The 72089-nt window shown below is 40.0% G+C and overlaps 2 protein-coding genes across 5 annotated transcripts; both read right to left on the reverse strand.

Moving 5' to 3' along the window:
* Positions 1-5449: 5449 nt before the first annotated feature.
* Positions 5450-8251, reverse strand: LOC123938054 (IgA inducing protein). Its single transcript, XM_045999001.1, has one exon. The coding sequence runs from the start codon at positions 5752-5754 to the stop codon at positions 5593-5595; it is 162 nt and encodes a 53-aa protein (XP_045854957.1). The 5' UTR covers positions 5755-8251; the 3' UTR covers positions 5450-5592.
* Positions 8252-18977: 10726 nt separating this feature from the next.
* On the reverse strand, positions 18978-26289 carry PURA (purine rich element binding protein A). Of its 4 annotated transcripts, none has more exons than XM_045998999.1 (2): positions 25981-26289; positions 18978-20174 (listed from the first exon to the last, which is right to left on the reverse strand). In XM_045998999.1, exon 2 carries the CDS (start codon positions 20028-20030, stop codon positions 19062-19064), a length of 969 nt encoding a protein of 322 aa, XP_045854955.1. In that variant the 5' UTR covers positions 20031-20174; positions 25981-26289; the 3' UTR covers positions 18978-19061. The 4 variants fall into 4 exon arrangements, with proteins under 4 accessions (XP_045854955.1, XP_045854954.1, XP_045854956.1 ...); XM_045998998.1 differs by having other exon boundaries at positions 25848-26289; XM_045999000.1 differs by lacking the exon at positions 25981-26289 and adding an exon at positions 20685-23254.
* Positions 26290-72089: the final 45800 nt, after the last annotated feature.

Below are 72089 nucleotides of genomic sequence, written 5' to 3' on the forward strand. Positions count from 1 at the left end.
GACTGATGAGGAGAAGGGCCAGCTGTGTGGGGATGTGGAGGGAAGCATGTTCTAGGCAGAGGGAAGAGCAAAGTCAAAGACCCTTAGGTGACCATGGGCTCCACGAGTTCCTGGTAGAAGAAGATGACGCCATGGCTTAAGAGAAGTGAACAAGGAGGGAAAAGGAAGAGACAGAGCTGGAGAGTTAGGCAGTGGCTGGCTCGTAAGAACCTCGAAATCATATTTATAAATAGGCCACTGTGTGCAGAATGGATTACAGGGGAGAGAATGGCAGTAAGGAGACCAGCGAGGGGGCAGTTAGGTGAGAAGATGGGTGACTACGTAATCTGTCATCCAAACCAGGACACTTGTGTAGGTGAACAGGGGTGCTACCAACAATTCATCAGGGACAACAGGCATAGCCAGGTCTTGCCATTGCCCTCTCTTGCCAGGACTGTCACAGGAAGTTCAGTAGTTTTTAGCAGTTCTGCTTTGACACACAGCTCCCAGCCCTAGGAGAACGAATCACTTTTCTCTTCGGCCCCAGGCTCCTGGCCTGGTGCCTCATGCCTGAACATTTGGTTTCTGTCTAGAGGCCATGGGTTACGGTCGCAGCACATGCACGGAGCGTGCCCTTTTCCCTGTGCATCCTGGTGCGCTCTAGGCGACAACCAACAGTACACAGATGAGAGAACCAAGAGGGGAGAGGGCTGCCTGGGGGCTCAGTTGGCCAGGTGTCTGACTCTTAATCTTGGCTCAGATCTTGCTTTCAGGGTCGTGAGTGAGGAAGGTGAGGGCCCCACGCTGGGCATGGAGCCTACTTTAAAAAAGGAGAAAAAAGAAACAAGAAAAGACAAATAGGGGAGATGTGGCCATCCCTTCCGGAGGTGGTGTCAAAGGGGTGGAAGCCAGAGAAGGATGGACAAGCTCTAAGGGCCAGCACAGGGAATCTTTACTTGGCCCTCAGCCAGGGTCGGGTGGGGGGAGGAGTGGGGGAGACAGGGGTGTGAAGCAGGTGAGAGGGCCGCAAGCTTTCACCAGATTCTCAAAGACTCGAAAATCCATAGAGAACCTTGCTTGAGAGAACAGCCGCTCTCACACCTCAATGTGCCTTACAATAGGGATCACTGGGCCCCTGAAGAGCAAAGTTAAGGTTCTGATTCAGTTCATTCCCGAGTTAGGCCCAGGAATGTGCATTTCTCTTCTCTTTTTTAAAAAAGATTTTATTTATTTATTTGACAGAGAGAGATAGTGAGAGAGGGAACACAAGCAGAGGGAGTGGAAGAGGGAAAAGCAGGCTTCTAACAATTTCTAAGGGAACGCTCGTGCTCTTTGTCCAGGGGCCACACTTGAAGAATCACTACTATAGAGGATACAAAACACATGAGGGGTTCCAATTTAAACTGTGAACTTCTCTTTTCAGACAAGAGTTCTAACAGATGCCACAGCCATCTAAACCACCCTAAGTCCCCAGGAATTTCATATTTTATTTTTGGAAGAGGCCCCTGGAGAGGGACAGCCTCTGGACCTCCCCTTGGAGGTCAGGAAGCATCTGGAAAATAGCACTTTAGAGGATGCAGGAAAGTGCCTTCAGAAACATAAAAAGCGCAAGCATAACTCTGAGCTAGAAACTACAGGACTAGCCCCAGCTGATCTAATTACTGATGAACAGTGAGGTTTTGGGAATCTGGGCAGACCCGGATGCTTTCCTAAAGACTGCCTCCTGATCCTTTTTGAACCTATATCTGAAGCCAGATGGGCCCAGATAGGAGGTCCACTGTGAGCAGGACAGGGTGTCTGCTGGAGACTATAACCTGGGAAACAGAAAGAAATCAACAACCCCACTAGACAGAATTCAGGGGCTTCATTCACAGAGCTCTTTGATCAAGTCATTGTGGTGAGGGCAGGAAGAGGCAGGAATAGTATTTAGGACTGTGCTAACTTTCAAAAAGCACAGTGGAGAGAGAGGCCTGGAAAGGCTATTGCCAGCTTTCCTCAGTCCTGCTCTGAGTAAGTCATTCCCCCCCTGAAAGGGGAGGGGGAAATGAAAATGTGGATTCATTCATGAATCAACCTTCAGAACAGGAAGTGTGGCTTTTGAGCTATACAGGGAACATGAGCTTTGCCATCCAGCTAAGTACATCCTGAGGTGAGGCAACATCAAAGTCAGGGGGACTCCACAAGTTAGAAGAGGAGGCAGAACCTTAGAGGGAAAACAATATGCTAGAGTGACTGAGACCAAGGGTGTGCTCCAGCATCAGGCTGCCAGGACTTGTGACTTGAATTCTGTGTGGTCCTGGGCATGTTACTTAATCTCTCCGTGCCTCAGTTTCCCTCTTAGGTAAAATGGGGGTAAATAATAGTGCCTATCTCATAGGGTTGTAGTATGAATTAAATAAAGTAAAACACTTAGCTTAGTAAAGTAGTGGGCCTGGAAAAACTTATGATGGTAGCAGTACAGGCCCACCCTTAGTGTCACTGCCAGAGACAAAAAAAACCGGAGGCAGGTTAGATCTGCTGCCAGTCTTCCCAGGAGGGTGACAAGGAAACTCCCACTCCTTTGGGGAAGGTCTAAGGTGTGAGCTGGGTATGAAAAGAGAGTCAGGATCCTGAGGATTGGCGGGAGGGGGGGGGGGGTGTGATTAAGTGGGTAACACCATGGGCTGTAAGGGGGGATATCCTGCTCTTTTAAACACTGCAACATTCACTGACTCTGTTTTGTGACATTTCCTCAAGGCCAACTTAAGTGTCAAATGGCCCAAATTGAACAAATCAAAATAAATAAAAATCATTGTTGAGGAGAACTGGGACAACCTTACTGAAGACAAGCTGGAGATCTGCGCTCTGAGGGCAGAATCCCCATTTTCAGGAAAAAGAAAAAGTGACTCCTCCCGCTGGAGTTCCAGAAGTGTGGGGGATGGTGCTGAAGTGAAAGCAGTGGTGTTGTATGCCGGCCCTGAGGTTAGCTAGCAGTCAAGCACTGAAAAGGAGATCTCTTCTTTCCTCTGATCCTGAATGAGCAGAACCTCTTTCAAACCCTGTACTCTCAATCAGAAAGCCCTGTCTGCTTAGAAAGAAACTGTTACTGGAACTAGGAACAAAGAGATTTATAAAACCACGCAAAACAGCCAAAGTAAAATGACGTACCACATGGTTAAATAAAAGTTAACATCTATTAGAGGTGGTGGTGGGAAGAGTTTGTCAATTATATCACTTGAGAAAACAAAGAGCTTAATAAAAATGACAAAGAGTTCTGTTGAACATGAGGGACCCTTTTCTTGAGGGGTCTCCCTCTGTGGCACTACAAGCCTTGTCCTGTCATCAGACCTATTCCACATCTCCCCCCCCCCCCCCACCCTGCAGAACTTCACTACTTGCTCTTCAAAATGACCATCCACAGGGCATATTTTATCATAGTCCCATCTGGAGTCTTTAAAAGAGTAAGGTCACAGACAGGGAGGAAGGGGCTTCTGACTTTTCCTTCCCTTATACTTACTGCAAATCCTGGCTAGAATTTCCACCTCAAGTTCCTATAACTAGTTATATCCCTTTGAAAGGGATCCAAGAGTTAGACTGATTCTACCTTGGGCCCAGAAGGGAATCTGGTCTCCTTTTCAGTAAGTACCCACCTGTTCTGTGGGTGCTTTCCAAATCAGAGGCCCTGCAGAATGTAGGGAAAACTTTCTTTGCACTCCACCTACCTCCTCCAAACAGTGACACCCTCAGCTTTAAGTTTTCATAAGCAAAGTATTTTTACTGGAGTGGTGGCTGTCAGATGTAGAAGCTAGTCCAATAGCTAGTCTGATGTTCTTTACAAAGAAGGGCCACTTTAGCAAGAAAAAAAACAGTAACAACAATAGCAAAACCTTCTCAGGATTCACCCAGGAAAGTCTAGAACTGTAATACTATGATCTTGAGATATTTTTATAGCCATATATCATTTTTAGAATATAACCACTGTCACATACATTTAAATACACTGAAAAATTTTCTATGGTGTGACTTTTGCAGGAACCTTGTCGCTGCAACTACTTGCTCCAAGTCTCCTTCTATCCAGCCTGAAGGTAAGTGAAAGCATCAGCAAGGGTAAAATGAGGAAAAAGCAGAAATAATACTTCTAACTATACTCCTAAAGTCTGGGGAAAATGTCAGACACCTAAGGCCTCCACTGGTTTTTTTTTTTTTTTTTTTTTTTTAAAGATTCTATTTATTTATTTGACAGGGAGAGATCACAAGTAGACAGAGAGGCAGGCAGAGAGAGAGAGAGGGAAGCAGGCTCCCCGCTGAGCAGAGCGCCCGATGCGGGACTCGATCCCAGGACCCTGAGATCATGACCTGAGCCGAAGGCAGCGGCTTAACCCACTGAGCCACCCAGGCGCCCCTTCCACTGGTTTTTGAATTAGAGGACAAAACTAGGATTTTTTTTTAGTCCAATAATCTGACCTTCTGTAAGAAGACCTCATAAAAACTATTCTGAACGATCACACCTGGGCCACATTTTCATTGGTAACTTCACTCTCTACCACTCTGTTCACCAGAAAAGCAGTTCTGAAAGGATCTTTAAGCACAGCCTCTATTTTCTATATAAGATTCTCTTCATGTTTTGTCATGTACTCTTTGGTAAGTCTTCCACTACCCTAAACCAACTTCAAATTTAAAAATGACAGAAGACTAAAAACCCTTCCATGGGAAAGGCGCATGATTTATGGGAAAAGTTTTTCTTTTTTTCTTCAATTGTGATGGGCTAGGTTAATCATCATTCTATGAGAGAATTTTATAAAACTTACTCAGGGCGCCTGGGTGGCTCAGCCGGTTAAGTGTCTGCCTTCAGCTCAGGTCCTGATCCCAGGGTCCTGGGATTGAGCTCCATGTCTGGGCTCCCTGCTCTGTGGGGAATCTGCTTCTCTCATTCCCTCTCCCTCGGCCTCTGCTTCTGTACTATCTTTCTTTCTCAAATAAAAAAAATCTTTAAAAAAAAAACCCAAAAAACTACTCAAAAAGATAGGCAAGTCATTCACATAAAGTCTTTAGAAATAAATAAATGTGTTTTAAAGACATTTGTTTACTTTTTTAAGGATTTATTTATTTGAGAGAGAAAGAGACAGGGAGAAAGGGAACACAAGCAGGAGGGAATGGGGGAGGGTGAAGCATACTCCCCACCGGGCTCTGGGGCTCAATCCCAGGACCCTGAATTACAACCTGAGCCAAAGGCAGACGCTTAATGATTGAGCCACCCAGGCGCCCCAATAAATGTGTTTTAAAATAAAGTAGAAAATAGAGTTTTCCAGTATGAGAAAACACACTTAAAGCTTACAGCCAATTAATGATCAGGCATGTATACCTGTTACTGAGTCCTAAAAATGGTTTCCATCTATCAGAAAAAAAAATGCAAGAACAACCAGATTCCCCCCCAAAAGACACTGAAACAAAAGACTGATCTGTTTATATAGTCACATGAAAAATAAACATCTTTATTTTTTTGCCTACTTTATTTCTTTTTCAAATAAAATTTAAATCTGTACAAAGTATACTGTTACAGTATATATTTTGTAAGAATCAATGCCTAAAAGAATCACAATACTTCAATAAGCAGTACAGCAGACCTCGCTAGTTTCAGCTTTGATATTGAACAAACTCAAGCCGGCTGATGCACAACACATTTGCTTGGTTTCCACATGGTGAGTTCCCAGCACTGAGATGGGAGAACATGACAGCAAGTATGGTTATATTACAGCCCGACACACTGCGCTTCTTCATGTGATAATAACTGCACATATTTAATACAGAATGCTCAGATTTACTTTTTAAATTGCATTTGCTTACTTCTTAGTTGGCAAAATTCAGCATTCTTAATGGGGTCCCCAAACAGTGCAAATTAATGATATTCTACTGTATAATTGGCACATTTCCAATAAGGATTAACTTGTAAACTCAAAGAATATCACAACTTTGTCCTAAATTTTAACTAATACACATCTGGTCCATTTAACCAAAGTCAGTTTGGAAAGATATTAAAGAACAATTCTATTTTTGAAAGGATACTGTTTTGACCATTCTTTAGAGAAGTAAACTTTTAAATTGTCATTAAAATGTTTTACTATAAAAATTTTTACAAACTTGATTAGAAATTTCAAGATTATGATTCACAGCAGACAAATACAAACTTTATATTCCAACAATACCTACTCTTAGACTTTCAAACAGAGCACAACCATGTCAGCCGTGTTAACTAAAAATTCTGAACGGTGTACTAAATTTATAAGTGGTGCTGGGTCTAGCAAGTGTAAATACACAGTATATTTTAATGAAAAGAATTGTCTTCTTTATACTTTATTTGTTTTCCCATAAGGAAACATTAATGTTTACATTCTTTAATAAAGTTAATCTTACATCAGAATATAACTTAATACTGTCAGCAACAGGGACCACACACAGTAAATAAGAAGCACATTTAAAATAAGTCTGAATTCACATAGATTAACATTTGTTGGTTAATAAAATATCGACAGTATTACAATCTTACAATATTTACAGTAAGAAAAATCTAGAGTAATATATATCTTTCACAGCAGGATTCCTTTTTTTTTTTTTAAATTATTTCTTCCAGTTTGGGATTGTGTATACATGAAAAGCTCAAATAAAGCAACTCTGCAATATAATCTAAAATAATGGCTACTGGGGGGAAATTCTATCACAACCATTGAAAATAATGGTGACTTTTCACGGAGTCTGTGGCATCTGAGAACCCAGTTAATTAACCAAAGTCTTGCCCCAACCAGCCTCAGTTACCCAGATTAAAGCTGCAGAACTCCGGCCTTCCCTGACTGCTGAAAACCCAACAGATTTTCTCAACATGCTATAAGAAAAGAGGGAAATAGGTTTCAATTCACACCTTGTGGCTGGAAGGCTCCGGCCAGTGCATATTCTCAACTTAGTCTAAAAGGGCCCATTTCACCTCCAAAGCATCACAAGAGTTCCCCTTTAACTACAGGGCACTTTGATATGGAGCTTACTCATTCCTCAACTCTTGTGCATTAAGATAAGGCATGAACATGGCCCATATAATACACACCAGCATCTTACTTGGGACCAGGGCAAAGAAACAGACTAATGCAGTTTGCACTGAGGTCAACAGGGAAAATGGGAAGCGATGCAATTTCCAATTAGAATGGCAAGAAGAAGACCCACATCCCTAAACTGGAATTTAGCCAGGGCCTCAGAGTTAGCACCCCCTCTCTGAGTACCACAAGCGATTAGGATGTGTGCTCCGGGCCTCCTCTGAGAGAGCATCTACAGTAAGTAATGCCATGTGGGACATTAGTTCAGTGATGACTCCCAAGAAAACAGATACATTTCTTGAATCTGGGGCTGTCCACAGCACCTGAGGTCACTCATCTGAGCTGTGACCTGTCCCAACCCTGCTTACTTTAAGAGATCTGATGGGCACAGAGCACTCAGGGATATGGCTGCTGGCTACTTTGGACTCTAGATCTCACAGGTAATCAACAGGTATCTGGGATTGAATTAGCAAACTGTACCATAGCTCCTTAAACAGACACTGTCAGGTTTGAAATCATGTCAAGCATGAATCTTCACTGTCAGGTCAGAAATCAAAGTGGGTATCTTCCCACATCAGCCAAGGTTATTTTGTCAAAAACCTTAGAGGAGTTGGACAGTTTTTCATGTTCCAGGTGATTAGTTTACTTATTTCAGTCAAGCTTGATTGACAAACCAGACTGATCTATTTAGTTAGCTTTGTTTTTTTGATTCTTAAGTATGTGTTTAACCCAAAGCTGTTGTATTTGGGCTAAATACACTGACAGAGAAAATTCAAACAACAAAAGTTTTCAGCAAACTTCTGTGGTATTTTGTTTTTGGAAGTCAATGCAAGATCTAAAGGTATTTCTACCCAACAAAGTCTGTTTAAGTGTTTAATGTTATTTCCTTTTTGGTCCTATACAGAATGCTATGACTTCTATATAGGTCTGAATGCTGCTCCATGTAGATTCCTTCTGTATATCTAAAAATATATACTTTTCAGTAGTTCAATACATGGTTAATCTTCCCACAGAGGAAGATTTTTGTAATCACAAGTTGCAAAGTAGAAAAAAAATCTCCTTTCTAAGAAAGGAAATATACTTTCCTATTATACACTTTTGAAGAAGCCCAAAGGCATGCACCAAAAATCATTATGAAAACTAATACATGCACTAAAATGGTGTAGAGTTAGGACTTAAAGTGCTGATTTCTCAATTTTTAGATTTGGAGAAGACATTTTGTCAGTCATTGACTCAAAAATCTCCCCCCACCCCACCCACCCCACTCCATGGCATCAAGAGAGAAAAGTAAAAAGTATGCATAAATCTTTAAACTATTCTTTACATAGGGGAAAGGACAGATACAATAACTATCCTATTTATAAACTGGATTCCCAGTTTTAAATAAAATCAATATTTACTGGTAAAAATTGTCAAAGCTAATACATCCAAACAAATGTTACTAGTAAATAATGTTCTACATAGAGAATAATTTACTTTGGTTTTATGTACCTTCTCACAAATAATACTGGTGTCCCATACGTCACCAAACTGATGTGTTCCAGCAAAGTTGTAAGGCAAATCTTTTTTCCCAGTGACATCTTTTTTCCTAATAGACAAAACTAAAATCTTTTGGTGAGGAAGGGGTTAAGATAATGGCTAACCCCGTGGCATCCTGAGCATTGTGGTTTATCAAACTCTACCCTGCTAGAAGCTGTCAGGCACCCTGACCCCTGCCTTGAACCAGGAATGGCTCCCACGTCTAAAGATGCCCTGACTCCTTATAAATAGCTCTCAGAACATTGCTTCTTTTTCCCTTCCATCTGGATGTCTAACAAAGCTGGTTGCAATGTCACATTTTGCTAGTAGGGGCCACCATCTAACAATAATTCCAATCTGAAATGTTTTAAGCCAATAGTTAATTCTTAATTTTGTCAATTAATTGCATTAAAATTTTCTCTACAGAGTTTACTTAGAGCAGAGATCCTTATCTTGGGTTTCAGATGTGTGATGCCCCTGAGGTTGCATGTAAAATTATCTGTGTATGTGCATTTTTCTTTTTTTCTGGGGAGAGGGTCCATCACTTTCATCAGATTATCAAAGGTTTCTGTGATCTCAAAAAAGGGGTTATAAGGACTTAGAGGGATACCCGTAATTCATTTTATACTAGGGTTGGGAAATGGGGGCAGAAAACTAAAAATGGCCTCAGAAAAAAGGGGCCAAATTGCTGATCTTTTCCCTTTATTCAAATTTGGGAAATAAGTGCTTCAACCTAGGAAAAATAATTAATTAAGCTGATTAAACTCCATTAAAAAATAATCAAAGACACTTTCTAAAATATTTTCATTTTCCATATATGGTAAGTTTAGTCTCCAAGAAAAGGTTTGGAGACTGAATTTTTCTCTTTTCCCTAAGGAAATTCATAAACACAATGCTGATCATCATCCACATTTAAAGATCTGACAACCTAAAACTTAAGACAACTCTAATACTATATAGCCTTTAATTTACGATTTTGAGTAAAGGATTATCTAGAGTCAAATACACATTTGTCAACCTTCATTCCCCCAAATTGGTCCATAGTTAGACAACTATCGGGCACAATTCCACTAGATAAACCTAAAATTTGAACAATGGAAGTTTAACTTTCTATCCCAACTGAAAACAAACCCACAAGGTTCTACAATAAAGTCCAGCCACAAACATTCACACTATGTCATAGAGGACTTACCCACTTCAATACATCACTGAATTTTCAACAGAATTTATAAACATGAGATCGAGAATGACTACCAGAACATGCTGAGAAGAGCATGTCAAGAATTAAAACACGACTCTGTGCGCCCCCCCACCCCAATCGAGAAAAACACTCAGGCATTCCAAAAATAAACCAGATCTAAAGAGAGGCCTCTCACTTGTTAAAGTATGAAGCGCCCAAAAGGATACAGGGAAGGGACTATAAAATGAAATAATTAAATAGTGTACAAAAATTAATTTTAGCCAAAACACATTCTGTTCTATTGACAAAACTGTCGAACTTTTTTTGTTTTTTGGGTTTTTTTTTTCAATTTTGAACACTGTGTTGTACAATCTCACTAAGACAAAAAATATGTTCACAGGTACACATTTTGTTCTCCTATTCTTCCTAGAGCACATCTTGAGGTTATAAGAATGCTTCTAGTTAAAATAAATTCTCTTATCCCTTGCCGCCCTCCCCCCCTCAAAAAGTGAGTGAACCTTGAATTCCAAAAAGGAATATTCATTTCATGTAATTATTTCAATATCAGTTATATCATATAGACCATGATGAAACTCTATGAGCATTATGGAAAACTACATAAAAGAGGGAGCTGCCAATTGCCACCCACTTTGCTTCCAGCTTTTTAAGCCACTACCCAGCTAGACTCAGATCTCATTGACTTCAGTGAAAATAAATCAACACTCCAAAACCAGGCCATCTCAGGCTGGAAGCTGGATCTCAAAGACATCGTTTCATATACATATATATATATTTTTTTTTTCTACCCTAAGCTTTCACTTTGTCTATTCAAATAGTTTAATAAAGCTCACATTTACAAAGGATTATATTGGCAAATAAAGGCCCATATTAAAAACTTTTATCAAAACAAATTTTCATTCTACATAGCTAACACTAAGAAATATTTTCTTGGACTTATAAAGCATATTTAATTGCATATAAGTTTTGCTTTGGGTGGGATATTGAAATAATTCTGTAAGAAATTAGAAGACTAGAAACAAAAGTGAAAGTGACTAGTCTTAACTTTCAAAAAATCAAGTGCAAAGATAAATAGTGCAAATAATGAAAACTAGAAATTTTATAGGCAACTTTACATCTTTCCTGCTTTTGTACTTTTACATATTGATAACTCTATAAACCCTAACAACTGTATGCAGCATGGAAATGGGCTATCATTTATCTCCATTGACTAGACTCAAGGAATCCTTTCAAAGGCAGTCATTTAAATCACTGGTTCTTGACTAGACTTGGGAATTCATTTTTTAAAAACAATTCCTAAGGGAGAGGCTATTTAAGAAGGCTCTGCACAGATTTAAACAAGTTATAGAATGTAACTGTATAATAATTTAAAATCTGTAAGATGGGAAAAGCATACTAAAATGCTAATTCTAAAAAATAAATTATAATAATTTTATTGTTAATGAGCTTGGCATTTGTTAAAAAAAAAAGTTACTTTCCAGATACAAAATAGAACCTCTTTTTTAACCCAAGAAATTTTATCACTAATATATATACAGATAGGGTAAAATGAAATAATCTGTCAGAATTACTGAGAATAAGTCCATGTTAAACTAAAAAGGAGTCCAAATATGCTTGAATTGTGTAATTAAAAAAACAAAATATAATAGTAATTCTTCATCTTAGATAATTAAAAATGTTCCTGGGATATTGGGAACAGAAATCTAGACACTACCAGTTCACCCTACGAAGAACACAAGAACTTCCAAGATATATTAAATTATATTATTATCTGCCACCACTGAACACTTGGGAATTCTACAATTTTAAAGTAACAGAGAAAGTGGAAATACAAACAGAAATTGGAGTTTGGGGAGGTATGTTGTCTAATTTCAGAAATATAGTATTACTGAGGGTCATAAAGTCCACAGTCTTAAATTTTGGGAATGCAAATGTAAAAGAAATGAAAAAGATACCTAAAATTGCAGTTTAGTGTTTTTACCTGGTTTACTCTCCTCTTGTAAGAAATTAATGTGGACAAAGACTCAAGGTTCTATAAAATGAAGGTATGATATGGATTTTATGAACTAAGGACCATTTTGAAAAGTAAAGCTAAACTACACTGTAACATGAGCCCAGGAAAATAATCTGTATAATAAATATTTCTGATAGTTTAAAAATAAGTGAAAAAGTTTGAAATTTTATCTTCTTTCCCTCAAAATAGTAAGTCCCCAGTACCAAGAGGCTTTGACCAGAAAAGCTGTCATTTCACAATTGTGCTACTTAATTTGTCCAGAAAAGCAAACATCCTACACCTGAAAGCAGATTTGTGTAATGCATCATCATCATCATATCTAGCTAGAGAACAACAGCTTTCTCATAACCAACAAGGGAACCATTTTCTCTGGCTTTACTGAAACTTCATTAGTGAAGATCAACTTCATTGTCCTTGGCAAACAACGCTCATTTAAGACTCCACCTTAGTATCTTTTCCTACCTAAAATTTCTCCCATTTTACCACCAAACCATTCCCTTATATAACTCTCACACTCCAAATCATGAACACATTGAACAGTTCTTCCCTTTCTGCTCTCCAATTTCCAAACCATAATAAATCTCACCCCCCAGTAACTTACCTAAAATACACATACTTCTTACTTTCTTCAATACATGAATTTTTTTAAAACAACGTCAATGCCCTTCAGATTGCCAGCTTAAGACTATGGGGAAAATAGCACTCAAAAAAAACTGCCCAATTACCGCATTATACAGAAATCTTTCTGGGATCAGTTAGCCATGTTCTAAGGCAGGAGCCAGCAATTTCTTTACTTCCCTCTTAAAGGGGTAAGCTTGAGTGTCACTGGCAGGCCTATGGTAAAGAAAAGAATAAAGAAGGAGAGCAAAACAAGGAAAAAGGAGAATGGGAGAAAAAAAAGCCAAACGTATATGGTAGGGAGGTAGGTCAAATGCCACCAACTACCTACACTGGAAATTGCAAATCCATTCCAGCTGAATGGGTCCTTGACCCAATCCCAACATGTGTCTAATAATTCACTACCTGATGCCCATCACTGGTTGAGCTAGTCAAGGTGAATACATAAGTCACCTGTCCCGTAAGTTTGCTACTTCACAATAAGGACATCCTAAGTCCTCTGAGGATCCTTCTGTTTTAATGCAGTTTAGACTAAAACACATGTTAAGAAGAGTACTTCCATGATTCTCAAAATTCCAGAATATAAAGGTTTGGTCCTTGAACTTGGAGGCCTCTCAAATTATTAAAGTGCACCCTAAATCAAGAAAATTAAACTTTTAGCTTAATTTTTTCCTATGAAATGTTACAAAATTCTTAATAAGCAAACTGCTAAAGTCATCAAAACAAAGCATGCTTTCATGAAAATTCAAAAAATCTTGCAATTCCAAAATGAGTAAAATATTTCTGGTCCTTAAGAATTAACTTTATTTTACATAGAGGATCACCACCATGTTTCTACCTATCAAACAAGACAATTTTCACAAAAGCAAAGCACATCAGGGGAAAAAAGAAAAGAAAAGAAAAGAAAAAACAAATATCAAACGTAATATGGGGACAAAATAAAAATACATGAGTAATTATGAAACTTTTTTAAGAAAAATGTTTCTAACAAATGACCTTTGCCATACTCAGCTTTCCTAAAGACATAAATTGCCTAGACCATTCAACATCAAAACTTGGTAGTCAGTTTAGCAGCTGTAAGATGACAAATTGTTGGCTTGAACCAATCATATTGTTTACTTTTCACTTGGCTGTTTTTGCATTATGAAATTCTACCTGACATGATAATGCTAGTTTAGATGATCCTCACTTAACCCATAATAATGAAATTTGTTTGAAAAGAGCCTGTCAAATGGCCTAGGCCTTAAATTCAGGTTTTTAGGATAAAATAACTCCCCAAATATTAAAATCAGGTTTTCTTAAAAATATATTGCAAATTCTCTATGGTAATTAATGCAGCTGGGTGAAAAGAGTAAATTTAATAGCAGTGATCATTTTAGTTTTATAGTGTACTCTACTACAAATGGTCTAAATTCAGTTAACTTGCAATTAAAAAACCCAGGAATATTATAATTTATGATTTAGAAATGGATAAATTTTAACAGAAAACACAAATAACTTGTGAATTTGCTTACATAAGCAATTCCAATAAATTCTTTCCTATTCATTCCACTCTCACGAAAAAATATTTCTCTCTCCAAATCATTAAGATACTCAAATTTAAAGATATTCAACTATAAATGTTATACTCAGAGTTATCACCAATTGTTTCCAAACCTAAGTTGCTGAAGATTCCCCCCTTTTTTAAGCATCCTTTTACATAGAAAGCAGGATCTCATTCTGATATTGAAAAAACTCAGAAAAGGGAAAAAAGTCATTAGATTTGGTATCTCATTTTTTTAAATGGGGAAAAATATTAAAAGTATGTTCACATGTAAAAGAAAATGAATTGTAGAGTTATGAAAACAACTACAGCAACAATCTCAGAAATCTCCATTCTAAAATTATGTGGTAATCTCTGTGTGTGTGTGTGTGTGTGTGTGTGTGTGTGTAAAATATGAAAAAAATGAGCGGGAATATTGAAGAAAAGAGGGCGAACCACATGTGGGAGACAGAAGTAATAATCATGCCCATGGTGGGTTCACCACAGCTGGCATATACTCAAAATGTCATAAAAGAAAAATATGTTTAGAAAGTTTCAACAGTGCCAAATGCAAAATGTTAAAGCACAGCAACAATGAATGAGATAATCCTCACAAACGTCAAGTTCCATATGAAAACAGGAAGAAAAAAATTGACATATGCATCTTCTTTAATATACCAAATCTTAACTGACTTCAAGATCATATAAAGTGCTTGGGCCATGGTTACCCACCCAGATTCTCATTATCAACAGACTTATCTCTTCCCCTCCCTTCCACCCAAATTTAGTAGTGTTCCTGCAGAAAAAGTATAGCATTCCTGTATTAATAAGAGTAAGAAATGAAAACAGTGAGTACAACTGATAAGATCCATTGACTTTTATTACAAATGTACTTGATCACTTGGCTTCAAAAAGTTTAAAATCAATACCCTATTTTCTGTATGCCAGTACAAAGCAAACTGTTTTACAAATTAAATACCTAAAAATTTGACAAAAATATTAAAATTTGATGAAAAACAATTATAAAAATCCTTAATCTCTCTCTCTTCAAAAAAGGAGGCAGTCTTCCCAGTCCTATTATACAATATTAATAATATTCACCATTTTTAGAATAGGTAGCTAAATTATATTTTTCTGTTAGCATACAAAACTCTTAGACTAATAGATTTCATTTGTATATGCTCCAGTTAAGTTTGTGAATGCCATCTGATTGCAATATAATCAACTATCTTTAATTGAGTCCTAATTTACACTTATTTAATAATTTGCATAGTTTAAAAGGGATAAAGGTTATTCTACAACTAATTATCATAGGCTATTACAGTGCTATTTTTCAAGGCAATAAGTATTTGCTCCCAAATGAAATTATCTGTCTTCTTTAGGCAGGGGTTAAAATTACTAGCAGCTTTCTCCATTACCTGAAAAATCAAATTGGAATAGTTATCCATCTCTAGATGTGAAGACCTAAAAAAACATATCAATATATTTTCCACTTTGAGTCAAATTTCAACCCCTGCATGGGACTAGAAAGTGAGACTTTCAAGGTTTTTATTTCCCTGTTGGTTTTGGTTTCTACTCTCCATGGCTTTTAGGAAGCTGGGAAAGTTTGTCTTTCCTGACTCACATTGTCTCTCCTTTCCATTTGGCAAATATTCATCTACCTTCAATCTGTATCTAGTAGAGGAAAAGCCGACATGGCTTTTCTTATGAACTTCCTTTGTTGTCAAAGGCATGTATAATGATTTCTACAGTTCTGGTTAGTTAACTTTAGCTCCCTCTGTGGCTGGATGACTGCTGCTTCTAACATCAGCATGATAAATAGGAGGCACAAATAAAAAATAGCTTAAAAAAAGATTTGGTGATTTAAAAGAAAAAAAAAAAAAAACAAACAACACCAAACACACACACATATATGGGCATTTCAAATCTGGTGGCTGATCTCTGGATTAAATTACTTGACAGTGTCTCTCATTTTAAAGAACGTAAATATTGCAATGCATTTCAAGTTTTCTTTTATACTTAGGCAAATAATATAGTTTAACCAAGCTCTTGGACCTTAATCGTAAGACAAAGCAGATCATTAAAAATAAGGCATACTTGTCAGGAATTAAGTTCTTGTTTTTGGCACATTTGATCATACTGTCTTCTATGAATAACACATATGGTCAAATATACCATCTCCTTTTCCATTTCAGCACAAACAGGGTATACCAACTAGTAAAATAAAAACAAGGAAAAACTCCAACATAAAACACTGAGATAGAGAACCTTGGTAAAGTACCGAGCACCTGGGAGGAAGGGTGAGGAAAGGATGAAACAGTAGAGGGAAGGGAAGGTTGGAAGGGTGCTTGGGGAGGTAAAGTAAGATGCAAAAAAGAGCATCTTTACAGACACTTAGTCTTTTCTAAGATCACCTCTCAAGTCTTAAAAGATTTGCATGTGGATTTCTTTTTAAACCCACTGACCATTAATCAGACACTGGTTTCAAAATCTCAGTAAGATTGTGTTTAACTGTTATAGTGTAAAGACTGTTGCACAATATATGTGCTTATTGATCCGGTAGGATTCCAAGCAGAATCTGAAGTCTGTAGGTAAGAAAGGCTTCACTTTAGGTAACTCTGACCCTAAAGAAAACCTCATGAAAGAACTCGCATCTCAAAGAAAGGACACTTTGCCTAAGTTTGCTGTGTTTTTGTTGACTTGCACTACTTATTGCTGGCTACTATGAAACACTGATCTAGGAGTACTCCAACAACCTGTAGTACAAGGCTTAACTTTAAGAAGCTATAGTAAACAAGAGACAAAATCAAAGCAATTCTCTTTCCTAACTAGTAACAGCACAGAGAATGCAGTCTTTTCCATATCACAGTAAAAGTACAGTGAACAAAACAGCTCAACAAACCTTAAGACAAAAAAGTGCAGGTTATTAATGTTTACATGCAGTTGATAAGCATTCCAAATGTCACATTATGCACTGTAAAAGCTCAACTTTACTATATGGAAATAAGAAAAATGCACCTTGGGGGAAGGGGAAAAGCAATTTAATCATTTCCAGTGATTTTTGTAAGTAAAGAAATTCCTAACTATTGTACGGTCACCTCATATTTAACATTGTATGAATATTAAAAGCAAACAATTTAATGGGAAAATGCACAGTACAATGGAAATAGCTTGTTATTCAACACATACAGTAGATCTCAAAAACAAAGACAACACACTCAACCAGGGAGCTTAAAATATCAAATCAAAACCCAAAGAACCAGCAGAAAAAAAAAAAAAAATCCTTCAAAAAGACCACTGTTTCACCTTCCTAGGCCAATGCTTTACAATGTGAGAAGCACTGATACCTTCCAGCTCCTACAGGTGGTGTCTTCTACATACAGCAGTAAGATCTATATGGCTGGATTGCTAAGAAACAATTCCATTCCCAGAACTCTCTATGTCAGACAAGATCCTTTTTTTTTTTTTTTAACCAAAATACTTTCTACAGAATTCCAAATCAAAATGTACTGTTTAAGGCATCTTTTTTTTTATAACATTTTCTCTTCACTCAAAGATGATAGTCATGCAGCAGTTTAATGATAAAAATATATTAATATTTTACTATACAGCAGCAAGAAGTTAGTTGTCAATTAAAAGCACACGAACATCTTTAAATGAAATCCTGTAAAGACTATCGTTACAAACAATTTCAGTTTGGAGGACACCAACTTGGTAAAGTGCTCTCCTAAGCTTTGCATTTTCATACCCTACACCTTGAATTATATGAGTTATAGAACATACTTTTGATAGAAGGCTTGTACACTTGGGGAACACAAATACATTTAGCATATAATGTAGCCAGTAATAACTAGCACCACAGCTACATGGAAATCCTTTACACATACCAACTTGGCTTTCACTTTTAAAATGAAACTCAGAATCCATGGCTCAGTAGGATAACTATAATTGTGTTGCTCTGCTTTTTAACAGGTCTACATAAGTTAATAGCACTGGCAAAAATCAAAGAACAGCTTCAGACCTCTTACTAGTTTAGGAGACAGTGCTAGTGACCACAAATAGACTCGCTACCTGATGTCCAAGTACAGGTTCACTGGAAATTGCTGCACGTTAGTTTTTAAAATCTTTCTACACATAATAAAAAAAATATATTATGAACGATACATCTCATATACACAATAATGACAAAACACCTACTCAGTCAAAGCAAACAGATGCAGAAAAATATTATGGGAGATTTCCTTTATCTTTCTTTCTCTTTTTCCTTTTACTATTTGAATAACTTTGGTTCCAACCGTAAAAATCACAACTTAGCAAATTTCATTTAAATGCCTTTTTTAATAATTTCTTCATGTTCACAGAAGTTTCACTGACCATTTTTATATGTTTAAGGTCCAGATGCAATGCATATTGTATAAAAGAGAGCACTTATTGTTTACCTTGCATGAATTAAACCTACGTACCTTTAACTCTACAAACTTCTGCATAACATTTAGACAAAGCTCAGACACACAGCATGCCTAGCCCTCATATATATACACATCTCTAATCACAGGTATATAGGGTGTCAAATATACTATAATAACCTCCATGTAAGGTTTGAAATTTGGTAACAAAATGAGAAAAACTAAAAATATTATTTTACGTGTTCTAAAATATCTCTTTTTTGTGCTAAAGTCAAATGTTAGCTCAACATGAAAAGGACTTTTATATAATTCAGCAATATTATAATCTTGACCATTTTGCAAACACTTTTAATAATAATAGCTTAAACGTGTACAAAAGTTCTTGGTTAATTAGGGAAATAAACACTCAGTTCTTTATATTTTTTAATCAAGTAGGAAACACAGTTCATATAATGTTATTACTTTTTGTATTTTTTTTGTTTTTTGTTTTTAGCAGCTGCTTACTGTTTTATATGGTGGATAAAGTGGACAACATCCAGCGATGGGTGGCAAGTCAGGAAGAGAAACTGTCAGTTGGTGGAGGTTCTGTGGGTGGTGCTCCCTTGGAGTTAACAGTTATTTCTTTTTTTTTTTTTTTTAACTTTTTAACTTTTTATTTTCTCTCTTTCTTTACAGTATATTTTCTGTGTGTGGCTGTGTGTGTGTGTGTGTGCATGTGTGTGTGGGTTTTTTTTTCCATTCAGTTTGATCAATCTTCTTCCCCTTCTTCCTCACCCTGCAGCAACAGGGTGGCAGCGGCAGTCTCCTCCTGCTGCTGCTGCTGCTGCTGGTGGAGCTGCTCACAGGCAGCTCGCTTCTCCCTCTGCTTCTCTTGAATCTTCTTCATCTCCTCCGAGTACTTGCAGAAGGTGTGTCCGAACTTGGCCCACACCTTGTAGGGCACGGTGATGGAGTTGCGGTAGGTGGGCTTCACCTCACTCACTCGCATAAACACGCCGTACTTGTTGGAGCCCACATCGAAGAAGAAGCGCTTGTTGTCCACAGTCAAGGAGGTGCCCTCGGGCAGCTCGGCCGGCTCCTCCTCCACTCCGTAGTCATCGATGAGCTTGGCCAGAGCGTCGCGGAACTCGATGAGCCCCTGTGCGGGCAGCGCAATGGTCTGGCCCTGCGTGGAGCCCAGGCCGGGCCCCCGGTTGACCGTCTGGCGGATGCGCAGGAAGCGGCCGCGCTGGTTCTCCTTGAGATCCATGTAGTACTTGCGGTTCTCGCGCACCAGGAACTCGCTCTTGAGCGCCCGGCGCGGCTCGTCCTGCGCCTGGGCCAGGTCGGGCGGCTGGCTGGGGCCCAGCTGTGCGTAGTGCTCGATGAAGTCGCCCAGGTAGTCGCGGAACTCCACGGCCACTGACATGGAGAGAGTGAGGCGGCTCTTGTTGCCGCCCGCGCCCACCTCAGCGATCTTCAGGAAGCGGCCCTTGGCGTTCTGCTTCACGTCCAGGTAGAAGCGCTTGTTCTGGATGTCCACCCGCTTGGAGGCCAGCTCCTGCGTCTCGTGCTGCAGCCCCCCCGGGGCCCCGCCGCCGCCGCCGCCACTGCCGCCGCCGCCCCCGCCGCCACCACCGCCCCCGCCGGAGCCCGAGCCCGAGCCTGGGTGCCCCAGGGAGCCGCCCGAGCCCAGCGCCGCACCACCCTGCTCGCTGCCGCTGTCTCGGTCCGCCATGATGCTGCGCTCCGCCGCCGCGCCGCCGCCGCCGCCTGCCGCTCCGCCCGCCGCCTCAGTCGCCTCAGCCGCCGCTGCTTTCCCTCCCCGGCTCCGCCTGCTGCCGCCGCAACCCCCACAGCCAGTCAGCCACTCTCGCGAGATCTGCGGGAGAGACGAGACCCGGTAACAGGGCACTGACTCCCCAGTACAGTAGCAGGGCGCCCTACTGTACGCGCCCACCCGCCCGCCAGCACGTGACATGCGCCCCGTCCCTGATGCCAGCCCCCTGCCCGCCCGCCCGCCAGGCGGCGCCCACCCGCCGGCCCTCACCCCACACCCCTGGCTTGGGGGGGGGGACGCGCCGCGTCGCAGCTGCTGCCGCCACCACCACTGTGGCTGTCGCTGTTGGCCAGACCCTGAGCGGCCTCGGCCCAGGGAGTTGGGGGACCAGGGGTTAGAAGGGGACTGCCATACTAAGTACAGGGATCAGGCCTGAGCTTTGCTTTCCAGTGACCCCAAAGAGAGGATGTGGGGGAAGGGCCTGTGAAAGGCAAGTGAGCCCGCAGCAGACAGGGGACACCAAGTCACGGCCACCCACCCCTGTGGGCCCCAGCCAGACCCAAACCCAAACCCAGACAGGCCCACCCACTGCCTGGTTGGGCTGTCTCCTACCGCAGAGCCCTGGCCGCAGAGGCGGGCAAGTAACAGGAGAGATGGTGCGGCGGTAACCCTTAGCTGCAGGAGGGGCTGCCTGGGATGAGGACGGGGCGCCGGCAGCAGTGGCGCGGAGCAGCAGACACCTAGCCCGTCCCTCCCCTTGCTCCCGCCGCTCCCCCTCCCCGCGCACGGCAGCGGCTCTGGCCTCAGATGATCCCGCTCCCCCCTCCCCCCAACCGCAGCCCCGCACAGTCGGGCGGGCGGGCGGGCGGGCGCACTCACCGGCGGGGGGGAGCCGAGCAGAGGACGGCAGTCACACCAGGGCCGGGGTGCCCGCAGTGCCTGTTCGCGTTGGCTCTGCCCTTCCCCCCGAGCAACAATCAGAAAGAAACCCCACACTCACCCAAAAACCATCAACCAGCCCCCTTTGGGACCACAACTACCCGCCTGCCTCCCCCTCCTCCTTCCGAGATTTGGGGAAGGGGGGCACCCTGCTCAAGGCTGAGCCCAACCTGGGTTGCCGGCCAGCTCTGCGGATGAACCAGGCCCCGCCGAGCCTTCAGCCCCCGACCCACTCTTGTTCCCCACTGGAAGGACCCAGAATGGAGGAGAAAACCAAGCAAGATTTAGGAAATTCACGAGCTAAAAATGTCAGGAATTTCCTGGGAAACGCAGTTCCTTACGGGTTTCATTAACGCAGGTTCGCTCGCCTGTTTTACCCCTCCTCCCAGAAACTCTTAAGTGTCAAGGAGAGCCCCCACCTCTCAAAAAGTAAAACATTAAGTGATTAATGGTTTTTAGGTGACAGCTAGGTTACCAACCACGAATTAACCAATGAATCTTTGGACAGTGACTGCTAAAGGGGGTGTCTGGTCTCAGAAACGGGCTCAGAAATAAGTGAATTCCATCTTTCTAGATCTAAGGCATAATCTGGGGCCTGTTTCTTTTCTCCTAGATATACAGCAAATGCTCATACTCCCTCCCTGCAGTCTGTAGTTCTAACAGCTGGGAGAAAGCTAAGGCCTATCTCCAGGGGAACCCCAGCGGATCCCCCTTACACTCTCCTTATCACCTTCTACACCGGGCTCAGGGGATACAGACCTCACAGCCTAACTCCTGGCTTTCTCAAGCATGGATTGCTGCCTTCATCCTTAGAACAGTGTGTCTGTCCCATCTGTGGGCTCCATTCCCACTGAACATCCCTCAGCCCCCAAAGTAAGGAGTCTTGCCTCCCTCATTCAGCCCCAGAGACAGCTGAGTACATAGCTGCGCAAGCTTCCTGGAAAACAAAGGGGGGGGGGGGTAGATCAAGTAATGATCAAGAAACCCAGACCCTTCTAGTACATAAGCCTTGTCAATGACTGAGCCCTCAAAGTCCCCTAATAGATCCCTTCATCACCTAGGCAAACCTGCCTGCGAAGTATTCACAGCTTCTCTTTTCTCTTAGCAAGGGTCCCGTTCTACCCAGCATTAGCTCCTTTAGCTCTGGGTTGATGTTTGCTACTTCCCGCTAAAGAGCAAGAAACAGGGCAAAGCAGGATGGCTACCAAAGAGCAAACTGGAGTAGTCCTATGGGAACCAGCCCCAGAACCACCCACCTGTCCAGTAGTGCCTGAAATGATTCCCTGAGGGGGAGGCCCATTCTGAGAGACAGAAATCTGGACTTTGGGCCACATAAAAAAACTTCTTAGTTGCGGGGGGGCGGAGGGGCATCCTCCGGATTCACGTAGTACCCCTTTAGTGCTGATTTTTCTGAACTCCCTCCCTTGTCCCCAAGTCTGCAGGGAAGGGGAGAGAAGAACTGTTGGCGAACTTCCGACTGCGCAAAATTTCAAGTGAGAAAGAGCAGTGGCTCCTCCAGGCTCACACAGTAGCGATCAGGACCCTGGATAGACCCTGGCCCCAGACAGGGACAGAAAGGCTTAGTGACAGGGTCTCCACACAGAGCAGGGCGGGGTATTACGTTTCCAGCTGTAAAATGAGGCTAAGATCTGTATAAGTCTGATCTAGAAGAGCTCCTGCTCTTCTTCTGGGGTTTACCTTGCGCAGAACCCAGCCCTTGCCCCTTCAAGAGAGTTCACAGCAGCAAGAAGCCCAATGGGACTGCGAAGATGGTACACGCGCCTGCCGGTCCCTCCCATTCTTCCACACTAATGACTGCTTCCTCCAGGACAGAAAACTACGGTTTAAAACTGCTCATCTTCTTGGACCAACTTTAGAGTCTAAATTTCTTGCTCTCTGTCCCAAATATTTACATCCAGGGGTTCGGAAGCGGTTTGAGTTTGGGAACACCCTGATTTTCTTAAAAGGTGTTTGTCACCAGAAACTGAGTTCTTAGTTCCCCAGCGCAGAGGCAACTGATGAAGTTTCTAGACAAAGCACAAGTTAAATATCATTTGCATGCTTACACTGGGAATTTTAAGCCCAAATCAGCAAACGACTGAGACCTGGACCTCTCCACATAATATGCACTTACTTATGTTACACTATTTGTTATATATGTATAAAATTTTTGTCATTATATACTACCAGTTTCTCTCCTATTTTACAAATGTATCTAAAAGATTAAAAAAGTTAACAATGGCTTTTCCAAAATAATTCAATGGTAAATTGGATATTTAGTACATTTTCACTACTCAAAAAGTTAATTTCAGGATAAGCCTGTAATTGTGGGGCATTGGTCAGACTGGGGAGGGCATGGTGGTGAAAGGCGGCTTTCCTCAGGCTACAGAATACAGTAGTCTTAACAGTCTGGGAGGAAAGAATATTGACTCAGAGTAAAGTCTTAAAGTTTAGAACCTTAAAAAGAATTTCAAAGTTAGATTTGCATCCTAACATTGAAACTCCATGAGAAAATCTATAGATTTGAAAAGACTTTTAGCCATTTGCTAATTACTTAAATAATATACTTAGAAAATGAAAAGTCAGTTCTAGTGTCTAGCTTTTTGAATTTGTTATTTTGAAACAAACAGTTGTAAAATTAAACTGATGATTTCAATACAATGTAGAAAAGGTAAAGGGTAAACGAAATATATTAATATGCAGCAAAATATAGGTATTAATTAAAAATCATCAAATAATATTCTATTTCTACTCAAACTTTGCTTACTTTAAAAAACCTGATAAATATCTTTAGATTTCTTGTGCTCTTTTATTAATACTGTACACATTTTGAAGAGAACAGAGATTGCTTTATTTTTAATCCCACTATCTCTATGTCGTTAACACTCTTACCAACAAAAAATTGTTCATAAGTAAAACAAACATTAGGCAGAACAAGAAGGAAAAAAGCCTCAGTCTTCCTCAGCCTTAACTACGGGTGATTCTGAAATAATCTAATTCAGCTTTAGTCTTTAAAAGTAAAAATTAACACATACATATAAAATAAACTTGGAGGGAGGGAATCTACCTCTGAGTAATAAACCCTTTCGATTATGGAGTTCCCAACAGAAACAATATGCTGATTAATACCACAGATTTCCAGAATAAAAGAGAAGCAAGAACATTAGAAATTGTGTTGTCAAGTACTACTTAGGTTAAATACGTGTCTTAAACTAGACAATTATCTTCAATACTTAAATCATTAAAACTAACTGATATGTTGTATTGCAAGGGTTTAAGGTGGAGGAATTACCCATTTCTTCTCAGGGCTATCTATCAGAAAAATGAAGGGTAAAGTAAATGTTAGCGTTTAACAACAACAAAGACAAATAGTAATAGTATTTCATCAATCATTTTTTTTTAAAAGCATTATCGTCCTCCTATAGCTCACCTAATCTTTGAAATTATGCCTCTCCAATGCTATTTTAATGTTTAAAGATATGAATCAAACATTCAAAATCTGAAGAGAATCCTCGCACTTCACAAAATGTTTTCATTTTAAACATTTGCAAAAGAGTTAAATAAACGTAGCACACATTCTAAATTCGATCAAAGATTCTGCGAACCCGACATTTTATGTACCCAAAAGGCCCAAACAGAACCGATGCAAATGTCAATAGCTCACTCTCTTCCGGCTGATACTTAAAAGGTTTTACTAGTACCCAAAGGAATGAAATCAGCAACTCTCCACACTCTAGTCAACACTTCAATTTTCAAAGCCGCAATTCGCAAACGTCAGTTTGGGTTGGAAGCAGTAGGGGTCTTGAAGTAATAAAAAAAAAATTCCTTTTCTCCTCTGACAGTCTACCAAAAGATGTCAAACCAAATTCCGTCTATTGTAAAGCACTGGGACCTCCCTTCCAAGGACACGGGACACAAGCATAGACACCACTGCCAAAAAGCTCTCCAAAAGCACCTAGCCCGACAGAACGAATTAGAACCCTTAAGAGGGTCCCTCACAGACAGCGGAAATGAAGGTGGCATTAATTCAGGGGTAGACAGCAAGGAGCCAAAGAAAGTTACCCTAGCCGGACTTGGGCCTTTCTCTACCCAAGTTCGGAAACAAGGCAGATGTATTTGTGGGGGTCCCTTCTACAGACATTTCAAACCGCCTCCGGAGCCCACTGTCACTCAAAGGGAAGACCCTCCAGCTTCGCATCCGTTCCTTTTGCCCCCAAACAAAAGCAGAGGAGACTGCTGAGCTGACCTAGCTCCGAACATGTCTTGTTCGGACCACCCATCCTTGGGCCTGCCTTCATCTGCGATGTCAGCACCAATGTATTATTTTTTATTTTTACAACGCATCCTGGGCGGGTGTATGCATTGCGGGGGTGGGGGTTGAACAGAGAAGAGGAGGGGTTGGTAGTGAAGCCTAGAACCCTCCTTCCTCTCTCCTCCTGCCAGGGTTGCTGTGCAGGGAGTGTCGGCCACATTTGGCGCACTGTCCCAGGCCCGGGGCGAAGGTGGCCAGGGGAAATGGGGCTTAGGGATTGCTAACCAAACGTCACCATTGGTGGTCTACAAGCGTCTGCGGAGGTAGGATTGTCTTTTTTTTTTTTTTTTAAAGGGGCGTGTGATTTTGTTCTTTTTTGGAGGTGGGAGTTCGTTCCTTCGTTCGTGCGCTACGGGGGTGGGGGGGATGTTGCTGCACTGCCAGAGTCCCCGGAGGGAGGGTGCGAGGATGTCTACGATGGTACAGTAATTATTCCTGGGGCATACGAGCGCAATTAAAGGGGACGGGGTGGGCGGCACCTCGAGTTGTGGCAGTGCCAGCAGGGAAGGTCGCGAGGGGCTTACCCGGGCGGGCGGGCGCTGTCCTGCCGCAGGTGAGGGAGGGCGCGGGCTGGAGGGAGGGAAGGCGCGCGCTAGGCAGGCGCTAGGCTGGCGCGAGGAAAGGGGGAGGGGGAGAGGAGGGCGCGCGCGCGCACACCTGTCCTGGACAGCGGCGCGAGCCGAGCGGCGCCTCAGTCGGGCTCTGCCGGCTGAGGAGGAAGGAGGGCGGGCTGGCAGGCGGGGGCGGGACGCCGAGGGGAGGAGGAGGAGGCGGCTCGGATGGCTGGCTCGGCTCTCGCTCGTTCTCCCTCCCGCGGGCAAGTCCGGCTCACACCCTGCTTCTCCCGCTCACTCACAGCCCCTTTGGCTCTCCCTCCTCCTCCTCCTTCCCCTGCGGGATCCGCTCGCCGCCGCCGCAGACGGCAAGTCGTGGCAGCCAGACGTCGGCGCGTAACCCGGCGCTCCGTGCGTGACTCCGAGCGACGTCAGCGCGCGCTCCGCGCTACCCACCATCTCTCCCCCATCCTCCCCCCGTGGCTCGCGCCCTCCGCCCTCGCGTCCCTCCGTTTCAGTTGCCGCCGCGGCGGGCGCGGAGCGCGCTCCCTCCGCCCCCCTCTTGCGCGTGCGCGCGCTTTCTCCGCCGTTGGAGCGTCAACAGCCCACGGCCCAGGCCTTGAGGCGCGTCTGAGGAGGGGTCTGCTTGTGGCCTCTTTGCCCGCACTTCCTCCACTCACCGCCCGTGGCGCCCCTAGGAGGACTTACTCTCGTTAGGCTTTGAAGGCTGGAGCTAGGCTCAGGCGGGGCTAGAACCCCGTAGGGCCTGCATCAGCTCCAACTTAGGGCCCTAAGCGTCGTTACCGGTGCAGCTACCACCGTTTCCACCCGCCCTCGTTCCGCCCGCAAGTCTCAGGAGGCAATAGGCCTTTCATCTTCCGGGAGGGTCTCACCTTGGCCTTCGGACGCCCGCGGAGAGGGCTAGAAGGGCAGAATTAGCATAAAGAAGAAAGAGGAGACCACATTGGGGCTTTAGCCCCAGGAATCCTTGACAGGAAGCGTGGGGCTGCTGCCCAGCCTCCCACGCAGTGTAGGTGAAACTGGGCCCCTTCGAGGGACTGTGACTAAGGACAAAGCCCTGATAAATATTATTTATGCGTCCTTGGGCTGAGAGGAGAAAAGTCTAAGAGGCGAGTTAATTTTCATAAATTGCTACGCAAGGGCGAAATGCAGAACTATAAAATTTGTCCTTTAAGAGTTTTCTTGAAATCTTACCAAGTTTGACAAGATTTTTGGTGCACGGTAACTTTTTTCTCACTTTGTACGCTCTCACATCGCCATCCTGTCACATTGCATACATGGAAGATGGATCAATTAAAAATTATTAGCTGCAAATAAATAGAAAGCTTTATCTTTATCATTATTTAAATAGGTCTCAGAGAAGTCAGCCTGTAGTTTAGGAAAATTTAGTCACTGTCCTAAACTTATTTAACTGGGTATATTTTATTTTGAAGTTACCTTCCAATATACAGTAAAATACGCTTTTATTAGCCAACATTAGACTTTTAAACTCACTAATTTATTAGGACCAGACTTTTTAAGGAAGCTTATCTAGTAAGCCTCTGAGGCAAGTAGGAGTGAGTTGAAATTAACCCCATTTTGTGGATGAGAAAATCGAGTTACAAAAATAAAAGTCGGTTGTTCAGAGTTGCAAGGAGTTTGTCACCAACAGAGGGAAACACCTTAGGTCTGTTATTGTTTACTTTATCCACTAAGCCAGAAATCCTTCAATCGTTTACTTCCAGGTATGCCTGGAGGATGCCGTCCTCCTCTTCCTCCCTCCTGTATTTTAGGCAGTGCCTAATGTCTGAAACAAATTTGGGAGGTATTCCTGGAGACTCCAATTCACAGAGGACTCTAAAAGGTTTGAGGTTGGAATTTTCTGCCATAGGAAACTACAGCTGAGCAATAAAGTTATTGTGGAACAGTTCAGATTCCATACTAACTGCACAATGTTTATTAATCCTTAGAGGTAAGAAAATTTTTTGGGACAGTTTAATGCATGATGGGTCATTTCTTTTGAATTACTTCTTTATTCACCTCATCTTTAGGTGGCAGCACTACTATATAAATATCCTTAAAACTACAGTCTTCTGCAACTTGATATCCTAGAAGAGTGTTTTGTCCTAAATGCATCCAGCTCTGTTGTGGAGATTAGACATATGAAATCATCCCCGAGAATTAGAATACTTAGGAAGTTCCAGAGGAGGAAGAACAGAAAGCCTTTCAAAAGAGGTTAATACATGGAGTTACTGAAAGAAAATATTTGAAAGGTTTTAAAAAGCTTTTTCTTTTTCTAGCTGTATGAGGAGCAAGTAGCATCTTTACTCTAAACTTGATCTTGTACTGAACCAGCACAAGATAACCTTCCAAAGCAAACCATACTTTATCAATACTGCATATTAAGAATTTTTATAAATTCTTGCTTATTATTAAACTTGCTAGTTGTATTGTTGCCAGTATTCTAACTACAATTTTATTTTTTAAGTTCTACGCCCAACATGGGACTTGAACTCATGACCCCCAAATTTAGATTTGCATGCTCTACAGACTGAGCCAGCCAGGCACCCCTAACTATTTTAAAATTGGGGTTTTCTTCATTAAAGTTTTCTTCATTAAACTGGATCAGACTGTGAAGATCCTGAATAGCAACCTATCATTAACCCTTGTGGAAGAGAAGAACTCTTCCTGGCTCCTTCTCTCATTTCGTGAATTGTTCATATACAGAGTAAACCACCATTGCTCAAACTCAGAGAAGTAATAATACAAGCTCGTCTACATATAAACTGATAGCAACTTAACAGTTATTCTATATCTTAATTTCTGCCACAGTGTTTGTGGGCAATAAATTGTGATGTATGGGGACTATTTGGATCGAGTATTCTCTAAGTAGAACTTTGTCATAATTTTGTATATTTACAGTCATTCTTCCTGTACTCCCTTTATCCAAGCAACCAAACAAAATTGGATTTACATGCATTTCAAAATAGAGTGTGTTAGATTTACAGTATAAACAAAATTACCAAAGAATGTAGAAGTATGATCATCAGGAATGGGAAATCAAATTATTTCTGGGTAGAGGATGAAATGTTAATAAAGTCTTTCTTGATGGCAGCTCCTATCTTTTTCAGGTCAAACTTGGAGAGTCTCACGCAAATTGGTAGAGCTCAAACTCAGCAGTATTATGCTGAGATTTTTAAGCTCTCTGGTGCCAGCAAATCATGCAGCCTGGGGGCCTTTGCTCCAAACTTCTGCCAACTCCATTTTGGCAGTAAACTGTTCTGTTGAACAAAGTTTGCACGTGTTTGGGGTGTGAAGTGGTTCCTCAGGCATTTATCTGGTTTTATTCCAGTTTGGGGACTTGAAGACAAGAGTCAGAAGCATGAGACTTGTAGAGTTCATATGTGCCCTGACAGATTATGTTAGTGATCTTGAAATTCCACCTAAACAAGAGCAGCTTTTTCTTTGTTGGTGTAGGGTTTTTTGGTTGTTGTTTTTTTTTAAGTTACCATTTAGTTTACTCCTTAAATGCTAACATGATATTGAACCAGTTCTCAAAAGCAGGTAAGCAGAACTCTCTCTGTTGAGGGTACAGGACTGTGACAAATCACTCCTCATCTTCCTACCTACAATATACAACCACACACCACTTGAGAGCAAAGAGGCCAATAATTATTTTAACTTGATCTCACAGTCATATATAACTATGAGCCTCTGATCTTTTTTGCTATTGGTTGTCTGATTTTATCTTTTTTACCTACTTTTTCCCATCCTGGAGTCATTGGTTAACAGTACTTGGCCCAGTTATATGTGCTTATTTGTATTATTTCAGGAGGTACCTCTTCCTGGGGGAAACATATGCATTCTCAATTTCCATTATTTTTTCAAATAATCCTAGGAGAAAATCCTTGCATAATCTGGGGTAACAGTTTGAAAGCTATTAAAATGTTATTGGAGGGGCACCTGGGTGGCTCAGTGGGTTAAGCTGCTGCCTTCGGCTCAGGTCATGATCCCAGGGTTCTGGGATCGAGCCCCGCATCGGACTCTCTGCTCTGCGGGGAGCCTGCTTCCTTCTCTCTCTGCCAACCTCTCTGCCTGCTTGTGATCTCTGCCTGTCAAATCAATAAATAAAATCTTAAAAAAAAATGTTATTGGAATATTTTCTTTTTTTTTTTCATTTTCTTCTTCCTGGTTTAAGAGTAATGGAAAGGAAAAAGTGCAAAAGTAAAAATTACATATGTTGATATGATACTATTACTTTTAACCATGATCAATGGAATGTCAATTTGTAAGATACAGTATGGTAACTTGAAAATGATAAGTTATTTTTGATAGTTTTGGCAAGACTGTGGCCTAAATTCCTATTTGTACCTTTCCCAAGTCAAAACTGACCTATAGATGAGGTTAGAAAGAAAGAAAGAAATCTGGGCCTTTCTAAAGAGTGAATCTAACTGGACTGAAAGTACTATTGAATGTTGTTAAACATTTTGTGGTGACCCCAAAACTCTTTTGTTTGCTTACTTTAAAATATAAATGTATTGTAATTTTACTACCTGGAGCAAGACTAAATACACGTTTGCATAGGTGGGTGTACACATACAACCAGATTGCTCTGCCCTCTGAAGCTAATTTAGACCATTTTTATAACCAAATGCAGCAGCACTTTGTGATTAGATGAACAGTTGGTTTCTTTCTGGGGTGAGTGAAATATGTCAGGTGAAAAATCAAGATAATCCTCCATGGGATAAATACAAAAATAAAATTCTTTAATATTTTGTGCTCTATTTGTATCTTTAAATATTTTTATTTTTATCTTTAAGTATACTTTTACGTATACTTGTCTAAATACTGAAAATTATTATACTTATTTTTAAATTAATTATTAAATAATTATACTTATTTTAAAGTATACTTTTAAGTATACTTTTCTTCTTGTCTAAATACTGAAAATGAATTACTAAATGTAAATGTAATGTAATTTGGTAAGTATATGTATAGAAAAGAAATGGTTTTATTTATCTATTTACTTTCAAAGTTTCTTTATTTTAGTAATCTCTACACCCAACATGGGGCTCAAACTCACAACCCCAAGATCAAGAGTTACATGCTCTTCCAACTGAGCCAGCCAGGTACCCCGAGAAGAAGTGTTTTTAAATTACTATCTTGGAATTCTATTAATATGTATATATATTACATAAGCATATTACAGCTGATGTTTAGATGGCATTTTATTTATTAATTTTTTTGCCTTGAATTTCCTTGTGGAAAGTAAGTATTACCTGCTATATCAGAACCAGTTCTTAGGACCCACCACTGTTTATTAGTCAGGCTTATTTTCTTAAATCATTTATTGAACAATATCTACCAATTGCCTCTTTGCCAACCATTGTTCCAGGTGCTTGAACATAACCAAGACCCTGTTCCCGTTGAGTTTCCAGTTTAGTAAGACAGATAATAAACAAATATATAACGCTGTGTAGTGATAAGAGCCAAAAAGAAAAAGAATGCAGTAAAGGGGCAAGAGTTCACTGTGTGATTGTGTGTGTGCGTGCCTCCCACCTGACATTTTAAATAGAGTGATCGAGCAATCCTCCTCGAGGAAGTAACTTTTGAGCAGAAACCTGAAATAGTCAGTCATGAGAATATTTAGGGAGATGTTCTAGTCATCATGAAAAATTTATGCCACATAAAGTCACCCAGCTATAATCCAGATAACATCCCATGTGGTAACTATGTATACATCTTCTTCCTTCTTTTTCTTAAAGATTTTATTCATTTATTTGAAAGACAGAAATTACAAGTAGGCAGAGAGAGAGAGGAGGAAGCAGGCTCCTTGCTGAGCAGAGAGCCCGATGCAGGGCTCGATCCCAGGACCCTGGGATCATGACCTGAGCCGAAGGCAGAGGCTTTAACCCACTGAGCCACCCAGGCGCCCCTCATCTTCTTCCTTCTGAAGAGAGAAAAACTCATCCAGTTTTCTGGGTACACATTAGGTTTTCAGAAATGTTTATCATTTAATATCATTATTGCTCTGTAGTTCCCATGCTTATTATGCCATTATTTACTACGGTAAGATTTATGGTAGACAAAGCTTCAGAATTCCTTATCGGCAATTCTAAGTTCCAAAACATTTTTTTCCTATATTTTTGGTGTAAAAACTGATCTGAACTGACATGACTCTATTTAAAGTCTTCATTATTCCATTTGGTGTTACTGTTGATGCATTTCATTATGGAAATATGTGTTTGATTAGAAGTCACTGCCCAGGACAACACAGGCCACATAAAATATAGATAGCATAATATGTTACGCTCTTAAAATATATTAAAAAATTAATTCAGAAACCTATCTGGCCCCAAGGATTTTGGATAAAGGGTTTTATATCTACCAGATTTCTTCTTGATTCTCTGATTAAATACCACTATTGATGTTAATCTTTAGATATCTTTTATTCAAAGTGTAATGTTTATATAGTGCTCTTATTATGTACCTGGCACTATGTAAACACTCTATATATTAGCTCATAAAATCCTTACTACAGCCTTATGAGTAAGTTTTATTTTCCTCATTTTACAAATGAGAAAACTGAGGTGCAGACAGATTAAGGAAACTGCCAAAATCACACAGCTACTAAGTGACAGAGGTAAGAATTGAACCTAGACAATATTCCTTCCTAGCTTGCATTCTTTGCCAACAAACTAACTCTCCCTGTCCCTATCCTCCCTCCCCTCTGCTTTGGAGAAGTTCTAAATATCAGCCCTTTCCAAGAACATGGGTTTTTACTTATACTCTGAAATATCAGACATCAAAATTTTACATTTTCTTTACAAATATTCAATAGTTTTTTTCTCATTTTATTTGCTCCTGGTATTTCAGCCATTTCTGTTCTCAACTGAGATCACGGGTTTACTTATCCTTATTCTCAGTCTGATAGGTTTTCATGTTAACCTTATCTTTCACCATCCTTTTCTTCATTGAATATCCTTATGTAATTATGAGGCACCTCCCTTATTATGGCCTTGTCAGATGTCAGATCACGTTTAAAAAATTGCATTTCGTTTACTGAGAAGTACCACCTGCTAAATAAAGCTCTGTCACTGATTTGTAGGTTTCTTGCACTCAATGAATTACATAACCGCTTCAGATAACTATATTCTAGGCATATTAAATTCACATTTTTGAATTGGAACTGACTTGGTTTTCATTAGTGTGTCCTCAGGTAAGAATTCTCCATATGAAATTAGAAACTGAGATCATTTTTGTATTGATTCATTGGTTGATTGCAAGATTGATTATATTTTGTGAAGTTGAGCAAAGACTTTTGTAACTGTATAACATAGGTAGGGTCAGTTTGAGTACGTATATTATATTGAACTTTCTTTCCAAGTATCTATTCTTGAGCATCCTAGAAATCCATTGTGAGACATTAAACAAGTCACTTTAGTTGTTCTCTGTGAAAATTAATGTGTTGCCCTTGAATACAAAGATGAGGCTTCTGACACACACTCAGTAAAGTATTATCTTTTGTGTAATGTTGATAGACTTGTTCTGAGCCAAACATAATTTCTCAGGAGTCAACGGCTATGTTTGCTAAATTTAGGGGTGTAGTTCATGGCCACCAGAGCTAAAAAGGAATTAAACCCATCAATTTTACCTCATTAATATCTTGTTGAACCAATTGAGCCAACAAGTTAGTTATTAAATTGCTGAGAAGGAAAAAAGGGACTAAATTCATATATATATATGCTCATTGAGATTTGTTATAAAGTACATCTGTTTATTATATGAAAAACTGAGGGCTTTGTCAAGGATTACCTTTTTGCCTCTGTCTCCTGAGAGATAAAGAAGATGACATTTTCTAAGATGGTGTTTGGGAGACACAGCTTTTCTCTAACTAGTTTCTCTGCAATATCCTATATTGATAATACCTAATACAAAAACTTTGAGGTACACCATTAATATTTGCCAAAGTGTAACAATGTCTTAGGGGTAAAAATTTCATATTTGGAATTCAGTTCAAGTGAATATAAACATACTTTAATGAATTCAAGTGATGAATAACTGCTTTAGCTCTTTTGCTCTTCCTAACCTTTAGTTAGGAGATCCCTCTTCTATTCATTCAGTGTAGCAGTCAAGATCCTGGTCAGGGTAATCCAGTCTTTCAGATTCAAAACTCTGCTCTCAGATTCCTAACTGATTTTGGGCAAATTACTTCATTTCCATAGGTCCATTTCCTCATTTATCAAACAAGGATGATAATGCCAGCAGCCACACAGGTATATTATGAGGGTTAATTAGTTAATTCATAAAAAGCATTTACAAGAGGATCTGGCACATAGTAAGTACTCAATAAATGTGAACTCCGACCCGCATGGCATTAACTTTTCTTGCCCTCTCTCAAGAACTGAGCCAAGTTGTCTCTCCCCACCCCTCTTCTTTTCTTCAGATTTCAAGTTCACAGGCCTTGGCCTAAGATTAAAATTGTCCTCTTCCTGAGGCGCTTGGGTGGCTCAGTCAGTTAAACAGATGCCTTTGGCTCAGATCATGATCCCAGAGTGCTGGGATGGAGGCCCACATGGCGGGGGGGGGGGGGGTCCCTGCCTAGCAGGGAGTCTGCTTCTCCTTCTGCCTCTTCCCCCTACTCTCTCTCTAATAAATAAAACCTTAAAAACAAAACTGTCCTCTTCTTCATCACCAGACTCATCAACTGCATTGTTCTTAAAAACCTTCAAGGATTCTTTCCTTTTCTTGGGTTTGGACCATTATACTTGCTTTCTAGATCTGAATTCCCTTTTATGGCTTCTCTAAGTAGTATGTCTTTCATATACACATTGAAAGGTATTTCCTCATTACTACAATATCAGTTCTTTGAAAGTAGGGACTGTGTCTCAGTTACTCTATTACTCCAGTACTTCCCCCTCCCTGCTGCATAATTTATGCTAAAGAAAAGTTTGTTGAATAAATAAATCAATTCATTTAGTCTTTGTATTTTTTTTTTCCTATTTTATCCTGGGTATTCTATTCTGAACCTTCATTTTTCCTGAAGATTCTCTTGCTCTTTTTATCTCTGAAAAATTTTTTTAAAATTTATTTATTTGACAGAGAGAGAGATCACAAGTGGGCAGAGAGAGAGAGAGAGAGAGAGAGAGGAAGGAAGCAGGCTTCCTGCTGAGCAGAGAGCCCGATGCGGGGCTCGATCCCAGGACCCGAGCCAAAAGCAGAGGCTTTAACCCACTGAGCCACGCAGGCGCCCCTTATCTCTGAAAATTTTAAGTTCACCTGGTGACGTGAGATCCCATTCCAGATCATCAGTTTTCTGACTGACAGGTAAGAGGTTCATTTTGCTGCATAATCCATAAGTTAGAAAGAAAATTCCATTTAATTCACCTAGATTTAACTTCACTTACAATCTGTTGGCTCTAGCTAGGCTAATCATTCTCTTTTTAAAATCTATCCATATCTTTGAGAGAGGGGTTCTATTTTGCAGAACTCTTTGTCTCATTACTTATTTAAAGATAGGGTCGTACTACTTTCAGTTTCTTAATCTTAAAAAGAAGAAGTTATCAGCTCTCTCTCACTTGGAGTAGGTCAGGATGAACTAGATCAATCTCTTAACATTTTTCTTTTTAGTATATACAAAAGACCTATGTAACACATGTATTAGCCATAAATCTTGATAATATCATGAACTACCCAATCAAGAACTAGAACATTTCCTAGTAATTTGTATCTACCTCTGCCTGGACTCCTCCTCTATCTCTTCCCCCATCCTCAAGGGTACTCAGTATCCTGAATTTTATCCTTATTTCTTCATTGCAGTTTTCTTTTTAAAATTTATTTTTATGACAAATGTATCTATGCTAAAACAATACGTTGTTTGACCTCTGTGTTTTTGAGCTTTAGATAAATGCCACAAGAATGGGAGAATATAGTTGTCTTATCAGATAAGGGGCTAGTATTCAAAATATATAAAGAACTTTTCAAACTCAACACCCAAAGAACAAATAATCCAATCAAGAAATGGACAGAAGGGGCACCTGGGTGGCTCAGTGGGTTAAAGCCTCTGCCTTTGGCTCAGGTCATGATCCCAGGGTCCTGGGATCGAGCCCCAAATCGGGCTCTCTGCTCGGTGGGGGGCCTGCTTCCTCCTCTCTCTCTGCCTGCTTCTCTGCCTACTTGTGATCTCTGTCTGTCAAATAGATAAATAGAATCTTAAAAAAAAAAAAAAGAAATGGACAGAAGACATGAACAGACAATTCCACAAAGAAGACATCTAGATGGCCAACAGACACATGAAAAAGTGCTCAACATCATTCGGCATCAGGAAAATACAAATCAAAACCACAATGAGATACCACCTCACACCAATCAGAATGGCTAAAATTAACAAGTCAGGAAACAACAGGTGTTGGCGAGGATGCAGAGAAAGGGGAACCCTCTTCCACTGTTGGTGGGAATGCAAGCTGGTGCAGCCACTCTGGAAAATAGTATGGAGGTTCCTCTTAAAGTTGAAAATAGAACTACCATACAACCCAGCAACTGCACTAATAGGGATTTACCCCAAAGATACAAATGTAGTGATCTGAAGGGCACTTGGACCCCAATGTTTATAGCAGCAATGTCCACAATAGCCACACTATGGAAAGAGCCCAGATGTCCATCAACAGATGAGTGGATAAAGAAGATATAGTGTGTATGTATGTATGTAAATGTATGTGTAAATATATAATATAATATATAATATAACATATATATGGATATATAATACAATACATATAATGGATATATATATATCATGGAATATTACTCAGCCATCAAAAATGAAACCTTGCCATTTACAATGATGTGGATGGAACTAGAGGGTATTGTGCTAAGGAAAATAAGTCAATCAGAGAAAGACAACTATATGATCTCACTCATATGTGGAATTTAAGAAACAAAACAGAGGAGCATAGGGGAAGGGAGAGAAAAATGAAACAAGATGAAACCAGAGAGGAAGAAAAACCATACCAGACTCTTAATCATAGGAAACAAACTGAGAGTTGCTAGGGGTGGGGGGATGGGGTAACTGGGTGATAGACACTAAGGATGGCAAGCGATTTAAGCGATTGGGTGTAAGACTGATGAATCACTGAACTCTACCTCTGAAACTAATAATACACTATATGTTAATTAATTGAATTTAAATAAATGAAAGAAAAATGCTGTCTTCCAATATATATTTTTCTGTGATTTGCCCTTTATACTCAACACTATGTTGCCCAGATTCATTCATGTTGTTGTATATAATGATTATTAATTTTCAATACCATATATCATTCTATTGCATGAACATATTACAATTTACTCTCCTGTTGATAAATAGTTGTGTTTTTACTAGCCTTTTAAAAATTATAAACATCACTGCTATATAAAGTCTTATGTATACCTACTGGTGACACATGCAAAGTGTTTTTTTCGGTTGTATACCTAGGAGTAGGATTGCTGGGTTGGGGAGTATGCAGATATTCAAATTTGTGAGGTTATTAATGCCAAATAGTTTTCAATTCTCTCACAGTTTACAATAATTCTACTTACTGTCAATATTTGGTATTATTACATGTAACTTTTGTCAATCTAGTGGGGGTAAAATGTTATATATCTGCTTTTATATGATGGAGGAAGGAGTCAGCTTTGCTTAAAGCTTTTTAAACTTCCTCTTCCTTTCTATATTAAAAGCTTGTAGCCTCTTTTGACATTATTGTGACTGGGAGTTCCTTTGAGAGAAATCATTTATTTGTGAGATAGTTTCTGCTAATGGTATCGAAACTGCGATGGGATAGAGGCTGCTAACTGGGTAGTTTGCATGTTGCTTTTGAGTTGATCTTGCATGCACAAACTAAAATTTCTTGTTAATGTTCTATAGAAATGGAAATTACATTCTTTAATATTGGCCCATCACAGAGTAATCTGATCTTGAGTTTATACCTATATGCACACCTATTTTAAACTAAAGCTTTCTTCAATCTGTTGATGTGGAGTATTTCCACAGAATCAAGATTTGTAAAGATATCTTTGTGTATTTCTTTGTATTTTAATTGTACCAAAGAGATCCAACTTACTTTCTTTTGATGTGGTTATATTTACATGATATAACACAAATTAATCTCTCAAAGGAATTTTAAAACTCCAAATGATCATCTTACTGCTGTTACCCACTGAGCTGATCTCCACATGTCAGACAGGGAAATAAGTCCAAACAGAGGGTGCTGCTATACTGTACCCTAAAATGTCCTTTTTTTTTAAAGCTGAAAAAGCCATTTGTATATAAACAGTACTCATCAGTAACTAAAAACATATGGAGATGAGAAAAGAGAATTCAAGACAAATGGCAATATATGTATATTTTAAAGAAGAACTTATATAGCCCCTTGTGTTTATTGTCTTTAAAAACAAATACCAGTTTTGTCATTTATGTATTTTTTTTCTTGCCTTTGAATGAAAGATTTTTGAAGGGAGGGACTATGTATTTGTTTTATGTTTCTTATGTTTCTTTATTATATTGTTAAATATAGTGTCATATCCTGAAGGGAATTCAGAATATTAATTGAGCGCAAAAGTCCCCGCTGTACCATTAATATTTGTTGACTAACAAAATGACTGAGTGAATATTCATGACCAAACCATAAGAAAGCTGCAGTTGACTTTCTTTCCTATGGTACAGTAGCTATTATGGGAAATAATCATTCATCAGGGGGAATACATTTATGCCAGGTGACTGTTTTTTCAACTTATTTATATAGCTAATGCTGTAGTTAGCCAAGTTGCTATCAACCATTGGTTTCTTTTAAAGCCAAGTGTTAAGCTTCATTTCCTCATTCCCATGATGCCAGATACTCACTTTCTGTACTGATCAGGGGACATCCGGTGCTGCCGAAGTAACTGACTTCCTGCCAAAGCTCCCTCTAAGTGAGGACTTTTTCTGTGTATCATGCTGCATACATGAGCTTTTCATTGTTTTTTTTGTTTGTTTGTTTGTCTGCTTATTTTGTTTTGTTCTGTTTTGCTTTGCTTTTGTTATCTTGTAAGTGGTGATCTATGAGATGGGGCAAATCTAGAGGTAAGTCTTTACTTCTCACATGGATTGCAACATGACAACACCCTCCCTGTTGCAGGCAGCCTCCAAGACGGCCTTCAGTGATTCCTGCCTTCTGGTGTTCACACCCTTGTGTATTTTCCTCCCACATTCTCCGTAGGCTGGTCTGTATAAGCAACAGAATGTGGCAGAAGTAGTGGTTGGGCACTTGTAAGATTACGTTCTAAAAGACTTTAAGAACCCAGGGACCACAGGCCAGATTAGAACCTCAACTAGTTCTATAAGGCATTTTTTCTGAGACTGGGAAGTTCTAAACCAGATCCTGAGCCAAAAAGGCCCCAGACTTTCTTAGATCTAGAAAAGTAAGAGACAGAAAAACTTGTATATGTAAATAGAAGTAAGTAGGAATTTCACTAAAAGAGTGGGGGAAACGGAGAGCTCCTAATGAAAAGAAATGAAATACTGACAGAGGCTACCACGTGACTGAGCCTTAAAAAATTACTAAGTCAAAGAAGCCAGTCACAAAAGACCAGATAGTGTATGATTCTATTTGTATGTAATGTCCAGAATAGGCAGGTCTATAGACATAAGAGAGTTGCCTAGAGCTGCAGCAGTGGGAGTGTGGGGAGCTTGGGGTATGATAGCTCGGTTCAGGGTTTCTTTTGGAAGTAATGAAAATGTTTTAACGTTGATTGTGGTAATAACTGCAAACCTTTGTAAATATACTAAAGCCATTCAACTGTATACTTTGAATGGGTCAGTCATATGGTATACAAATTATGTCTCAATAAAGCTGTTTTTAAAGAAGACTGTGGCTTCTGTCTCGGTTTTCTATCTCTTTCATCACTTCCATCCTCCTGCAGGAAGCCAGTGGCTGTGTCCTGAGGACACTTAGACAACCCACTCATGGAAAGGCTTATGTGGCAAGGAAATTTGTGAATCAGGTTTGCCAGTTAATTTGTAGTTTCCTAATTTGAGTGGTATTAGGCATATTTAATATATTTATTTTTTTAAAGACTTATTTATTTATCTTAGAGAGAGAGATAGCAGGGAGAGGGTAGAAGGAGAGAGAGTCCTCAAACAGACTCCTTACTGAGCGTTTTGCTGATTGTGGAGCTTGATCCCAGGACCCCAAATTCATGACCTGAGCTGAAAGAAAGCATTGGCCACTTAACCAACTGAGCCACTCTGGCGCCCCATGGTGTATTTAATATGTTTAAAGGCATTTATAAGAGGATAACAAGAAATATAAGCATGAACTCCATATTCAATGACACTGGGAGATCTTTTTAACCCCAAGTTATAGTATGTGAAGGCTAAAAAGTGGATGGGGAAATGGATGACTTTTAAGAAGTCAGAGAATAGTAAAAGGTAGGAACTACAGAGGAAGAAGACATCAGTAACAGGCACACAGATTTGTCCCACAGAACCTGAGAAAGCCACAGGAACTGGAGGGGTGAAGAATATATGCAGGCATACCTCAGAGATACTGTGGGTTTGATTCCAGACTGCTGCATTAAAATGAACATCCCAATACTTTCTTAACCAGTGCCTGTAAAAGTAATGTTTGTCCTATATTGTAAGTGTGCAGTAGCATTATGTCTAAACAAACAAACAAACAATATGCATACCTTAACTTAAAAATACTTGATTTCTAGAAAATGCTAACCATCATCGGAGGCTTCACGGAGTCATAATCACTTATTACTGGTCACCATAACAAATATAATAAGGAAAAACTTTGAAATATTGCAAGAATTACCAAAATGTGATACAGAGAGGTGAAGTGAGCAAATGCTATTGGAAAAATGGTGCTGATAAACCTGTTCAACACAGGGTTGCCACAACCCTTTGATTTGTAAAAAAACACAGTATTTGTGAAGCACAATAAGACCAAATGCAATGTATCTGGGTTCTATCTGATTCTTGTACAGAATTTATCTGTATAAGAATCAGATAGAACCCAGATACTCACCCCATTCTCACCCCAAGTAGTCAGACGTTCCCTCTCCCTCTCCAGGTAGGAGAAGGAAGTCATCTTCTCCTGAAAAACTGAACTAAGGGAGGCTTTTGACTTTGGTCTATCAGGCTCTGAGGACTGGGTATGAAAACAGGGACATGGTATGAAGACATAAAAGTCTGTATCCTCAACAGGACATTCTGCTCTTTTCCCTACCCAGCTCCAGAAAGCTTGCAGCCAGACTGTTTCGATCTCCAGATAGGAAATAGAAGGATTTTTCTCCAGAAAACTGAACTGATAGAGAGAAAATATATATACCAAGAATCCCTAATTTTACAAAAAGCCAGCTTCATAGTATAATAGAATTCGTAAATATACGGGGTATAACCACTTCTCCCTACCTTCATTTACTACTATCCTGGGGCTTGCTGCTACCATTCCTTACTTGGATTCTGGCAGCATTTTCCTATCTGCTCACCTACTTTCCTACCTTTACCCCTAGAGCTAATTTTCATCCTAGTAGTCAGAAGAAATCTTTTTATAATGGATGTGAGATCATGCCACTTTTCTATTCAAAACCTTCTAGTGATTACAGATCTCAATCCGAATAAAAACCAAAGTTCTTACCATGGCTTACAGGTCATACATGATCTGTCTTCTCTGCCCTCTGCCTCTCTAACCTTGTGTTCTTCTAGTTTCCATTTTGCTTACTCTATGCCTGCCATATTGGCATCCCTGAAAATACGTGCTCTCTCCCATTTCAGGGCCTTTGTATTTGCTTTTTTCTCTACTTCTTTCCCCAGACCTTCTCTTGGCTAGCCCATTCACTTCTTTAGGTCTTGCTCAAAAGTAATCTTACTGGGGCGCCTTGGTGGCTCACTGGGTTAAGCATCTGCCTTTGGCTTAGGTCATGATTCCGGGGTCTTGGGATCAAGTTCCGCATTAAGCCCCACATTGAGCCTCACATGGGGCTCCCTGCTCAGCGGGGAGTCTGCTTCTCCCTCTCCCTTTGCCCCTTCCCCTGCTTGTGCACTCTCCCTCTGTCAAACAAATAAATTAAAAATATTTTTTAAAAAGGTAATCTTAACAGAGAGCCTGCCCTGGTCACCCTATATTAAATAGCATCCTTTTAATCATCATCTTAGTTTGCTTTGTTTGCATCATAGCATATAATTAAAGATGTTATATATTCATTTGTTTAATTATTTATTGTATATCTACCTTGACTGAAATGTAAGGTGTTGCCAGCAAACCTTTTTCCATTTGTGCTCACTGCCATATCTTCAGCACCTGGTACACAGTAGATGCATACTGAAAATTTGTTGGCTGAATGAATCAATCAATAAGTCACTCAAGGGGCACCTGGGTGGCTCAGTCAGTTAAGCATCTGCCTTCGGCTCAGGTCATGATCCCAGGGTCCTGGGATCGGGCCCCGCTTTGGGCTCTCTGCTTAGCGGGGAGCCTGCTTCCCTCTCTCCTACTCCCCCTGCTTGTGTTCCCTCTTTTGCTGTGTCTCTCTCTGTCAAATAAATAAAATCTTAAAAAAAATAAAAGTAGAATGGATACTGTTACGCTGAAAAAATAAATAAAAAAAAATAAAAAAAAAATAAAAGAAAAAAAAATCACTCAAAAGTGATGGCAATATGCTTTTTCTCTTTTGATTTGTTAATATGGTTAGTTATCACAATAAATTCCCTGATGTTGAACTATTCTTGCATTCCTGATGTGATCATACTTAGTCTGGTGTTTAATTTTTTAAAAATGCTTCTGAATTTTATTTGGCTGTATTTTAGTTAACATTTTCTCAGTAGCTGTTTAAAAATTGTAGCTTTGTCAGCTTTTGTTCTTATATTTACTTTGGACTGAAACAAATGAATGTCTTTTTTCCCCCCTCAAGGCAGCCTAGATTTATTTTGCAAACAAAGGAGAGAAGAGTTTGTTCTAATTTATAGAACTAGGACTATTTCAGCCCATATTTTCCACTGTCTGAGGCTGAGGTTCCTCTCAACTTTCTTTTAATGTATTTCTTTCTTTCTTCTTCTTTTTTTTTTAAGACTTTTAAAATTTATTTATTGAGAGGGTGAGAGCACATGAGCAGGGAGAGGGGTAGAGGAGGAAAGGGGGAGGGAGAAGGAAAGGGAGAGAATCTCAAGCAGATTCCATATAGAGTCCAGCAAGGGGCTGAATCTCACAATCCCCAGCTCATGACCTGGGCCAAAATCAAGAGTTGGATGCTAAAAGGGACTGAGCAACCCAAACACCCCTGAGGTTCCTCTCCACTTAATTCACATTTCCTGATCTGTCCATGAAAGATAGTGAAAACTTCCCTGAAAAAAAGTTTCTCTCTCTTAGAAGATTTTAGTTTAGTTTAGTTTTAGTTTTCATTTGTTTAGTTAGAAAAAGTCTTCTAGCTAACGATCAACTATAGAGAACAAACTGGTGGCTTCCAGTGGGTGGATGGCAGGTGGGTGGGGGATGGATGAAATAGGTGAAGGGGATGAAGTGTACACTTATTGCGATGAGCACTGAATATGGAGTTGTTGAATCACTATGTTATACACCTGAAACTAATATGACACTGTAAGTTAATCATACTGGAAATTAAAAAAAAAAAAAGAGGAAATAGTCTTTCTAGGACCTTAGGTTTCCTCTCCTTAAAAGCTTTCTCCAGGCACCTGGTTGGCTCAGTCGTTTGAGCAGCTGCCTTCAGCTCGGGTCATGATCCCAGGGTTCTGGGATTGAGTCCCATATCGGACTCCCTACCTTGTCTGCTTCTCCCTTTGCTTCCGCTTGCTGTTCTTTTTCATTCTGACGAATAACTAAATAAAAGTTAAAAAAAAAAATCTTTCTCTGGGATGAAGTTTCTGGGAGAAGGGCCTCTGGTTTGAGGCTTGACCCTCTCTTAATCAGAGAGTTGACTATAATTTAACTTCATTAAAATATTTTATTTATTTATTTTAGAGAGAGAGAGCATGTATATATACATGAGTGGCGGGAGGAGCAGAGGGAGAAACAGAGAATATTAAGGTGACTCTGTGCTGCATGCAGAGCCCTATGAAGGGCTCAATCTCACAACACTGAGATCATGACTTGAGCCAAAAGCAATAGTCTGACGCTCAACCAGCTGAGCCACCCAGACACCCATGGGTGACAGAAGATCTTGATTCACACACAGATAATTTTGTATATGAAATAATGTGCAAATTCTGACATCTTAACTATTAAGGGTACAAGGCGACACGATGTACACCAAGAACTATTACTCTAGACTAATCATCTTGTTCTTGTCTTAGTCAGAATTCTTTTTTTTTCTCATTAACGTTTTATTGATTACATGTTGAAAATAATATTTGAATGCATTGAGTTAAATAAGATATATTATTAACATTAATTTTACCTGTTTCTTTTTCTCATTTTTTATCTCAGCATTTCTTTTCTTTTTTTTTTGTATTTTAATTTATTTATTTTTTCAGCGTAACAGTATTCATTGTTTTTGCACAACACCCAGTGCTCCATGCAAACCGTGCCCTCCCTATTACCCACCACCTGTTTCCCCAACCTCCCACCCCTGACCCTTCAAAACCCTCCGGTTGTTTTTCAGAGTCCATAGTCTCCTATGGTTCGCCTCCCCTTCCAATTTTTTTTTTTTTATAAACATATAATGTATTTTTATCCCCAGGGGTACAGGTCTGTGAATCGCCAGGTTTACACACTTCACAGCACTCACGATAGCACATACCCTCCCCAATGTCCATAACCCCCTCCCCCTCTCCCAACCCACCTCCCCCCAGCAACCCCCAGTTTGTTTTGTGAGATTAAGAGTCATTTATGGTTTGTCTCCCTCCCAATCCCATCTTGTGTAACCATCTTAGTCAGAATTCTTGTGCTGTTAATTCACACTGTATCATTTTTCTAATATATTACTTTTATATAATCTTTTTAAAAAGAGTTTATTTATTTATTTGACAGACAGAGATCACAAGTAGGCATAGAGGCAGGCAGAGAGAGAAGAGGAAGCAGGCTCCCCGCTGAGCAGAGAGCCCCATGTGGGCCTCGATCCCAGGACCCTGGGACCATGACCTGAGCAGAAGGTAGAGGCTTTAACCCACTGAGTCACCCAGGTGCCCCCTTATTACTTTTATATAATCTTAAAATGTATCACAGGATTGGAAAGTGTTATTGAAAGTTTTCCAGCTATATAACGCAATCCCAACCAGAAGAGAAATTTCCTTGCATCAATTAGGCAATCGATAAGTATTTGTAAATGAAGGAATTAAAAGATACACTGGTGTTGGGGAAATACCATAACAAATCGTTTCTAGATAATTATAGTGGAAATTTAACAGGTCTATTAAGGAAAAAAAAAAGAATCTTCCTATTATTAAATTTGCTACACTCTTGTGTTCCTACAGTGTTTTATTCACATTTTTATTATTGCACCTACAATGTTGGATTATAATTTATCTTTAAAAATAACTGTCTCCTTTTCCAAACTCTGAACAATTAGAGCACAGCATCTGAATCTTACTCCTTCTTATAATCCTGGGACACATAGTAGGCATCCAATCAATGTGTGGAAAGAATAAATGACAGTTGATTTTTGGATGAAACATTATTTTTATTCCCTTCCAAAAAAGATATATCTTCGTACTCCTTTGTTCTTGAATATATTTTGACTCAGTTTTCCTTCCAATACAACTATAGTAGAAGCAATGGGTAAGGCTCGCTGATTAGTTTAGGCTAAGAGGCACAGAAGAGTGTAGTTTGGTGGGTAACTGCTCTGAAGTCGAGTCACCAGTTAATACTTTGGTAGTAGTAATCTTATTCACTTGGGAAGTGTTTATTGGATGTTTTACAGCTATATCAATCAATCCCAACCAGTGAGAAATTTCTTTGTCTGCGTCAAGTAGGCAATCAATAAATATTTATAAATGAAGAAATTAATAACATGGTGGCAATACTTGGGTGGCTCAGTAGGTTAAGAGTCTGACTCTTGATCTCAGTTCAGGTCTTGATCTCAGGGTCTTGAGTTCAAACCCTGAATTGGGCTCCATGGTGGGTGTGGAGCCTACTTAAAACAAAACAAAACAAAACAAAAAGAGATATTATTCTCCTCTGTCACTGATAGACAAGATAATTAGAGGGCTATTACATCAATCTGAGTGTGAGGGCATAAGAATCTAATGAAAAGTAATAGAGAAGAAAAGAGGAAACACATTCTCTTTCTACTTTTTTGTTACTTTGGTTTTGTTTTCTGATCTTAAAATAACGCTTTGATTTTCAACAAGCATTCCAAAATGACTCAATGGGGGAAAAAGAATAGTCTTCTCAACAAATGGTGCTGGAACAATTAAATATGCACATGCAAAAAAACAAAGTTGGATCCCTACCTCACATCATACGCAAAAACTAATTCAAAATGAATCAAAGTGGGGCACCTGTGTAGTGCAGTCATTTAAGCATCCAGCTCTTGGTATTGGCTCAGGTCATGATCTCAGGGTGGTGAGATCAAGCCCCATGTCGGGCTGCACTCTGAGCACAGAGTCTGCTTAAAGACTCTCTTCCTTTCCCTCTGCCATTCCCCCTGCTCTCTCTCTCTCAAATAAATAAATAAATAAATCTTTAAAAAAATGTTATTAAGTTATTTGACAGAGAGAGAGATCACAAGTAGGCAGAGAGGCAGGCAGAGAGAAAGGAAGGGAAGCAGATTCCCTGCTGAGCAGAGAGTCCGATGTGGGGCTCGACCCCATGACCCCGAGATCATGACCTGAGCTGAAGGCAGAGGTTTAACCCACTGAGCCACCCAGGCGCCCTAAATAATTTTTTTTAAAAAATGGGCAAAAAGGGGCGCCTGGGTGGCTAAGTGGGTTAAGGCCTCTGCCTTCAGGTCAGGTCATGGTCTCAGGGTCCTGGGATTGAGCCCCAAATCGGGCTCTCTGCTCAGCGGGGAGCCTGCTTCCCTTCCTCTGTCTGCCTGCCTCTCTGCCTACTTGTGATCTCTGTCAAATAAATAAAAATCTTTAAAAAAATGGACAAAGAACTTGAATAGACATTTCTCCAGATGATATATACATATGGACAATAAGAACATGACAAGATGCTCAACATTATTAGTCATTAGGGAAAGGTGAATCAAAACCAAAATGAGATACTACTTCACATTCACTGGGGTGATCAGTGAACAACAGCAGCAAATTAAAAAGGGGGAGCAACCTGACTGACTCAAGGTCATGATCCTGATCTCAGGGTCATGATTTCAAGTCCCATGTGGGGTATAGAGATTACTTAAATGAATACAAAAATAATTTAAAACAACAGTAACAAAATAACAAGTGTTAATGAAGATGTGAAGGCATTGGAACTCTCCTACATTGCTGATGGGAAGGTCAGCGGGTGAAGTCTATTATGGAAAACAGTTTGGCAGATCCTGAAGAAGTTAAATATAGAATTACATACGACCTGGTATTCTGCTCCTGGATATATATCCAAAAGACAGAAAACAGAAGTTCAAACAAAGACTTGTACATGAATGTTCAAAGCAGCCAAAAGGTAGAAACAACCCAAATGTCCACCAACAGATGAATTGATAAACAAAATATCTCTCCATATGAAATATTACTCAGTCATGAAAAGGAATACGGTACTAATATATACTACAACATGGATGAAGCTTGAGGACACTACACTAAGTGAAAGAAGTTAAGCACAAAAGGCCAAATGTTGCAGGATTCTATTTATATGAACTGTCTAAAAAAAGGCAGATCTGAATACTGAGGCAAGTCAATCCCTGTGGCCCAGTAGAGTCTCTTCCCAGGGACAAAGGGAAGGAGGGATAAGGAAATGACTGCTTGGGGCCCCTGGGTGGCTCAGTCTCTTGAGCATCTAACTGTTGGCTTTGGCTTGGGCATGATTTCAGGGTCGTGGGATTGAGACTCATATTGGGCTCTGCACTCAGCACAGAGTCTGCTCATGCTCCCTCTCACATAAGTAAATAAAATATTATTTTAAAAAAAGGAAATGAGGGGTGCCTGTGTGGCTCAGTCAGTTAAGCATCTGCTTTTGGAGCAGGTCGTGGTCCCAGGGTCCCAGGATCAAGTCCCATATCGAGCTCCCTGCTCAGCAGGAAGCCAGCTTCTACCTCTCCCGCTGACCTCCACTCGTGCTTGCTCTCTCTCTAGTGAACTCTCTCTCTCAAATAAATAAAATCTAAAAAAAAAAAAAAGAATTGTCTGCTTAGTGGGTACAAGATTCTGAAATTGAATGATGTTGATTGTTGCACAACATCGTAAATGTACATAATACCATTGAATTGTATATTTTTAAAAAAGAATTTATTTATTTATTTGTCAGAGAGAGCACGCACAAGTGGGGGGAGAAGCAGTCTGCCCACTGAGCAAGGAACCCCATTCAGGACTCGATCCCAGCATCCCCAAGCCAAAGGCAAACGCTCAAACAACTGAGCCACCCAGGTGTCCCTGAATTGTATATTTTAAAAGGTTAAATGGTAAATTGTATGTTATATATATTTTACCACAGTAAGAAAAAGTAACACCTTACTGTTTGACCCAGGAATTTCAATTTTAGGAATCCACCCAGAGGAAATAATAGGCTGGATATAAAGATATAGTGAAAAAAAAAAAAAGTCCAGTTGGGACTGTTCAGAAGTAGAGAGTTGACCTAATAAACTATGATGATATCTCCATAAAATGGAATACTGTGAAGTTATAAAAAATCATATTGGATAATACTTTATGTACCTTGGGGGAATGTTCTGGATAATATGTCTAACAAACAGAAACACAGATCACAGAACAGATATAATGATCATCTTTTTAAAAAAAGATTTCATATATTTGAGAGAGAGAGTGTGTGTGTAGGGAGGGGTAAAGAGGAAGGGAGAGGGACCAGCAGACTCTGTGCAGAGCCCGATGTGGGGCTCGAAGTGGGACTCTATCCCAGGACCCTGAGATCATGAACTGAATTGAAACCAAGAGTCATACATTTAACCACCTGAGCCATCCAGTTGCCCTATAATGATCATCTTTTCCACAAGATAAAAACGACTGCAAAGGGTCTAGAAGGACATACACAAAAAGGTTAGCCATGGTTATTTTTAGCTGCTGAGGTTATAGGTGAATTTTCAACTGTTCCTTTAATTCCATGTGTATTTTCTAGGTTTTGTACTTTGAAAATGAGTTAGTTTTGTAACTTGAAAAGAATAAACAATGAATGTTATTTACATAAAGGAAACTATCCCAGGATCATTATAAAAATCTAGAAAAATAATATTTAAGGAAGAATTTAAAAAGTTCTTAGGATCCAACTTTAATGAGAAATACTATAATTGTTTGGCATGTTTTCTTTCATATGTATTAGTGCTTACACCTGCATTCACTTTGTGTGTGTGTGTGTGTGTGTGTGTGTGAATTAGCAAGTCATATATAAAATATATTAATTACTTCAGTTACTATACATTAATCACTATAAATTAATATTCAATATAAAAGGACTGCATGACCTTTGTAAACGTGGTTAGAGAAGTACTTTATAAAAGTCTACTGGTCCCACAATCCTTCCCAAGACTGCTTTCAACAAGTAACTATTAATATTGATATTGTTTCAGAAAGTTTTGGTCATAAATAAAAATCATACATACACATACATGTATATATACTTTGTTTTACCTAAATTGGATCATAATACTTATACTGTTCTGAGATGTAGATTATTTAATAATACATCTTAGAAATATTTCCATATTGTTATATGTAAATCTATCTTTCTTTCCTTAGAAGTGTCAGGGTTTCACATAGAATGTATTGTCCATAATATATATATATATATATTTTTAAAGATTTTTTATTTATTTATTTGGCAGAGAGAGATCACAAGTTGGTAGAGAGGCAGGCAGAGAGAGAGAGAGAGAGAGAGAGGGAAGCAGGCTCCCTGCCGAGCAGAGAGCCCGATGCGGGACTCGATCCCAGTACCCTGAGATCATGACCTGAGCCGAAGGCAGCGGCTTAACCCGCTGAGCCACCCAGGCGCCCAATTGTCCATAATATATTTAACCAGTCTACTAACGGTAGACTTATGTTAATTCCAAGATTTTTCTGGTGCCTGTGAGAACAACAGTAAGAGAGCCCACCTGAGGGGTGCCTGGTGGCTCAGTCATTAAGTGCCTGCCTTCAGCTCAGGTCATGATCCTGGGGTCCTGGGATTTGAGCCCTGCATCAGGCTCCCTGCTCGGCAGGAACCCTGCTTCTCCCTCTGCCATTCCCCCTGCTTGTGTTCCCTCTCTCAAATAAATAAATAGATAAATAAATAAATGAATACAGAGAGCTCATCTGCTTATCTATCTCTGCATGCTTATCATAGTATTTCTCTAGATGCCTATGACATTCTAAAGGAAGAAATGATAAGGCTTAGTGACAGGTTGATTCGATCAGTTCAGCCAAGAGTTGAATTGGGCATCAATTCCCACTAACCAAATTTACAAAACCAAATTATAAACCAGGGCCATTACCTTAAATCATATGGAGGTGTATCTGTTTGGGAAGAGAAATTCATTGTCCAGAGCACCCCTTTTCTTGGTTACAAATTCTCCTATAACCAGAAAATCACTTCAAGAATTGGATATTTTAAAAAGGGTTAAATGAACTAAGGGGATTTTTTTTTTCCAAGCTGGGAAGGATTTGAGTCATGCTTCTTCACTCAACTCTCTACCTGTCACACAGATTGCAAGGCTCACACCCTCTGGTTCTCTTAGTGCTGGAGGCATGTTGGTGAATTCTTACTTATCTGCTCTACTTTTTTAAACAACTCTGTAATGAACTTGCCCTTATTACTTGTGATATCAATTTTCATTTATTTTGCACTCATGGTCCCTGGCCCACTGGTTTGTTTCTTTAGATGAAATTCTGTGCAGTGTTCATACCAGACAGCTCTTTTTCTTTCTGGAGTTCTTTCAGCTTCCAGAAGGGCTGAGTGAGGATGGAGAGCAACAGTCCTCCTCCCTCTTCTCTTTTGCAATCGGTTCTTCCTTCACTTCACCCCAAATGGAGAAATCAGTTAAGTAGAACCATCAGGCTTCCTATCCTCTCAGTGGTGACTTGGAGAAGGAAAAGTAGTTTTAGCTTCTAGGGGCTCTTGGCCCAAATTTCTAGAAGAATGGTAGTGGAAAGGGGGGCTATTTCGGTCATGAGTAATTTCTCCACGGCGAAACCCATAAATATTAAACGCCAATTTTGTGGTGGTAAATGCCACCAAATTGAATTGCTTTTAAAACTACCCATAACCCTGGCAAATATAATTTCAGCTCCTTCTCACACTGTGGTATCCTTTTACTTACACCATACTTTGACAGAGAAAGAATGGAACAAGCTTCATTTTGATTCATGAATGTTGTTTTTATTCTAAATGCCCCATGTGAGGGGAATGCAAATGGGACACAAGATATATGCAAATTCACTTGCATACCCAGAGAAGGCAAATGAGGCTTAGTTCTTAGATTCCTTGATCAGGCTCCCTGGGTGAGAAGGCTAAGGAAAGAGGTGTCTGTAACTGAATTACAGAGAACGTCATGTTTGAGAAGGGAGAGGAGAGATGTTGGCTGCCATACAGCTCCCAGCATTCCAGAACCTGCATATAAAAGTGAGTGCAGCTGCCAAGCCAAGGAAAGGAGCTCAATGAAAGAACGGCCTTCACTGGCATGAGGGCGCCCAGGGCACAGAATGCATACAGCAGGATAAAACGGAGTCTCCCACTTTTCTGCTTTAGGTCTTGACCTCAAGTCCTCACATGAGTTTTTAAACCACTGTCTCTTCCTGTTTCTCTCTCTCTTTTACAGCCCAGGCAAGACTAAGCTGTGGTGGATTAGGCACAAAATTCAAGGGGTGCCCAAATCCCCAGCCATCCAAAATACTAATGGTTTAATGTAATGTTCTTTAAAGCTTCAAAATCGGTGCAGAAAATCCACAATGAATAAAATGTCAGCATTTTCAGTGAAGACAGAAATCTATCTTGCCAATTCTACCTACCCTGTCTCAGTCACTTCACCCTGAACCCAACCCTGGTTAACCCTGGTTCCAATAAAACTTTATTTGTAAAGCTGGTGGCTGGCTGTGGTTTGCTGATTTGATTTTTTAAACTATTCCATTACAATATTATTTATTGGATCGCTGAGTTTTGGGGGACATCTCTTAAATTTGGTGCCCAAGGGGATATGTCACTCAGTTTATCCTAGCTCTGGCTCTGTTTCAGCCCCTCCTTTTTGCCCCCCCCCCTTTTTTAAGATTTTATTTATTTGACACACACACAGAGAGAGAGATCACAAGTAGGGAGAGAGGCAGGCAGAGAGAGAGGGGGAAGCAGGCTCCCCGCTGAGCAGAGAACCTGATACAGGGACCCTGAGATCATGACCTGAACTGAAGGCAGAGGCTTAAACCACTGAGCCACCCAGGTGGCCTTAGTTTTTGCTTTTTTAACCTTATAATGATTCTGTTTGTGAACGTGCTCCCTTCTGAACTTGGCTTAATGTGAGAACCAAAAATATACAGAAGGGACTGGTTTTTGCAGAAAACCTTCTTTTTCGCCTTCTTTCTCTAAGATCAGTTCCCTGGGAGGACATTCTTAATTGTCCTTTCTTGTCCTCTTGTGGCCTTACTTTTCTTTTCCAGGCAGTGGTTCTGAAATTTCTTGATCCCAGCTACGTTCTGTCATCTGTGGTCTCCAGAAGCACCTCAATTCCCGTACTGATTTCAGGCAGCTAGCAGAGAGGGTGATTTGCTCTTCTTGTCATAGAGGTTCTTATATTTGACTCATGTCCATGTATAAGGTGGACTAAGGCGGCTACAGAAAAATAGACATTGTGTTCACACCACTACAGAGCCATATCAGACTACCCCTGAAGTATGTGACTCCTGTGCTGTGTTTATAAAAAAAATAATTTATTAATAGTCTTTACTTTAGGTTACCTTAGAATTTATGTCCCGTTCTAGGTCTGGACTACAGTGGACTAACATCACACGTTTTTAAAAATTATGTACATTCAACTCTACAGAACCGCAGAGAGGGAGGAAAGGAGAGAAAGGGAAGAGAGAGATTCCAGGTTTTGAAGGAACATTCTCCTGACGGAGGACACATCCCAGAGCAAGTGTGAAAAGGGAGACGTGAACCTGCTGTGTCTTTATAAAATGGTGTCTGTAGAACTGTACTTTAGGAGCAAGTTTCAGGAATTGTGGAGTAACCTGCCTAGTTTCCTTCCCAACCTCCATCCCCCCATGAGATGGCTGTTCCACCACGTGGGGATGAATGATCTTTTTTTTTTCTTTCTTTTTTTTTTTTTTAGATTTTTATTTATTTATTTGACAGAGATCACAAGTAGGGAGAGAGGCAGGCAGAGAGAGATAGAGAGGAGGAAGCAGGCTCCCTGCCAAGCAGAGAGCCCGATGCGGGGCTCGATCCCAGGACCCTGGGATCATGACCTGAGCCGAAGGCAGAGGCTTTAACCCACTGAGCCACCCAGGCGCCCCGATGAATGATCTTTTGCTATTGTGTTTTGTAAGTCTGTTTTCCAATTGCTCCGTGCATTTGAATTCTTTTCGTTCAATGCAACTGACCTTCTCTGAAAGAAAACGTGAGGTCACAGCTATCACACAGTGTTGCACTTAACCTTTTCTCCTCAGAGCTGGCGGAGGGCGCTAGTTAGGACCATGGGTGCCCAGAAGTAAGCTGCAGAGGTTCAAACTGCGGCTCTGGCACTTGGTAGCTGAGTGACCTTGGACCAGCTACTGAGCGTCAGTTGTTTTTTCTCATCCATAAGACGGGGATAATAACATGGACCGCACAGGGCTACCAGGGAGATTATGAAGGAGTATAGGTAAGGCGCTTATCCCAGCACTGGGCACTTAGTAGGTGGTCAGTAAATATGAGCTATGATTGCAGTAGGTCTGCGGTGGCATGGCCGCGTCATGAGCCTGCAGTGTGAGGAGTCGCCCCTAAAAATAATGACCTCGGACTGTGATGGTAAGAGCCAGTTAGGCTTCCTTTTAGCAGACATCTGGTTAGCGTGTGGTTCCAGTTAGGTATGAGTTTTATTCATAATAATATGTTTTGTAGGGGTGACTGGGTGGCTGAGTTGGTTGAATGTCTGGCTCTTGATCGCAGCTCAGTCTTGATCAGTCTTTGAGGAGTATGGTCATGAGATTGGGCTCTGTGTTGGAGCCTACTTAAAATAGTAATAGTAATACTAATAGTAATAATAACGAGTTTGGTAAATTTACAGATCTGAACAATTCCTGATTTCTAAGGACCACAAAGAGAATATGATAAACTTAGAGCATGTTAAGAAATAGACTTAAGTCAAGTTTGGGTTCCTTTTTAATTTCCACTAATAGTTATCAGTCCCTTGGTCTTATTTCTAGGTGTTCATAGGACATAATCTCCCTCCCACCCTAAATAAGCTTGTTTTGCATGTTTGAAACACCAGCTCTGGTACTGATGCCCAAAGGTTTTAGGAGGTTGGCAAAACCCACAAGAGGAGTTTTTTCATATTTTCTGGTTGGTGCTCAGTCCCCATTCTATCAGATTTCTTAGGGGAAAAGTCCCATCACCCTTGCAAGTATTTTATATCTCTAACCTCTTGGCAAAAACTAGCAGAGAAAGATAGATAGGAAGATAGAAAGATAAAGATAGCAGAGAAAGAAAGAGAATCGTAAGGACATTGCGAATGTTGCCTTTCCCAATCATGGGTTTCTCTGATAGTTAGCTTTGCAGCCTGAAGCCGAAAATTCCCCCACCTTCTACCTCTCTTTTCTAAACACTACTTAGTATCATTAAAATTGCTTTCTCTAGACCAGAGGATGGCAAACTGGTCTAGGGCTGCCACCTATTTTTGTAAATAAAGTTTTATTGGAACACAGCCTTGTTCATTTGTTTACCTGCTGTGTGTGGCTGCTTTCCTGCCACAGCAGCAGAGTTGGGTACCTGCAATGAAGATCACATGACCCACAGGTCTAAAGCATTCCTTGTCTGGGGCTTTAAGAAAAAAGTTATGGACCCACTGTTCTAGAGGATCCCAAGTTTTCAGCTTTGTATTAGTTATCTATTGCTGAATCACAAATTACTCTAAAAAATAGTAGCTTATGACAACATATTTAGCGTCTCACAGTTTTTGTGGGTCAAGAATTCAGGAGTGGTTGGGGCACCCGTGTGGCTCTGTAGGCTAAGTGTCTGCCTTCAGCTCAGGTCATGATCTCAAGGTCCTAGGATGGAGCCCTGCATCAGGCTCCCTGCTCAGTGGGGAGGTGGCGTCTCCCTCTCCTCCACTTGTGCTCCTTCTCACTATCTCTGTCTCTGTCTCTCTCTCTCTCTCAAATAAATAAATAAAATCTTAAAAAAAAAAAAAAAGAATCCAGCAGTGGCTTAATTGGGTCATCCTGACTCAGAGTCTCTCCTGAATTTGCAGTCAAGACCTTGGCTCAGGCTCCAGTTATTTGAAGGATTGACAGGAGCTGAGGGATCCACTTCCAAGACGGTTTCCCTCACATGGCTCTTAGTAGAAGGCATTATTTCCTTGCTAGCTGTTGCCAAGAAGTTTCAGTTTCTTGCCACATGGACCTCTCCATGGGACTTCTTGAATGTCTCCACAACATAACAACTGGCTTCCTCTCACCAAGTGATCTGAATAAGAGCGAAGAGGAGGCTGTAACATCTTTTATGATCTAATCTCAGAAGTCACACACACTTATTTATGCCATACTCTGTCTTTTAGAGGGAAGTCACCAAGTTTTGGTCCACACTCAAAGAGAGGAGAATTAAGCTTCACCTTTTAAGGAAAAGTGTATCAAAAAAACGTATGGACAAATTGTAAAACCACCAAGCTTAATTCCAAACCATTTTTAAGGTTTTTTTGTTTTGTTTTTAAGTCCTATGACAGGAGGTGGCAAACTTTTTTTGTAAAGGGACAGTTAGTACATATTTTTGGCTCTGGGCCATATGGTCTCAGTTGCGAGTACTCAGCTCTATATCAGGAAAGCAGCCATAGACAATTGTAAATGAATGGCCGTACCTGGCTTCCAAAAACATTTTATTTACAAAAATGGGCAAGGAGTTTGGATTATGTTCCACAAAGTAGAATTTGCCAACCCCCAGTCCAGAAGATTTTCCTCCTTTCTTATTTATTTTTTAAAAAGTAGGCTCCACATCCAGTGTGGGGCTTGAACTCACAACCCTGAGATTAAGAGTTGCATGCTCTACCAGGTACCCCCGGAAGATTATTTTTCAAGAACATAAATCAAAGAGTTGAGTCTCACAGAAGACACAAAATTTAAAGCCAGAGACATGTGCATCCTTGACCTTTCCCAAACAGGTCATATGCTCCTCCAGGATAAGACATGCTTTGTACATCTTTGCATGCTCCTTTATCATTTAATAAGGTTCTAGGCAGTCAGTTGCCATTTAATTATTAGTTGTTATTTATTTATTTATTTGAGAGAGAGAGAGAGTCTTCAAGCAGATTCCCTGTTGAACAAAGAGCCGGTTGAGGGCTAAAATGAGGTTAATCTCACAACCCATGAGATCATGACCTGAACTGAAATCAAGAGTCAGCTATTTAACTAACAGACACCCAGGCACCCCAATTATTTGTTATTTATTGAGTTGATAATATTTCATCATATGAGTATGCTATAATATTTTTCTAGTCTTTGTTAGTACAATCTATAATAAGCACATCTATCTATCTATATATACACACATACATACACACACATGATTATATTCTAGGACAGATTCCTAGAAGTATAATAGTCAAAGATCATGTGTACTCTGTGACAAAAAACAGTTTCAAAATAGAGTTAATTTACTTCACATAGTATATGCACAGTATTTCAGGATCAAAAAGGATATAAAGTGCCTTGAACTTTCTTTACAGACTTGTAGTCACTGTGTGATTTTTAAAAAATATTTTATATATTTATTTAGAGAGAGTGAGCAGGGGGTGGGGCAGAGGCAGAGGGAGAGAGAGAATCTTGAACAGAATCTGTGCTGAGCTTAGAGCCCGATGTGAGGCTTGATCTCGTGACCCTGAGATCATGATCTGAACCGAAATGAAGAATTGGACGCTCAACTGACTGAGCCACCCAGGCACCCCAAAGAGTCATTCTTGATTAAAAGAATTATTGTTAGGGGTTGCCTGGGCGTCTCAGTGGGTTGAGTGTCCCACTCTTGATTTCAGCTTGGGTCATGATCTTGAGGTGAGAGATTGAGCCCCTTATTTGGCTCCACCCTCAGTAAAGGGTTTGCTTGAGATTCTCTAACCCCCTCTGCCCTTCACCCTGCTTGTGTGCTCTCTCTCTAAAATAAATAAATCTTTTTTTTAAAAAAAGAAAAATAATTACTGTGGGCATGGGGGAAGAAAGGGAATGGAATGTACTAGGTACTTACTATCAGATTATTTCCTCATGCTTCTGATTCAAATAGATGTTATTTTCTCTTTCACAGATGAGGAAGCATGCTCAGAGGATTTATTGACTTGCTGGTCAAAAGCTAGTAAGCCGTGATCAGAATTGACCTGAATTGGGGTTTTCCTAACTCCAAAGCTCTTTCTCCTACATGATTCTGCCTCCCAATGTGCTCAGAATGCACTGATATTCTGAAGATAGAAACATACAAGATGGGATGCATGGGTGGCTCAGTCAGTTAAGCATCTGCCTTCAGCTCAGGTTATGATCCCAGGGTCCTGGGATCAAGCCCCTCTGCTGAGCAGGGAGCCTGCTTCTCCCCCTGCCTGCTGCTCCCCCTGCTTGTGCTTGCTGGTGCTTTCTCTCTCTGACAAATAAATAAATAATCTTTAAAAAAAAAAAACCAAAACAAACAAACAAACAAAATCATATAAAACTTCAGGGCACTGATTTCCTTAGACTGGCTTTGTGACACTAAGGAATTTTAGTCATTCCTCTGTTTTGCTCTGTCTGAGAAGAAAAGAGTACTAGCTGTTTCCTCAAAAAGCAGACTTTCCAGCAGGTGAAAGGAACCTAGGAGAAGAGCTAGATGGGATAACACAAATAATTACTTTGACCTAGAGTTGAGAGAAACCAGGTGATTTAATCCACATTCTCTGGTCATTATGCTAATTAGAGGAAATAAAAAAGAAAGAGAAGGCAAAAGAAAGGATAGGGTCGATAATTAGGGAGATAACCAAGAAGAATGAAACTAGTTGTTATTTATGGTTTCAATGAGGCAAAATCAAAACTGAAATTTATTTGCCATGCCATCTTTACATTTGACTTTAGAGGAGACAATCTACTTTACTGTATTTCAGTTTTTCCACCCAACAAATAATAGAAAACAACTTTGTGACTCTAATAACGACTTTTCTTCTGTCCCAGCAAATACCCCCTGGATTGTATTTCTTCCTAATCCATGATATCAGGTGGATGAACATATAAATTATAAATTAGGGTAGAACTTCACTCATTTGGATTCTAATAATTCAAATGTATAATAAAAATCACCTACCATAAGTTGTGCTGAAATTTAAATCACTGGAAATATAGATTTAAAAAAAGACAATGATGTCACTGGGGAAAAAAACAACAAATGGGGATATTCAGCTCATGTAAGGAAATCAGTTACTTGTGAGTGATTTAACACCTATTTCATATTTGTTACCTCAGTCTGAGTTCGAAACAAGAAAAAAAGTTGTTTTTATTCAGTAAATAAACTCTTGTTTATATGACATTAAATAACAACTGGATTAATCCCTAAGGGAATACTATACAGCCTTCAACCAGTTTTTTGGGAACTTTGAAAGTAAGAGACTAAAGAGTAATTTTTGGAAGGAAGGATTATGCCAAAAGGAAGTAGAGAATTAGGGTCTAGAAAATTTTTGGAATTGACACGTAAGAGGTTTTTTGGTGACATCCAGAGGTTAGTTTTGGTAGTGTGATATGAAAGGATGTGAAATTTCAGAGATCTAGAGATGATAAATAAGGAAATGGATGCTTCCAGAGACTATCCATTTCAAATACCTGTCAGAGAAATAAGGAGAAAACAGACAGGAACAGTGAGGGAAGGGCAGGAAGTGCAAGTGAAGATTTTGCCAAAAAGTGGGAGACTTCTGCATGATTGAACGCAGGGAAAGAAGGCCATATTGGGAAGGGGGTGGGAAGAAATAGGATTAAAAGGCTGGGTAGAAAAAGAAAAAATCAGGTCTCGCAAGATAAAAACAAATTCTGCTCTTTAAAAGAAAGTCTGAGAAAAGGAAAAGACAAGTCACCCACTGGGAAGAACCACTTTAAAAACATATACCTGGGAGTGCCTGACTACACAGTCGGTTAAGCGACCGACTCTTTCTTTGGGCTCAGGTCGTCATCTCGGAGTTGTGAGATCAAGACCCGTATCTGCTCTGCGTTCAACACAGAGTCTGCTTAGGACTCTCTCTCCTTCTCCCTGTTCCCATCCCCTCTGTGCATGCTCTCTCTAAGCTAAATACACAAATCTTAAAAACAAACAAACACATAACTGATAAAAGATTGGTAACCTGAATAGGTAAACAATTCTCTAAACTCAATAATAAGAAAACAAATAATCCAAGAGAGAAAAATGGGCAGACACTTTCCCAAACACTTTCCCAAAAGAAGTGTTTGGGACAGACACTTTCCCAAAGAAGACAGACAGATGACAAATAAGGACATGAAATCATGTTTGACATTTTCAGTCCTTAGGAAAGGGAAAATTAAAATAACAATGAGATATCCCCACACACCTAGAAGAACAGTTTAAATTAATACAACAGGAATTATAACAACTGCTAATGTCAAGTGCTGGGGAGGATATGCTGTACCTATCATATATGTACACACATATGCTGTACAGCTGGAGCTCTTACGCTCTGCGGGCGGGAATGGAACGCGAGACAGCCACTTTGGGGAACAGTTTGCAATTTCCTCTAAAGTTAAACTTGCATTCACTTTTATGATTTAACAATCCCACTCATAGGTATTTACCCAAGAGAAATGAAGAATTGTACCCACGCAAAAACCTTACTGGTAGTACTTGTAACGGCTTTGTCCGTGTTTTCCAAAAACTGGAAACAAAGCATGGTACACCCATACAATGGAATACCATTCGGCAATAAAAAGAAACCAACTACTGATACACACAACGACGTAAATCATTCTGAAAAGCATTATGTTCTGTGAAAGGAGACAGACTGAAAAGGCTACCTACTGTATGATTCCATTTATGTGATATTTGGAAAAGGAAAAACTATAGAGACAGAAATCCAATCAGCAGTTGCCAGGGGTCTGAGGGCAAGAGGGGTAGAGAGAGGTACAAGGGAACTTTGTAAGATGGTAGAAATACCATATATTTGGATTGTTGTAATGGTTACATGCCTGTATAAGTCTGTCAAAATTCATAGAGCTATACACATTAAAAGAGTGAATTTTGCTGTATATAAATTATACCTCAATCAACTTAAAATTTTTTTTACAGGGCTGGATAGAGAATATTTCCTTGACAAAAGTAGGAACACTTGAGCATGTAGGTTTTTTCCTTGCTTTAAAGTTTTGCTTGCATGTTTACTCTACCAAGGCGTCTCCCTTTACCTTATTTCCTGAATATCTCCTTATTCTCCTTGGGGTTTCAGGAAAGCGTGACTTCCCCCTGGAACGCTTTCCCTGACTCCACAGACTAGGTGAATTTTTCTTGCTCTGTGCTCCTAATAGCACTCTTACCTAATCCCTCGGCAGGGTGGGTCAGATTACCGTAACTGCATATTGAATCGTCTTTCTCCCCTTTTATGCTGTAAGCTTCGTGAAAGCACGAATAGCATCCTTCTTACTTAACTATAGTATCCTTGCATTTAGCACAGAGCCAGAAGACTATTTGTTGAATGAATGGGGACAAAGCGGAAGGTTTGGAATGGCTCCATGAGAAATGGAAGATAAATTGAGAAGGGATGACAAAGTGTGTAAGTTATCCCCCCCAGGACCCCCAGAACCTGACCTCTAACCTATGTTCTACCAGCATAATGCTGATTGTCCTTGTAATGTCTTCGCATGGGTGTCCTGCTGTTGCTTCAGCTCTAATATTTCTAAGCAAGAGTAATTTCCCCCTTCCTCAATTTCATTCAAATGGAATTCTTTTCCTAGTTACTCTATTTCTGAAAGTAGGATCTCTATTCTTACAGACTTTTGAAGGAGAACCTTAGAATTCCTTTATGTTTTCTGTGTATTTGCTCTCTTATCTAATTTGATATAGAAATGTGTAATTCCTTCTCGTAAGGTGTTTCTCATTTTCATTGACTTTTCATTCCCAGTGATGTTCTTATAGGGCCCAATCTGGGCAAGAGAGGCAAGCAGCAAACTAGGAAACACATATTCAAATATGTAATTATGACTTGTGATAAGTACACAGAGGAACAGAATGCTTTTATACAATTATGAGATGGGAAGGACCTAATCTCTCTAGGTGGCAAAGGGAAACTTCTTTGAGAATATCATTTAAGATTATTACATTTTGGCTAAGAAGGAGAGACAGCCAGCAAGAGGAAGAATAGAAAGAACACCATACTAAATTGAAGGAAAATAACATGGCTAGGGTTTGAGGTGGGAAAGAAACTGGTGTTCAGTTATAGCCTGTTCCCAGAGCTGAAAGAGGGTGATGGTAGCTGGAAGGCAGTGAGCAATGGGCAAGAGCGGCGTGGGGGAGACTCGGGAAGCACGTGGGGACCCGATCCTGCTGAGCTTTGTAGGCTACCGCAGAGGATTTGGGTATTAATCTTTCTACTGTGAAGCTACCGAAGGATTTTAATCAAGGGAATAACATAATCCAAAAAGTAATGCTAAGCAAGAAAATCGTTACACACAACAGCATCTCCAAATAAGCATTGATTGTAAACAAGATTAACAGTGATATTAAAGCCTAACTTGAGAAGATATTGAAACTAAAATACTAGATAACAGCGAAGAACAAGATGGGAGGGAGGATGATTGGAGATAAAGCTTTCAAAGGCTTTTTTTTTTTTTCTTAAAAAGATTTTATTTACTTATTTGAGAGAGGGAGAGAGAGGACAGGGCACCATGTGGGGCTCAATCCCAAGAGCCTGAGATCAGAGCCTGAGCCGGAAGGCAGACGCTTAACTCACTGAGCCACCCAGGCACCCCATCTAAGGCTTTTCCTTATTCAAGGAAGACACTAGATAAATTAACTTTAGACTTTCTAATATACATGTTTAAAATGTAAGGATAATTGCCAAAAGGATAAAGACATAATATGAAGAATCTAAAACAATAAGGGTAAAGAAAAAGAATAAATAAAACTAGATCAATCCATTAGAAGGAATAGGAGGTGGGAAAAAAGAATCAGAGAAATAGCACTGTCAATTTAAAAAAAATCAGAATTTCTGTAATAAGTCCAAATGTGTCAGTAATTTTAACATATAAATAGATGAAACTTGTTACTTAAAAACCAGAACTGCTTATACTAGATAATAGTACAAAAAATGTAGCGAGGGGTGCCTGGGTAGCTCAGTGGGTTAAGCCTCTGCCTTCAGCTCAGGTCATGATCTCAGGGTCCTGGGATTGAGTCCCACATTGGGCTCTCTGCTCAGCAGGGAGCCTACTTCCCCTCCTCTCTGCCTGCCTAGTTGTGATCTCTCTCTCTCTGTCAAATGAATAAATAAAATCTTTTAAAAATGTAGCAATATACTATTGACTATAGACACAACTAGAACATAAGCCAATGAATGGGAAAATATTACCCCCAAAGATGTCAGTATGATAATATTAATGCCAGACAAAATATTCTTTAAGGTGACAAATATGGTTAAGAGTGAAGATTTTATTTTATTTTTAAAATATTTTTTTCTTTATTTGACAGAGAGAATAAACAGGAGGAGAGGGAGAGGAAGAAGCAGATACCCCACTGAGCAGGAAGCCCAACGTGGAGCTCCATCCCAGGGCCCTGGGATCATGACCTGAGCCAAGGCAGATGCTTAACCTACTGAGCCACTCACGGGCCCCTGGAAGATTAATTTTTACCTACATTTCCTACAGAAACAGAAAAAACGGACAAAATATTACTAAGAATATAGGAGATACAAATAAGACAATTAACAAACTTTATTTAATGGAGATAACCAGAATCCTTCACCTAAAAGAGAGTACATGTTCCTTTTAAGTACACATAGACAATCTATAACATTTTACTGCAAGGCCAATCTCAAGAAATAACAAAAGAGTTGATATCATACAGACTACTTTTTTTAAACCATAATATAGCAAAACTAGAGATGAACAACACAAACTCCATGCCACAACAGAATGACTTTTAGTTTCTGCCATCAGCAGTTAGGTGGATGGCCCTGCTGTAGTGTTGTTTACTGAGATGGGAAAGTCTGGAGGAGGAAGAGGTTTCTAAGCAGGATGGAAATGAAGTTGAAGCAATGATGAGTAAGTTCAGGGATGTCTGGCCAACCTAATGAGGTGTTGGGACAGTTGTACCTCAGCTGATTCACCAGCCATAGATGTAATCTGTCTGGTGTGACCACACTTCTTTTCAAAGAACCCTCTTTCTATTTTGGGATTTTTGTAAATTTGAGTTTGAAAACCACCTACTTACATTAATATTGCCAATTAATTGGTTATGCTGCCACCTTGTGGTGCAGTTTAGGATAGCAGATGTCTTTTCATTAGACGAACTCCTGCACACTTTCTTTAAATTAAAGCAAGCAAGGGTTGGAAAACCATTGGTGTCATTGTTCACAATACCATCACTCCTATGTCTACATGATGAATTGTTTCCTATATTCTGAATATTAGCATTGCTTTTACATTAAACTGTTAATACTGCAAAAGAATAGAACATAAAAAGCTTAATGCATGAAAATTATACAAACAGCCAATATTTGCTGCATGCTTACTATGTGCTAGGCACAATCGTAAGTTCTTTACATACACATCTCATTTAACACAACAATCCTGTGAATGCTGTTATGCTTCCTTGCAGAAACTGGGGCATAGAAAATAGGTAATTGACTCCAGCCTACATAGATAGTAGATAACAGAGTTGAGATTTCAAAATAGGTAATAAGACTCTGCAAATCTAAAGTTTAAGTACTGTAAACATGGTTTAAATCAGGAAAATTTTTAAATAATCTAAATATTCAACAATAAGGAAATGGCCCACAAACTCTAGAGTGCAATTTGATAGAATGTTTACAGATATATTTTTTAAAAAATATATTTTACTTATTTGTCAGAGAGAGAGTGTGTGCACAAGCAAGGAGGGGAGAGGCGGAGGGAGAGGGAGAAGGGAACTCAACTCCCTGCTGAGTGGGGAGCCTGATGTGGGACTTGATCCCAGGACCCTGGGACCATGACCTGAGCCAAAGGCAGACGCTTAACCCACTGAGCCACCCAGGCATCCCATTCACAGACATTTTAAGAGATATTCAGAGATTATGTAATACATGAGAAACTATTTGTAATATGAAAAATCCAGCCAATGTTATTCATACCATATTAGTTATAATCAACATGTGACACTCTAGCATGTTTTTTTATTTTTTAAGATTTAAAAACTTACTTGGAAATAACTTCAAGCTTACAGGAAGTAGCAAAAATAAATGTAGTACAAGTAACACTTGTATGCCCCCACAAAGATCCACTTATTATTATCATTTAATCCCATTTGCTTTATCCTTTATTCTCTCTCTCACCACACGCACACGTGTGCGCGTGCACACACACACACACACGCACAATGTTTTTTATGGAGTCATTTGAATTAAGTTATATACATTATATTTTTTTGCCCCTAAATACTTTATTATGGATTTCTGAAGAACAGGGTTTGCTATGTAGTTGTTTACTTCATAAGTTAGCATGGGCATAATACTTCATCCAATTTACTGCCCATATTCCAAATTTTTTAGTTGATCTAGTAATGTTCCTTGTAGGTTTTTCCCCTCCAGTGTAGGTTCAACTGTAGGGTCAGGTGGAGCATTTAGTTGTCATATCTCCTAAATCTGGAAGATTTACCAGGCTTTCTTTGTCCTTTTTTGACATTGACATTTTTGAAGTATATAATTCCTCCACACTTTTTGGAAAATGGAACATTTTTTGTTTATATTGATAATTAGGGAAATTATGATTCTATTGAGTTTATATGCTTCTAGCGGAATACTGTGTAGATGCCGTCCTAACCTCTTGGTATTACATCGGGAGGTGAATGGTGTTCATCTGTCCCTTGTAGGGGATATTAATTTTGATCACCCAGGCAAGGTGGTACTTGATTTCCCCACGGTATGATTATCTTTTCTTTTTCTTTCTTTCAACTACCAAAAAGTTGGGGAAGGGGGGGTGAGATGGTTTAAGACCATGTAAATGTCCTGTTCTTTATTCTTCACCCAATATTTCTTCTAGGTTTAGTATCTTTTTTTTTTTTAAGGATTTATCCATTCACTCCAGAGAAAGAGTAAGAGAGAGAGAGAGCACACGTCCATGAGTGGGGGGAGGGACAGAGAGAGAGGGAGAGAAATCCCCAACCAGACTCCCTGCTGAGCAGGGAGCCCAACAGGGGACTCAATCCAGGCCCCTGAGATCATGACCTGAGCCCAAATCAAGGGTCAGAGGCTCAACTGACTGAGCCACCCAGGCAGCCCAAGAGTTAGCATCTTTGATGGCTCTTGCTGCATCCAATCTTTATCATGAACGTTGCAAAATGATGATTTTCCAATGTGTATCCTGTCCACATATACCAGTTATCCCCCACAGGGCTTCTTTATGATTTTCTTTAAACAGTAGAAACTGAGGGCTTCTTTTTTTTTTTAATTTTATTTATTTGACAGAGAGAGATCACAAATAGGCAGAGAGGCAGGCAGAGGGAGAGGTGGAAGCAGGCTCCCCGCTGAGCAGAGAGCCCAATGCGGGGCTCGATCCCAGGACCCTGAGATCATGACCTGAGCTGAAGGCAGAGGGGTAACCCACTGAGCCACCCAGGTGCCCCTTCTTTATGATTTTCATGAGCCCTATGCTCTTCTTTGCCTCATGGGCCCCTTTTTCCATAAAAATTTGTTTAAATTGTATTTTATGACTGTGTTTGTAAAAGAAGATTATGATCCAGGCTGGATTTATTGTTACTACATTTATTTTTCTTTTGATTTCTTTTGTTTGTTTTGTTTTAAGTAGGGTCCACGCCCAGCGTGGACCCCAACATGGGGCTTGACTCACAACTCTGAGATCAGGACCTGAGCTGATATCAGGAGTAGGGATGCTTCACCAACTGAACCACCCAGGCGCCCCAGTCTTTGATTCCTTTTAAAAGAAATAAAAATTAAAACACTTTTGTGGGCTTTTAAAAGCAACCTAGGCTTTGGGGTTCCTGGCTGGTTCATCTGTAGAGCATGCAACTCTTGATCTCTGGGTTTTGAGCTCAAACCCCGTAAGTTGGCATGGAGCCAACTTAAAAAAAATAAGTATCAAGGGCTTTAGACACTATGGTTAAAGGATACGTCAGCTCTGGGCTCTTAGCATTCTAAGTAAGAGAACTCCCTTCTCCCTCATTTATCTATTTATCATCTATCTATTAGTAATGTAGGCTCCTAGATTGTTATTTTTAAATAGTTTCTAATTCATTACTATTTTTACTTAGTTTGGTGCTTACATTGTCCCAGATTTGGCCAGTGGGAGCCTCTTCAAATTAGCCCCCAAGTCCTCACAACACACTCCCATCATCTTTTTGCACTTATTTTCTGGCATAATAAGATGTTCTGGGTTCCAATTGTTTCTACCTTTCCCCATCCCTGGAATTAGCCATTTTTTGAAGGAGTCAAGGTTCTCCTGAGTGGGGAATGGTATTGGAAACCAAGATCTGGGCACTAGGCATGCTCATTGCTATTGGGTTGTATTGCTTCTTGGAACTTTGAACAGCCAGAGTTGGGAGGTACAGACATGCAAATACACATACACATATACATGGGCACATACGTAAGCACATATATACACATACATATTCATATTTTAGAAATCATGAGTTCACACCAATTGCCTTAATTCCAACCCATCTCCGCAGGATTCTTTCTTGCCTTCCCCCATTCCATACTTCCATGCTCCTCTTCTCGTGAGAAACTTGCCTCCCAAGAGTAGCAACACATTTACTCATTTGCTCAATACTGGATTACATCTAAAATAGTTTCAGAATGCTTGTCCATCCCAGGACAATGAACAACCCTACTAAAGAGAGCTCAGGATTTGTTTGCACTTTTTTCTCTTACCCCCTCTTCAAAACTTTGGATATATTGTGTTCATAAATTCCTTGGATTAGTTCATTCTGTTTAATCTTTTCCCCATTCAGTGGGGTCATAGTACTTATTTGAAATAAATTACGTTCATTTGTTTCATTTGGCTTTGGCGTTAGTTTTGTCTTCCCTTCTTATTGATTTGATTTTTGAATATGTAAGATATTAACATGCTTTCAAAAGTCAAAACTATACAAAAAGTTACACTCAAAGAGAAGGGTGACTCCCTTCTATGTCCTGTCCATTCATTCCCGCACCCTTCCTCCTTGTGGGAAACACACTTCACTGATTTCTAGTTTATCCCTCCTGTGGGTTTTTGTTTGTTTGTTTGTTTGGTTTGTTTGTTTTTGTAAAGGTAATGTGTATTTTCTCAATGATCTTTTTTCCATATACAAAAGGTAGCATATTATATGTGCTCTTTTGCTTGTTGCCTTTTTGGGAAAGTTTTGTTTGTTTGTGTGTTTGAGGTGTGGGGGAGAGAGCAGGGACAGGAGCAGAGGGGGAAGGACAAACAGGCTCTGTGCCTGTGCAGAGCCCAATGCAGGGCTAGATCTTACAACCCTGAGATTAGGGTTGGAAATCAAGAGTTGGATGCTTATCCCACTGAGCCACCCAGGTGCCCCTACGTGTTGCTTTTTGCACTTAATGCATCCTGGAAATCATTCCAGATCATTCACAGAGAGTGTCCTCATTCTCCTTCACAGCTGCATAGTACTCCAATGTATGGATGTACTATTGCTTTGAAATTATTTAGGTCCTTCACTTATTTAGGTCATTTCCAATATTTTGAAATTACAAATAATGCTGCAATGTTCATGTGCATTTTTATATTCTTGGTCATGGATATTTTAATACTATTGGAATTGAACTTCAGGATAATTTTTTTTTCTTTTTTAAAGATTTATTTATTTATTTGACAGACAGAGATCACAAGCAGACAGAGAGGCAGGCAGAGAGAGAGGAGGAAGCAGGCTCCCCACAGAGCAGAGAGCCCGATGTGGGGCTCGATCCCAGGACCCTGGGATCATGACCTGAGCCGAAGGCAGAGGCTTTAACCCACTGAGCCACCCAGGCGCCCCAGGATTAATTTCTACAAGTGGGATTGTTATGTTACAAGACCAGTGCTCTAACCCCTGAGCTATGGAGCCTGGGTTGCTATGTTAAAGGGGAAATTTGTATGTGGTTTTGCCATGTTCTCCCCCAGCAATCTATGAGAACATCTGTTTTCTTATATCCTTACCAACAGAGTGTCTTGTCAAACTTTTTTGTCTGCCAACATAATGAGTGAGAAATGATATCTCAATATGCTTAAGTAATTTAGTTATCTCTTGTTACCTATGAAGTTGAACATAATTTTATGTGTTTAAAACCATCATTATGTATTTCTTTTTTTAAAAGATTTTATTTATTTATTTGACAGATAGAGACCACAAGTAGGCATAGAGGCAGGCAGAGAGAGAGGAGGAAGTAGGCTCTCCACGGAGCAGAGAGCCCGATGCGGGGCTCGATCCCAGGACCCTGGGATCACATCATTATGTATTTCTTTATGAATTTTCTGTTCATGCTTCATGCTTATATTTATATAGTATTTTTGGTCTTCCTTTTCTCCATTTTTAGGAGATTCTTAAGAAGTAAATTTAAAATTTTAGCCCTTTATCTGTGATACATATTGGAACTATTATATCCCATTTTGTCATTTGTCTTTTGACTTTGCTTATAGTGTTTTGTCATAGAAAACATTTTTATGAGGGTGCCTCGGTGGCTCAGTGGGTTAAGCCTCTGCCTTCAGCTCAGGTCATGATCTCAGGGTCCTGGGACTGAGCCCCACACTAGGCTCTCTGCTCAGCAGGGAGTCTGCTTCTCCATCTCACTCTCCCTCTGTGCTCTCCTCCCCGCCTCTCTCTCTCTCAAATACCTAAATAAATCATGAAAGAACAGAAAAAAACAAAAGTGGAGACAACTAATTCAAGAAGTTTTGCTATGAATGGAAATAAGAAAAGGGAACAATGGATGAAGGGACTATGGAGACAAAGAAGTTTTTTTCTTTTCTAACAGGTGATATGAAGGCATGTTTGTGAACTGATGGGAATGAGTCAAAAGATGGGGAAAAATTGATGATGTAGCAGAATAAAAAGATAATTGAGTGAGTCCTTGAAAGGGCAAGAAAGAGGGTCTGGAATACAACTGACAGCGTTGGCTTTTGACAAGGACAGGAACAGTTGTTCCAGTGTGAGAAAAGAAAGGCGGAGGGTGTGAGCCTTGCTATGGAGAGGCTGGGGTACTTGGTAGTGGGAAGAAGGGGGAAGGCCTGTCAGTTTTCTTTCTTCTACCACAACATAGCTGAGGTCATCAACACAAAAGCTATGCCTACTATTACCTATAAGGTGCATAAAGGAATAAGCTACAGTCTCTAGATAGTCGTGCCTAAGATACACTTTCAGTTCTCTTGTCTTTTAGCAAATGACTTCCAGACTTAGGGGCTTAGAACAATTGATTATTTCTCACCATTCTGTGAATTGACTCGGTGGTTCCTGTTGTGTTGGTTGAGACGCTGAGAATTGTGGAAATGTCCCAGAAGGGCTCACCCTCATGGCTGACAGTTGGTAATGGCCTTGTTTTTCCTGCCTGTGGGCCTCTCCACATAGAGGCTTAAGCTTCCTCATGTCATGGCAGCCTCAAGCGAGAAGTACTTCCTACATGTTGAACTGCTTGGTTGTTTGGAAGGCATTCAATATTGGGGAGGTTTCAGCTTCTGGAGTCACATTTTAAAATTTACCCATAAAATCTATAGCTGGGAAGCCATATCCATATTTTATCTTGCTAATTAAAACTGTCTGATAATAATTCTTTTTTTTAGATTAATTTATTTATTATAGAGAGAGTGAGAGAAAGAGCGTGCAAGTAGGGGGAGGGGCAGATGGAGAGAATCTCCAAGCAGACTCCCCACTGAGCTTGGAGCACAGGGCTGGATCCCACTACCCGTGAAGGGTCAGACACTTAAAGCGCTGAGCCACCCAGGTGCCCCACGAATTCTTGACACTAGCAACAACAGCTGAGATTTTTCTTAGACCCAGAAAAGAGGCAAAGCTGCATTTCTCCTTTGGTGACTTGCATTTCTTTTTCCAGGTAGAAACCTGCCACCTGTCACCAAGATTCCTCTTATTTTTCCATGCACATGACAGATTTATCCTGAATGCAAAATGTTAAAGTCTCATTTCCCCCCCATACTAGTTACAGAATTTTTGGATGACTTGTCATATACAAAAAATAAGAGGAGCATCGATAACACATAGGGGAAATGAAGAGCTCTTGCTTCTGACTCCATGGATTTGAAACACAGTCAATGTGAAATTAGACTCAAAGCTTTGTGTTCCAGAGAGAATGGTGAAAAGGAAAGGTGAAAAAGTTGTATGTTCATGAGTAAGAAACAGGGGAGACAGGAAAGTATGAAAGAGAGCTAACTGAGAGATATTTTAAAAATGTATCTTCTGGGAAGAGCCACTTGGCCCCTCTAGTTTCCAATTTAAAAAAACCCCTGTATTGTATACATTATAATTCATTTTAAAGGGCATTCTGCTTTTCCCTGGACATATATCACAAAATTGCAAACTGAAAATACCTGAAGCTCCACTGAAAACATGTCATTTTGGTGAGGAAGTAATCGATAGGGAAGAGAGCCCATGTGAGACCACAGACATTATAAAGCTGTGGCTGTACTGTTATGTTTCCTAGAAATTATGGTTCTGACTTGGAAAACTTTACCTCTTTCTGTAATGTATAGCACTTTCTCTACTTTTGCCTGCAAAATACCCTTTCAAGACCATGTGAACTTCTTTCACATTTCAGGTCTCCTGCAGGGCATGTCCAATAAAACTTTCCACAATGACGGAAATCTCTATCTTCCCTGTTTAAAATAGTAATCTGTAGTCACATATGGTGACTGAGCACTTGAAAAGTGGTTAGTGCTAGTGAGGAACAGAATTTAACTTTTATTTAGTTTTAATTGCTTACAGTCAATTTTTCAAGAGCCACATGTGGGGAGTAGCTACCATGTTGGACAGGAAAGCCTGGGTGTCTCACTTGTTGCTTGCAAAATTCTGCTCACCTCTTTTTCCTCAGAATCTGAAAAAACTGAACTGCAATATCATAATTCAGTAGAAGATATTACCCTATCATAATTTTTATTTCTAGTAATTTGATTAATGTCTCTATTCCTCATTGGATCACAAGCTCTTAGGGGTGAAGGCTAAGTTTGTTTTTTCTCACTTTTATGGTATAGTTAGCACGTAGTCCAGTAGCTGGAACATAAGAGATACTCAATAAATACGTTAGTACATGAATGAATTTAAAAGTATCCATATATTTTTGGTATAAATGATGCCTCCACTACCTACTGTGTGCATGTGCGTGTGTGTGTGCGTGTGTGAGAGAGAGAGAGACAGAGACAGAGAGACAGACAGACACACACACACACACACACAGTCAGAGAGAGGTTTCTAGAGAAGGATCTAAAGAAATGACCAGAAGACCATGACCAGCTCATTACAGAGTTAGAGTTAGCTACAGAGACTTTGGAATCAGAAAATTGGTTTTTTAATAACAAGACTCTTTTTAAGCATTCACTGTATGCCAGACAATATCCAAAGTACTTTACACGACGTATCCTTCTTATGTAATCCTCCTAAGATGACCCTGTGGAATGAGTACTATTATTAACCCCATTTACAGATGGCACAGAGGAAAAGAGGAGTCACTTACCAAGGTAAGTAGCAGAACAAGCATTCAAACGCAAGCTGTCTGACTTCAGAGCCTACCTTCTCAACCACAGTGCTGTATTACTTTCTGTTTGATTGTGTCCATATGGTGACAGAA

The sequence above is a fragment of the Meles meles genome, chromosome 3 (assembly GCF_922984935.1).
Source record: "Meles meles chromosome 3, mMelMel3.1 paternal haplotype, whole genome shotgun sequence".
NCBI classification, from domain to species: Eukaryota; Metazoa; Chordata; class Mammalia; order Carnivora; family Mustelidae; genus Meles; species Meles meles.

What these genes read in the sequence shown, in the direction of transcription:
- LOC123938054 (XM_045999001.1), bottom strand. Translation starts at nt 5,754, where the DNA reads ATGTGCAGTTATTATCACATGAAGAAGCGCAGTGTGTCGGGCTGTAAT.
- PURA (XM_045998997.1), bottom strand. Translation starts at nt 20,273, where the DNA reads ATGTCACGTGCTGGCGGGCGGGTGGGCGCGTACAGTAGGGCGCCCTGC.